Here is a 72089-nt window from a genome sequence, read left to right on the forward strand (position 1 = left end):
AAGCCTGCAAATGTTAGACTTCTTCTAGCTTTGGTTGTACAATTTGGATGGGCACTGAAGCAGTTGGATGTCAACAATGCATTCTTGCATGGGGTTCTTAAAGAGGAAGTTTATTTGGCTCAACCTCAAGGCTATGTTGATCCTACCTTTCCTCAGCATGTCTGTCTACTTCACAAGGCACTTTATGGTCTCAAACAAGCTCCTAAAGCTTGGTTTGAGAGGTTTACTTCTCAATTGTTGCATATTGGCTTTTGTGCTTCTGCTGCAGATAGCAATCTCTTCATTTTGAGGCATGGTTCTTCCATTGTGTTCCTGTTGCTATATGTGGATGATATCATAATCACAGGCAACAAATTAGGGTTTGTCTTTTCTGCGATCAAACTGTTAAGTGATGACTTTGACCTCAAAGATCTTGGCATAATACATTACTTCCTTGGCCTGCAAATTGACTACACTTCCTCGGGGCTGTTTGTTCATCAGGCCAAATATGCCTCGGATTTTATTAAGAAGTTTGGCATGACTGATTGTAAGCCATGTAAAACTCCCTCCTCTCCTAACTGTCATCTCCTACCTAATGACAGTCCATTATTGTTTGATCCTACTTCCTATAGAAGCTTGGTTGGTGCCTTACAGTATCTCACTTTTACAAGACCAGACCTTTCCTTTGTAGTTCAACAAGCTTGTCAACATATGAGTACTCCAACTCATAATCATCTTCAGGCAGCTAAACGGATTCTTAGATACCTCCAAGGCACATTACATTTTGGAATTGCCTTCACCCCTGGTCCTATCTCTTTATCTGCGTACAGTGATTCTGATTGGGCTGGAGACCCTGTGGATAGGCGTTCCCTTACTGGTATGGTTCTCTTTTTTGGAAATTCTCCTATCTCCTGGTCTGCCAAGAAACAAGGCACTGTGTATCGTTCTTCCACTGAGGCTGAATATCGTGCCTTGGCTTCCACTACTGCTGAGTTGTATTGAATTCGTATGCTTCTTCGAGATTTTGGTCTCTTCCTTCCTTATCCTCCTCTTCTTTGGTGTGATAATGTTAGTGCTCTAGCCATTGCTACTAATCCTGTCTTTCATGCCCGTACCAAACACATCGAAGTTGACTTCCATTTCGTTCGTGAAAAGGTTCTCAGGGGTGATGTGATGCTTAAGTTCATCTCCACTCATGATCAGTTGGCTGATCTGTTTACTAAAGGTCTTCCTTCTCCTAGGTTCATTTGGCTGACCTCCAAACTCATGTGGAAATTCCCCATTCGTTTGAGGGGGGATGAAAGCCATTGTAGTACTGGAAGCCATTGTAGTACTGGAGGTCCAGCAAGTTCAAATCATGAGGAAGAAGAAGAGGAAGCTCCAACAGCTAAAACAGTGTCGTGCATAAGGCTAGGCAAACATAAAGGAAAATCAAAACAAAACGTTACTGTTTCTCATTAAAAGGAACGGTGCCGTTTTGTATATGAAGCAGATGTTTTCTAATTAAAGAAAACGATGCCGTTTCAGTGTAATGTTATTTAACTGTCAATTAGTTAGCAGTTTGTTAGTTGTGGAAGTGCATGTGTGTGAGTTTGTTAAGGCACGTGTGAGACGGTTACTAATCTCCTCCGTGCTCACTATCCCTCACTGTGAATGTATAAATATAGATGGTAGCCTCCATTGTTAAGTGTATTAAGAGTTGTATTCAGAGATAATATAATTGAAGAAGTTTCAAAACTATTCTCTCTCTCTGTTTTTCTCTCTTTTCTCTGTTTTCCATTTCTTGAGTTTCTGTGATAAACTCTATAGATATTGAGAGAACTTTTCATACACATGCAACCATTCTTGATTTTGATTGAAACAAGTTTGTTTCTTCTTCTCTCTTGCATTTCATTTTATTTCAATTTTTCTGCCTTTTCTTGCATTGCAATTGAAATGTTTTTCTGCCTTTTCTTGCGTCACAAATAATTTATCGTTTGATTGAATCTTTAGACCATCCAAATAGCAAGCATGGTGTACACTGTTTTCCCAATTTTCTTTACAGTTGAAACAAACACAGCCTAAGCCTTTAGTGGGCTTGCATAGAGAATTTGCATGACTGCATTATGTATTGTCTTTTTTTGGGGGAAGGGTTGGTTCTGTGTTATGTTATGGCTCTTGACTCTTTGAGGAGTTTTTATTTTTTCACAAGATGATCTTGGCAATTTCAACCATATTCAATGGAGATGTGCATCTTTCATTTGCACTAGGTTTTCAATTTTGCTTCTGATCAAGCATCTTCATTCATTTTGGCCAAGTATCACAAACCACAATGATTGATAACCTTCTCTATTAACTTTCTTTTTAGACACTCATCTTTAAGTGTCCTTTGAAAATTGTCTAGTAGAAAGTGATGAGGATCTGAGTCTTTCTTTCTGTCTTTATTTTATTTATTTATTTTTTTAACTTTAACAAAGATTCATTCTCTACTTTCTATTTTTAATTTTATTTATTTATTGCCTTAATTTGAGTTTGTTTTGGTTTTTTTCCTGGTTGTTCTATTTTGGTCATTTGGCTAAGTGTAGGGATTAGCTGGTAATTTTTGGTTGCTTTGGAATCCTCTGTTTTTTCTTCAAAATTTTTATAATCTATTTGACTTTTGAAATTTTCTAATTTTATCCGTTGGGTTACTGCAAAACCTCTGTATTTTTATTGGTTTGAAGCAAGAAAGAAAAGAGAAAAAACAAAAATAAAAAGAAAAAGGTCTGGCGACATGGCTATGTTGACTTGTTCTACCTACAACCCCATGTTGTTTTTTAAAAATGTAATTTTAATAGTAAATTCATATTAGAATATGTAATAATTTTTTATCTTGCCATTTAGAATTTCTTTTTTCTTTTTCTTTATTTGTCAAAAAAGAAAACTGTTCATTTTATTTTATATTAATTAAATAATTTATTATTTTAATATTGTGACATGTAAGTAGTCCATTAAACATATAAACATTTTCCGTTGAGGAGATGATGTTATGATGACAAACATTTTCTGTCAAAAGACCAAAATTTTGACAGGATCAAAGGATATATATCACACATATTTTCAATATCAGTTTAAATTACACAAAATTTTGACACTTGTACTATTGCATATGACTATTGGATTAGCACTTCTATTGGCAATACCAATTTTTACCAGTAATTAAACTGCTGCAGATTGCGGTTCTGGCATTGGGAGAGTCACAAAAAATCTTCTCATTAGATATTTCAGTGAGATAAGGTATATATCACCTATATATTATTTTCCCATTGTACCCTTTAAATTTTCCATATAAGCATTTCTACCCTTTAAAAGAAGAAACATCTTCACCATAGTTGATATCTTCTCTAACTGTGTACTTTATTTCCAGAGGATCACACAAAAGTCTTCTTTGTGTCATTCTCTGGTTTAATTCTTGGTGCTGCCATCACTCTTTGTAGATTTAAAGGTTCCCCTTAACTGGTAAGGCTTACAGTATTTTGGGGTTCTGGATCAGGGGAGATCATGAGTTTGCTCCCCCCGACGCCTTCTTCTCTTTCTCTTATTTCTAGAAAGGAAAGAATCTTGCTTGACTTGTGTATCAATTTGATTTGGGCTCCACCTCGTTTCTTCTTAAACATTCATCTTAGTGTCCTTTTATTTATTCACTTTTAATTCAACAAAAATCAAGGGAAAGTAAAGCTTATCGTAGTTGAGTTAACCATATGCACCCAATGTTGAATATGGCTAATTCCTAACTTTAAGTTATTAACTCAGTTTAATTTATGAGGATAATGTAAGAATCCCATATTTATAGGGATAAAAAATGTGATTTTTTGCCTCAGTGTATTTGTGGACAGAGATGTTATGCGAGAATACAGCACAATATGGTGTGTATGAGTGCAAAGAAAGTAAAAAATGATTTATTTAAGGGCAAGATGCAACTAAATATTTTTTAGGGTAAAATACTATTTTGGTCCCTAAACTATATAAAAAGTTTGTTTTTCATCTCTGAACTGTAAAAAGTTTATTTTTTGCCCCTAAATTATTGATAAAGATTTTAGGAACCAAAAGTTTAGGGACAAAATAGTATTTTATATAAATAAATTTTATTTTTCGTTTGTATGTTTGCATTCTAAAAATATACGTAGTCAATCTTAATTAATTTATTGAGAATTTATAACTAATTTTTGATGAAGAATGTATATATAACCAATTTAAAAAATTTTGGAAGTAAAATTGTATTTACAATTTACATTTGGAAAAGGATTGAAACGATATACTTGGGATTACCTCATATCTCTGATAGATTAAGGTTGAAGTATTGTCAGCCACTTATTGATAAAATTCAAAGCAGAATCAAATCATGGTCATCCATGTACAAATTTCTATAGTAGTTCTTGGTTTGGTATAATTTTTGGGCTGGGTCTCTATGAGCATATTTGTTCAGTTTTATGTTATAAAGTCGTTGCTTTTGAGTATGCCACACAGCTGTTTGATTAAATGCCTAAGAGAGATATGACTTACTGTGAACGATGAAATACTTTTACAATGAGCTAATTTTAATTAAATTGATTGTTAGAGGTTGGTGGGGGCACAGAGTGGAATTTATTTTGATTAAAGCTCTATTAGGTAGATGATTGTTGATGGTCATTTTGGAAGTCAAATGAGAAAGGAGCCCAACAACACAGGTAGAAAAAGAGTTGGTAAACAGATAGAAAAAACCATTAAACCCAAGCGGTAGGAATAATGGGTCACAGGTCCATAAAATAAACAAATGGGTCTTGAGGAAGCAAACGGGCTCAAAGGAGCTCGACAAGAGAGAAATAGCAAACCCTTGGGCAGTATATGATGTAGAAAAGTGAAAATGGACCACGACAGGCGCGAAGTAATGCAAGCAAAGAAAGTAAGGGGTTGACGGCAAGGCCATGAACTCCAAGGATGAGAACAAGGTAATTGGGCCGGAAAAGCCCAATGAAGTTAGTAAAAGCCCATGGGAACACAAAGTTCGGAAAAGGGCCAAGTAAGCCCAAGGAAAGCGAATGGGCCAAGGATGCCCAAGAGAAAACAAATGGAACACAGGAGCCTGCAAGTAATGTGACGAAAAACCAATGGCCATACTGAGTCACTAGGAAAAGAATAAGTAGTAGGCTTAAAGAGGTCCTGCAGGATTGAATCAAATAAATGTCACAGCAGGAATAACAGAGTGACATGGCAGAAAATGATAGCAGTCAAAAGGGCGGACTGAAAGAAGGCAAAGCCCAACATCAAGTAAAGCCCAGCACCTAAGGGGAGCGGGAAATCATAAAGCAACCCACATAAAAGGTCAAGGAAGGATAGCAGACTGTGCAAGCAAGCCTCCAGACCATGGCGAACGCATGAGCAGCTGACAGATTTTGGACATACATGAAAGGAAGGCACATGCAAGGCCTAAACACCATCAGCTTGTACCCAGCCAATATGGGACATGGTGGGGTCATGGGTTAGAGGTAAGAGGGCATGGTTTGGCAGTGGGGAGAGGGGAAAACCTATTCTGCAGTTCCTGCTTAAACTTTTTTGGGGGATACGTCCTGCTAGGATGACATATCACCCAAAAGAAGCAAAGTTAAGTTAGAACCACTAGGTGCATGCCATGAGGGATAAAGAGAGAGAGCACCCATACCGTGGCAAGAAAGGGTGCCACGATAGACTAATAAATAAAACCACTTTCCTTTATCTGGTAATGGGGAGTGGCACACAAACAGACCAGTAGCAGTCGGCAAGTACACCCAGATCAGACAAAGGTGGTTAAGGGCTAAAATAGTAAAATCTGGTCACGGCAGGCACTATAAAGGGAGACCCTTGCCGTGTCCAGAGGGAGGACACCAGAATCACAATAACAACTATCTCTGAGGAACCACGAAATAGAAAACAAGTGTGAAGAAAAGAAAGAAAAGATAAGAGGAAAACTAAAACAAAAAAGAAGGAAGGAAAAAAAACAGAGAGTTAGATCGGCAGGCATGCACCAATAGGTTGATTCCCTCTCTCCCTCTCAAAATCCTGCTCTCTACCAAATGCAAAAGGGTTTCCTCCAGGCACTAACCATTCAGGCCCGTTTCCCTCAAAGTGATTAATCTCCACGGTAGGATTTTCCTTGGGAGATTAATTGCGTTGAGAAGAAGCGTTCTTCCCTCTCTGGTCTCGGTCCTGCAGACTAGATTTACTTTGATTTCTTTCTTCTTTTGATTGACCCATATGCGGACCCTCGGTAAGAGTGAGGGACATCTAGAAATCTAAGTTTGATTGTTGTAAATAGATCTTCAAGCTTGTCATGAATGATTAGTCAATAGTCTTGTTTCATCTTGATATATGTGTAGACTTGTGCCTATATATCTCCTCACAATTTTATTTTTTTATTTTTTTTCAAAGAGCTCTTCAAATGTCCATCTCTAAAAGGAGAAAAGAGCTAAAAAATTCTTGCTTTGAAAATTAGTTTGAATAGGAAAAGGTGGAGCAAAATATGTATTAAAATGTATGGTGCCAAAGCCAAAGGCTTATTCGTAAAAGAAATATCAAAAGTTCATGGCATCGGTTCTTAAACATTTGAGTTGTATTGATCAAAGGCATGAAAAGTGAAAGCCACATGAAAGACTTTCAATCAAATGTGAACACACTAGTGAGGGTTCATATATTTTCCTTTCTACAAGTGAGATAGATCACTTGACTTCGTGCTAGTTATGTATGACATTATTGAATTGATCATTGAAGGTTCATACTAGACTATGGACTAGTTCATACTTGATCCACACACATAACACACATGTTTAATTTTCAATGAATGCCTACTTCATTTGTGTGATTGTATGTGTTCAAATTTGATATGTTTATACTCAATTGCTTGATGATCAAATCCAAAAAGATTTTTGAGTATTTATATGTTTTTGAAAGTGTTTTTGTGTAGCATGTTTGTGTTATGAGTTTTTCCAAAAAGCCAAAATTGTTTTGTTGAAAAACTCCTTCAGAGGCATTTTCACAAGTAAGTCGCAAGTAAGAACTTATCCACGAAAATGAGGAAGGTATTTTCAATTCTTCCTAAATTTTACACAGAGAGTTTCGCGACTCTCTTATGACTCTTTCGCGAGAAGTGGCTTCCCATGAAACAAATCCTGTGCTTTTGAGGCCATTTCGCGAGTAACTTTGTGAGTACCTTACTTGCAAAATGAACATATTTTCAGTTTTTAAAGGGTAAACAGTGACATTTTTTCAAAACATCTCTTTTGCCTCTTCCGTGCCTCTCTCAACCCAAAACACATTTTCACTAAAAAAAAAGTGGGTTTTGCATTCTTCCCCCTAACTTTAAGAAGGCTTGCAAAATATTGGATTAATAAAAATTCAACCTAACTGAAACTCCAAAATTGTTTATGAGTGTGTTGATTGAGTGGATAAGATATAATAAAAAAATGTTAATAGAACCTAAATAAGAAAACTTATTTAGTGGGTTCTAGTTAACTCAACTATAGTAAAGTCTCTGATGATTGAATAAGAGATCTGAGATGATTACCGCCAACATCAAAAACATATTGATGTCTTGACTTTATAAAAAAAAAAAATATTTAATAATTTTGCATCTAAAAGGAAAAAAAATTAATTAGAAAAAACATAAGTTTTATAGAAAGTTAAATAAAAATGATTTAATTTGAATTTAGATATTTAAAAATCTCAGTTAAAATTATTGTCTTAAATGGCCCCAAATTGTTTTGAGTCAGCCCTATTTGAAGCTCACATAATTGTTTGGTTTTTGAGTCTTGATGGTGGTCTTGGGTTTTAGACTGATTGCGGTGATTGATTAATTGTGCTCATGGCGGGATTTGATGATTTGGGTGTTTGGATTTTGTCATTGGTAGTGATGGTTTGATTTGTCATTGCCAAAACCCAATTATATGGTTTGAAGGTCAAGTTTATGACGACTTGATGGTGATGGTTTCGAATTTGTGTGGTATTGGGTTGTTGTGTAAGGGCTAGTCTATGGTTGAATGTGGTGGTTTGGTGTTTATCTTTGATGTTTTGGGGTACTGATAGATTCTTGTCGCCAATTTAGTTGGATTTGGAAAATTTTGAATTTTATTTGATTGTTTTTTGGGAAATTGATTTTTATTTTTTATTATAGATGTTCTCATTGTGGAAATTGTAGAAAATTGGTATAGAAATGGTAGAAATTGGTTGAATTTTTTAAAATAATTTCTAAATTTCTTTTGTATAAAACTATTTAATTAAAAAGAAGAAGAATTACCTCTATTCTTTTTTACTTTGAAATATTTATATATATATATATATATTTTAAATAATGTTATATTTATGTCACCGAAATCCACTTTAACCCCCCCCCCCCCCCAACAACATAACAGTAATTGAACCCAAAACCAAACCTGCCACTGCAACCCTAACCTAAACCCACCCCTAACCTAGCAACAAGCCAACAATCCAGACCAACTAAGTAACAACCATCGACACCAAGAACTCACCCTAGCCACGGAAACTATCAAAATCACTGCCAGCAAGACCCAAAACTAAACAGAGCTGTTGCCATCAAAATTAAACTCACCAACATTAACACCGACAACCCACACTCTAGCCATGACAACCATTGCAACAACCCAATATGAAAGGAAGGGCCTGAAAAAAAGGAGGAAAAGGAACACTACAACAAAATGTATTTTTAGCAACAAAAATTTTCGTCACTAAAAGTCCAATACCTTTAGTGATGAATTCTTCTTTTCAGTGACGAAATTCGTTTCATCGCTATAGCCCCGTCGCTAAAAGTATTAGTGACAAAAACTTTCTACAAATTTCGTTGCTAAAGATCCAAGTTGTTTTAAAATAAAAACACTTTTAGCGACCAAATTATTTCGTCGCTAAATGTTTTCCTCGTTAAAAATACTATTTAGCGATTAAACTATTTTGTCGCTACATGTACCTTATTTCATTAGATAATTTTTAACGACGAAATATTTTCATTGCTAAAACTATTTATAAGAATATTTGGGTACTTTTAGCGACAAATATTTTTGCCGCTAAAACTATTGTCTGAAAAATTTAGCTATATTTAGCAACAAAAATTTTCGTCACTAAAAGTGTTTTTTATAAATTCAGTTACATTTAGCGACGAAAAATTTCGTCACTAAATGTAGCTAAATGTGATGGAAAAATTTGTCACTAAAGCTACTAATCTGTTTTCATTTTTTTCCCCTTTATGTAACCTATCATTACATTATTAACTCCTCACACTTGAATAACACATTGTTGATGGTCATTTTGGAAGTAAAAAAAGAAAGAAGAAGCCCAGCAACACGGGCAGAAAGGAGTTGGTAAATGAATAGAAAAACCATTAAGCTCAAGCAGCAGAAATAATGGATCATAGGTCCATTAAATAAACAAATGGGCCTTTGAAAGCAAACGGGCTCAAAGGAGCCTAGAAAGAGAGAAGTAGCAAACCCATGGGTAGTATATGATGTAAAAAAATGAGAATGGACCATAACAGACCCGAAGTAATGCAAGCAAAGAAAGTAAGAGGTTGATGGCAAGCCCATGAGCCCCAAGGATGAGGATAAGATAATTGGATCGGGGAAGCCCAATGAAGTTAGTAAAAGCCCATGGGAATACAGAGTTAGGAAAAAGGCCAAGGAAGCCCAAGTAAAGCAAATGGGCCAAGGATGTCCAAGAGAAAACAAATGGGACACAGGAGCCCGCAAGTAACGTAATAAAAAACCAATGGTCATACTGAGCCACTGGAGGAAGAATAAACAGCAAGCCCAAAGAAGCCCAGCAGGATTGGGTCAAATAAACGTCACAGCAGCAATGACAGAATGATATGATAGAAAATGATAATAGTCAAGGAGTAGGCTGAAAGAAGACAAAGCCCAACATCAAATAAAGCTCAGCCCTTAAGAGGAGTGGGAAATCAGAAAATAGCTCACATAAGAGGTCAAGGACGGACGACATATTGTGCAAGCAAGCCTCCAAACCACGGAAAATGCATAAGTAGTAAGCAGATTTTGGATACACATGGAAGAGAGGCATATGTAAGGCCTAGACATCAACAGCCTGTACCCAACCAATACGGGACACGATGAGGTCATGGGTCAGAAGTAAGAGGGCATGGTTTGGCGGTGGAGAGAGGGGAAAAACCTATTTTGAGTTTCCTGCTTAGGCTCTTTTGGGTGAAATGTCCTGCTGGGATGACATACCCCCCAAAAGAAGCAAGGTTCAGTTGGAACCACTAGGTGCATGCCATGAGGGATAGGGAGAGAGAGAATACCCACACTGTGACAGGAAAGGGTGCCATGGAAAACAAACAAACAAAAGATTCTTCTTTGTCTAATGATGGGGAGTGGCACATAAACAAACCAATGGTGGTCGGCAAGTACACTCAGACTAGACAAAGGTGGTTAAGGGCTAAAATAGTAAAACTCGATCACGGCAGGCACTATAAAAGGAAGCCCTTGCCGTGCATAGGGGACACACACCACAATCACGGTAATAGGAACTTCAAAGAAAAAACCACGGAATAGAAAACAAGTATTGAGAAAAAGAGAAGAAAGAAAAAGGATTAAAAAAAGGGAATACTAGAAGATAAGGAAAGGAAAGAAAAAAATAGAGAGTTAGATCAGTAGGCATGCACTAATAGTTTGATTCCCTCTCTCCCTCTCAAAGTCCTGCTCTCTGCCAGAAGCAAAGAATTCTCTTGGTCACCAACCATTTAGGTCTGTTTCCCTTAAAGTGATTAATTTCCACGACAGGATTTCCCCAGGAGATTGTTTGCATTGAAAAGAAACGTTCTTCCCTCTTTGGTTTTGGTCCTGTGGATCAAATTTGATCTAATTTCTTTCTTTTTTGATTAACCCATATACTACCCACTTATTCCCCTTGCTTTCATTATAAAAGTGATTGTTGTTATTGTGATTATCTTTCTTAATTAAGGATTATTTATACACTTTAATTGAGAAGCCGAAGTACTTTCTTTTGTTTTATTATCATGTTAGCCTGCCACGACTCATCTAAAATAGCTCTGCCTATTGTAAGCATGCTTTTGGCAAATGAGGCATAGTTTGAGCACAAGCTGGACCAAATTGAGTTGCAGTTGGACCAGTCTTAACTCCCTTACTTAGAATATTTGGGCCTAGTACCATAGGAGGCAGCCCAGCCCAATATAACAAAAAGGCCCATTACATTAAATTGGCGACTTCACTAGGGAGTTGAGAAGTAGATAGGGACAAGAGCCCTCGCAAAAAAATGCCTCCAAAGTCCAGGACAACACAAAACATGAGTTCCGTGCCCTCACAAGCAGAGTCCAGGCCAGCAACACCTCACCAACAGCAACCTAACCTGGCGGAAGGTGCCAACGGAATGGGGGCTAAACCCCAACCATAGCCAAGAATCCCTACTGACAATGCCAACATCTTCATTGAAGTCTTGCAGTCCCTGCAACACTCACTACAGTAAATGATGGAAGAAATTCGTCAGTTGAAAACAGTAGACACTAGCAGGAGGTGTCCCACAGAATGCGGATCAACATTTCATCACTATGGCCGAAATAGCAGCTCTCCTGGAGCGAGAAAGGGCCAGGGCACCTAAGGAAAGATTCTATGCACGAAGACCCCTGTACCCATTAAAGGTACTCAGCAAACCATACCCCGAGAGGTACGAGTCACGGGCCTTTGCATAGTATGATTGCCGGAAAGGAAGTGTCGTTAAGCACGTGAGCAAGTTTATTTATACCCTTAGCCCTTATGCCGTAGACAAAGACTTAAGTCTTTGGGAGTTTTCTAACTCACTATGTGACTGGGCATACACTTGGTACATTGGCCTAAAGCCAAGATCAATCCCAACTGGGGATGACACGATGGACGTATTTTGCACTAAATTCTTTCACGGAGAAGAAATAGTAACGCTTGTAACCCTGCAAGCAACCAAGCAAAGAAATGGTGAGGATTTGATGGAATATATCAAAAGGTTCAGGAACATAGCACTCGATTGCTATGATCATTGTGAAGAAAGAACATTGGTGGAAATGTGTATGACAAACATGATCAGGAAGTACAGGCAGTCCTGAAAAACTTAGAAATCTCCCAGTTTGCACAGTTGTTGCAAGAGGCTAGAAAGACTGCCTAGTCTGTAAAACCAAGCTCAGACAAAAGAAATGCTCCGTAAGCTATGGCAGTATCTACTAGTGAACAGAGAAGGAAGACTGATAGGAGGGAATACGATACTCCCCCACCAATACCATGCACTCTACAAGAGTTAGATGTGCTGCTAGACAAGTGGGTAGTAGACAGAGTTTTTAAGCCTAATCAAGTTTCTAGAGAGCCCACAAAAGAGGAGCGGAGGGACCCACGCGTCTGTCATCTACACAACTACGTGCAACATCCTACCACAAAATGTTGGACGTTCCGCAGATTGGTGCACCGCAGTATCAAAGAAGGAACTCTTAAACTATCCCAGCAAGAGGTTCAAAGAAACCCACTCACAAACCACAAAGGGAAGGGTGTAGCAGCGGTAGTAATTTGCGTGGATCCAAGGGAAGACGAAGAAAAGAATCTAGCCCTACCTGCTGTAGCAATTACCACTTTACAGCAAAGCTCCAAGTTCAAAAATTTGTTTGACCATCTGGGGCTTACAGCAAAAGAAAGAAAGATAGCCATAGAAGCTTTGGTGAGCATCACCTCTGGGGCAGGGGTAGAATGTTTATCAGTGGAAATGATATGCATAGCAGCAAACTCCTTGCCATTTGAGTAGGCAAAGGCTCATTTAGTGGAAACTATGTTCTACAACCAAACGGCTCTATCCGGGTAAAGCTCAGTATCAAAACCAAGAGGTACCCTCGTACCTAAGTAGGAAGACATCCAAAGTGATCCGGAACCTGATCTAAGGGATTTGTTGGCATTAAAAAAGAAAAGGAAGGAAGCGCCTGTTGTAGAATCAGATGACACACTGCACTGTGTCAGGGTCCGAGGCCTTGATGGCAAGATTGTGTACAAATTATGAAGGCGCATAAGGCCCACGTGTGAAATACAAGCGGGCCCCACCCAAGAATGGCCACACGAAGGTTTGGCATGTTGTGTGGTTCAAGAAAGTTTGAAGGAAGAAGAAGAGAATGATGAGGAAGTTATGGTAGAAAAAGATGCACAAGTTGTGGCAGAAGAAGAGTTGGAGGAAGTTGACCTGGGGTCTGGTTCACAAGAACCCAGGCCTATCTCAATTAGTGCAAATTTGACTGAAAAGGAAAAGTCAGAGCTGATACTGCTGTTGAAAGAGTTCAAAGATGTCTTCGTATGAGATTATAGTGAAATGCCAAGGTTAGACCTTAGGCTAGTGGCGCATACGTTGAATGTGGACCCAGAGGCCAAGCTAGTAGCCCAGCCTGCCAGGATATTCCACACTGAGAAAGAAAGGCAAATAGTCAAAGAGGTATAGAAATTGTTGGCCGCAGGATTCATCAAGCCTATTCAACACCCGCGTTCGCTATCTAACATAGTACCAGTAAAAAAAAAAAGAAAAGAAAAGAATGAATAGATAAGATGTTGTATAGATTTCAGAAATTTCAACAGAGTCTGTCCTAAGGACGAATTCCTATTGCTAAACATGGATTTACTAATAGATTCTATGGCAGGAAGTGCCATATTTTCATTCATGGAAGGGTTCAATGGGTACAATCAGATCAAAATGGCACCAAGGGATGCAGAGAAAACTGCTTTCAGAACACCTATGGGCAACTTTTACTACACTGTGATGCCTTTCAGGTTAAAAACATAGGTGCCACTTATCAACGAGCAATGATGGCCATATTTCACAACATTATGCATCAGGAACTAGAGGATTATATGGATGACATAATGGTAAAATCAAGGAGGAGAGAAGAACATTTTCATGTGTAGAGAAAGGTATTCGAGAGGTGTAGGGCTTTCAAATTAAGAATGAACCCTTTCAAGTGCGCATTTGGAGTTTCCTCTAGGAAATTATTGGGATTCCTGGTTCACAGCAGAGGAATAGATGTGGACCCGGCCAAAGCCACGACCATAGCAACTATGAGATCTCCTGCCATAGTAAAAGAATTGAAGAGCTTCTTAGGGAAGGTCTCATATATCTAGAGATTCATCCCGGGGTTGGCATCAATTACTTCTGCTTTCACCAAATTACTTAAGAAAGGGCAAAGCTTCGAATGGGGAGAAACATAGCAGACGGTCTTCAAACGGCTACAGCAGATCATGATGAACCTCCTTACTGTACAGGTCCTAGTCCACAAAAAGCCATTGCTACTCTACCTGGCCGCCAACTCGTATGCCATTGGTGCATTAATCACCCAAGAGGATGAAGGTGGCATTGAGCAACCAGTATACTACATCAATTGTGCCTTAAAAGACGCAGAAACTCGCTACCCAAGGGTAGAAAGGGCATGCCTAGCTATTGTGTATGCTTCGCAGAGGCTACGCCATTATTTTTTGGCTTACGAAGTATGGCTAATGACCAAGTCTCATGCTGTCAAAGCTTTTCTGCGACAACCAATCCTTTCTAGCAGAATATCCCAGTGGTTGTTACAATTGTCTCAGTACGACTTGAAAGCGGGGATGCCCAAGGCAGTAAAAAGCCAAGCTATAGCAGATTTGTTGGCACAGTTCCTAGGAGATGAAGAATTCCCGTTGGATGATGAAGTTCCAAGGGAAGTAGCCATGGTAAAAGAAGCCAGGGAGTAATAGGTAATGAAATCTACTGCCTAATCAGGGGGAGTGAGAGTAGTTTTGTACCATGAAGAAGATGAAGCAGTGGCACTATCATTCAAATTGGAATTCCCCTGTTCAAACAACACGGAAGAATACGAAGCCTACCTAACCGGGCTAGCCACGGCTCTTGAAATGGGAATCTAGCATTTAAGGGTAATGGGTGATTCGAACCCAGTAATCTGCCAGACCAAGGGGAGCTTCTCCTTGAAGGAACCTAGCTTAGCCCTGTACAGAGCAATGGCCTAGAAGACGGAGGAAAAGTTTTCAACCTTCAAAATAGAACATGCTCCAAGGAACAAAAACCGGTTTGTAGATGTGTTAGCAGCACTAAGCTCACAAATAATATTCGAAGGGGATAACACCAGGGTAGAAATCAACAAGAGGAAACAATCCATTATTGAAGTGTTGAAGGAAAGGTTCCAGGGGGAACAGTGCGAAGGGGATTGGCAGATCCCCATAAGGGAAGCCTGGATAAAAGGAGGAGATGCTGCATAACTAAAGGTACTAAAAGACTACGCCCTGTTAAGAGAAGAATTGTACCACAGGATGCTAGGTAGGGTCTTGTCCAGATTCGTGGGGCAAGAGGAGGCCTAGAGAAAGTTGAAAGAAGTACATGACAAGACTTATAAATCCTGTGAGGAGGTCAGCCTTTACTGTAGACTTCAAAGGGCAGGCTTCTATTGGCCAAGCATGGGTAAAGACACAGACCGAGTCCAAACCCAGTACGGGACCTGCCAGCTTGCAGCAGATAGAGAGGAAAGTTATGCTGTATTCATCAGCGAAGACTGGAAAAGCCCATTCATGCAGTACTTGACAGAAGGCATCCTTCCACAAAAGTGTAGTGAAAGATACAAGCTTAAGAGGTTGACAACGCATTACTTTTTGCATAATATGGTTCTTTTCAAAAAAGGGTATGATAAGGACCCCTTAAGATGTTTAGCCTCGAAGAAGAAAAAGAAAGGATAAAAGAAGTACGCTCAGGAGAGTGTGGGGAACACTAGGAAAAGAAAAAGCTTTACAGATGCCTACTACAAATGGGCTACTACTGACCTACCATGAAGAAAGATATGACATAATTTGTGAAAAAATGTCATAGTTGCCAAATACAAGCCAACTTGATTCACACTCATCCGTAGAATTTACATAGCATGGTCACCCCATGGCCCTTCCACACTTGGGGGCTTGATTTGGTGGGACTAGTTAACCCACCATCGCATGGATACATATGGATCATATTGGCTACGGAATACTTTACTAAGTGGACAGAGGCAGTACCACTCCGTAAAGCCACAAGAGAGGCAGTAGCAAATTTCATCAAAGAGAACATAATTGTGAGGTTTGGGGTATCCCACAGGATTATCAGTGACAATGACATACCTTTTGTCAATAGTGATGTAAGGAAGATGCTGGAGTTCTACCAAGTTAAGCACCATCGCTCATCACCCTATTACCCTCAAGGAAATGGACAAATAGAGGCAACAAACAAGACCCTCATAAAGATTATCAGTAAAATGAGCCAAGAGTATATAGAAGGATGGGCAATGCAGTTGCTAGACGCTCTTTGGGCTTATAGAAATTCACCAAAGTTAGCCACAAGGTTTTCACCTTTTTCCTTGGTCTATAGAACAAAGGTAATGAGCCCGGCAAAAGTAATGACTCCATCCTTGAGAGTTATGCAGATGTGGGAGAAAGAAAAAGAAAAGGAAGTCTTTGTGGCAGAAAGATGTGAAGACCTAAAAGGGTTTGATGAAAAGAGGGAAGAAGCCTAAGAGCGCAGCCGCAAATACAGAAAAAGGATGACTGAAGCCTATGGCAGGATAACTGAAGCCTATGGCAGGATGACTAAAGAGAGAGTGTTCATGGAAGGACAACTTGTGTTAAAAGTAGCAGACTACGTCAGGCGAGGCATGGCAAGACCATCTAAGTTTGCACCAAAATGGGAAGGACCCCTTGTGATAACAAAGACGCATCCAAGTGGGTATCATCGTTTGATTTAGATGGATGATAGAGACCTAATGGATCCCATCAATGAGAAGTGGCTGAAACGTTATTATGCCTAAATAGAAAAAGTTATGTAGTTATCCCCTTTTTGTTAAAGAATTTTATGTTTCCTTCACCTTTTCCTTCTTTCCTTCAAGTGACTATATCACAAGACGAGATTGTAATATGCTTTCATGAGTATGTAATGAAAAAGTACGAAGTATTAGCATTCTATGTCATTGCAATAGAAAAAGCAGTAGCAAAGTATAGCATCACAGTTACAAACCCAATCTGTGGCAAACTCGCCAAATAAGTACTATAGGAAACATAAAGTGTACTAGATGGAGTAATAAGGGAAGAAAAACAACAAAAAAAAGGGGAACTACATCATCATCAACGAAGTCCAGAAATGAAAGGCTAATCTCCAAAACAGCTAGGCCCACCAATGCTAGTAAGAAGGCGCTTGCGACGACCCTCTAAGTCTGCCATCTCCTTCCTCAGAGTCTTAATCCATGTATCAATAGCATCAACAGCAGGCTAAACTCTCCTTATAAAAAGGGCTCGAGCAATCTCATGGAAATGGTCCAAAATGAACTCCACAGCAAAGCCCATGCTAACAAGCTCTTAAATCGCGACACTCCACTGCAAGATCCTCTCTGTAGAGACAATGTCAATGAAGTTATGCTCAATGTTGCTCATCACACTCCCCAGCATCTTCAAGAAGTGCTCTCTGGCAGAACGACCAAGGTGAAATCCCTGCATAAAGTCACCACGGCTATTGTAGACTACCATTAAATGAGAAGCACAATCCTCGGGAACTCTAAAGCCATGGAAATCTATATAAGAAGGCCCAGAACCCTAGAAATCTGCAGGATTGAGGTCATTGACCTCAGGTTGGTCAAAGCGGGTAAAAAAGGTTGTGGCCTCACTCACAAGATCTGAAATGGTGGCAGAATTGCTGCCTACCTCAAACTGAGAAGGGCTAGCGGGAAGTAGACTTATCAAGAAAGCACAAAGTGCGAAATTAGAAATTGTGATCTAAGAAGGACAAACTCACAAGGAAGAAATGAAGAAGGAGATAAGGGAAAAGAAACTCACCAAGACCAGTGAGAATGGGGGCTGTAGGAAGGAAAAAAGCAAGTACAGAGGGAATGGCAGCAACTGGCGTGGTGGGAACGGTAGAAACAGGTGCTATGGGTGTGGCAGGAGGAGCGACTGTGGGCATCCCTACGTCTGCTGCGACTCCTGGCCCCTCAAAGGGGTCTGTAAATAGGGAAATAGGCATACAAATAAAGAGAGACCATAGCAAAAGAGTGACGAAAATACATATGTATGAGGAAGAGGTAACAAAAGAGAGGGAAAAGTGAACTTAGTAAGAGAAAAAGGGGGAAAGAGGCATATACCCATGAATTCGGTCTCGGGGGTGATACTCTCCTCTTCGTCAGAGTCAGAAATCCTTTTCTTCAGGATAGACTCATCGTTAAGATCCTCAAGAATGTCCTCAGACCCTTCAGAGGACAAATCCGCATCAGGTCCACGTGTAGCAGAGCTAAGAATGGAAAAAGGGGTAACTACCAAAGAAGAACCATCCTTCACAGCCTAAGATAGAACTGCGAAGGGGTCATTGGTGGAGATAACAAGGGGTGTGACAAGAGAAGCAACCTCGGTCTGAGCAGCAGTAGGAGGAGTGACTCCTTCTTGGGGAGTAAGTGTCCCGACAAGAATGGGAGTGGCCTTACTAACCTTCCCAGTATGAGTACCCTCATCTATGGGTACCGGCTCAATGGGAGGGGTAGGAGCCTTAGCAGGAGCTCCGTGTGCAGTAGCAGAAAGGGTAGGTTTTGCAAATACTACATCAGTCCCATCAAAAAAGCCTCCCATGGGCACGCCCATGGAGGCAAAAAGCTCCTTGGCTATGGGGTGGTACACAAAAATAGGCTCGGGCTCATCCCAGAAGATAAAAGGAGAAAAAAAATAAAATGGAAAAATAAAGAACAAAGGAGCTCGTAATGGGATGAGACAACCAAAGACATGTGGCAAAAAAAAAAAAAAAGGATGTACCTCGAACTCAGGCTTGTCAAGCAAGATGGGATGGGTGACAAACTTATCCTCCTTATGCTTAGACTGCAAAGAAAAAAAGGAGAACAAAAGATAAGGTTGAAGAATTAGAGATGACGTACTCTCCGCTCAGCAGCAAAAGCAGGTTGAAAGGTTGTCTTTCTCTTATTGCCTCGTGCCCTGCTGGAAAGGGGAGCATCTGTAGATGGTCGTGGAGTAGCAAGTTTGCATTTACTTGCAGACTTAAGCTTGGCAGGACCTTTCTTACCTGGCGCAAAAATGTTCGTCACTTTAACTTTTTTCTCCCAACCTAGAGGATAATCACCAGCATGCCAATGCCACCCTCTCTTCTCCTCATCCCACTCAGAGATGGCAGACCGATTCTGCTTCCTGGTATATGCTAACATGGACTTGGAGGGTAAGAGCAATCGAGGATTAGCCGAAATAATCGCACTGAGCCCATCAGGAGGAATAAGGGAGAAACCACGACTACCCATTAACTCTTGCTCAAACCAAGTCATCACAGCCTGCCAATATCCATGCATGGTAGGAGTACAAAGGCCTTCCCTCAGTGAGCCTGGAATGGTGACTGCAGTAAAACATTGGCTCCAGAATTCAAAAGCAGTATGCCGCAGGAAGGGTTAAACGGAAGTAGGGGACTCCATAATAAAAGAAAGATCATCAGGAATGTCCTAATCTAGTCCAAACTGTCTTCTCACCTGGTTGGTAGGATAATTAACAAACCTAATGCCTTCGTTGGCCAAGTAAGGCAACCACCCAGCATTGGTGGCTGCCAAATAAGTAATCCCTGTCTTATCAAAATCGGTCAAGGGGGTGGTGGTTCAGGCAGTATCAACAAATAGACCCATAGTAGAGTCTGCACATGTATAACCCATACCCATATTTCTGTAAGCTCTCCAAGAAAACCCAACGCATTTATCAAAGGATTCAACAGCAGAATGGTCAATTGGCTTTAAATCGACCCAACAAAAAGCCAATGGGAAGTCAAACTCAAATCTGCCGCAAAAAATGGTAATGGTTTGCAGACACAATTGATACTTTTCTTTAGCGAAATGGATGGGTCTACACTTCCATAAATGCTTAGCACAACGCTCGTACAACAAGTGCTGCAAAATAGTACTATGAACATAAGAGGTGACTATGTGACAAGAGCCTACCTGACTCTTATTGCTCCGCAGGATGTCTAATTGAACATACAAATGCCCTAAGAACATAGAAGCCAATGGCAAACTTACCCCAGCAGATATCTTGATAGCTAAACGAAAATATAAAGACTTCACAACATAGTGGGGGTGAGAGCCAAAAACAAACTTTCAAAGCCAAAACGCAATGAAGGCCACACGATAAGCAGCCACAGAGAATTTAGAAGAGGAACTAACCCAATATGACAACTTGGCATTTTGCTTATCCTCTTCTTCAACTCGGCCTCTACGACCTCTTCCTTTAGAGAAAGCTCTAAAGTTGCAGGATTAACATCGCCAAGGATGGGCAAGAGTAATTGGTTGGCTACATCTTCCAGGGTCACAGTGATCTCACCGCAGGAGAAGAAGAAAGTATGGGTGGTGGTACACCACTGGCAGACCAAGTGACAGAGGTTGAAGAGGTCCCAAAAGTTGGATAAGCAGTGGGATGAAATGATAGCCTTCAAAACATCGACCCGCTGTAATAATCCCATGAAACTCGTGTCAGATAACTCATTATCCACGCATTCCCTCCAATCCAAGGCGATACCTGATCCAAATTCGAAGTGAATAGGCACGGGGAGTGAAGTGCCTTGGCGAATGATAAGATCGGGGATTGAGGAGGCCAACGGGGCCCAAGAAACATCTGTGCTTCGTCGACATAAAGCGAGCCACACTTGTCCCAGCGGTAGCGGCATATAATCGCCAGGAATCTTTGGAAAATGGGGGGTGGATATCGTACCAGGGATCAATAAGAGGAGTGCACTCATTGTTCAGGGCACGGTGCGCTTCTTCCTCATTGGAATGGTCCGACTTGGAATACATAGCCTCTTCACCTACATCACGTGTGGCGAGAGGATCAGAGATGACCTCTTTTCCTTTACAACGAGAAGAACTTTGGTTTTTCACCGAAATCATGGTGCAGGGATTTGATCGAAGTAAACAAATGAGAGTGCTTGAAGAGGAGGAAGCGGTGAAGAAAGGGAAACAGAGAGAGTGTTTTGGAAAGGGAGAAGAAGTTTGTGTTTAGGTTACGAAGGGACTCTCTCTTAAATACCAAGGTCATTATTGCCGGCATGAAAGGAGGCAACGGGTCAGCCATAAAAAAGGGGATGAAATTAATGAAACGGCGGTTATGTTTCAGAATAACTGCTAAACTGAGAAATTCAAAGAGACAACATTGTTCACAGCGAGAAAAGGAAAAAATATATATATATGTATGAGGTGGGATCCACTGTTCAAAAAGCCCACAAAGGAAAAGAAGGAAGAGAGGTAGAAAGGGCAGAAAGTCTTTTATTCATATATGAACCGCAGGAATGCTTCATATGTTCAGGAGGCTAAATGTTAATGGTCATTTTGGAAGTCAAAAAGAAAGAAGAAGCCCAGCAGCACGAACAGAAAGGAGTTGGTGAATGGATAGAAAAACCATTAAGCCTAAGTGGCAGGATTACAGGACCATGAAATAAACAAATGGGGCTTAAGGAAGAAAACGGGCTCAAAGGAGCCCGAAAAGAGAAAAGTAGCAAACCCATGGGCAGTATATGATGTAGAAAAGTGAGAGTGGGCCACAGCAAGCCCAAAGTAGTGCAAATAAAGAAAGTAAAGGGTTGATGGCAGCCCATGAGCCCCAAGGATAAGAATAATGTAATTGGGCCGGGGAAGCCCAATGAAGTTAGTAAAAGCCCATGAGAATACAGAGTTAGGAAAAGGGCTAAGTAAAGCAAATGGGCCAAGGATGCCCAAGAGAAAACAATTGGGACACGGGATCTCACAAGTAACATAATAAAAAACTAATGGCCATACTGAGTCACTGGGGGAAGAATAAACGACAGGCCCAGAGAGGCCCAGCAGGATTAGGTCAAATATAGCAGTCAAGGAATAGGCTAAAAGATGGCAAAGCCTAACATCAAATAAAGCTCAGCCCCTAAAGAGAAAGAGAAATCAGAAAACAGCTTACATAAAAGGTTAAGGACAGATGACAGACTGTGCAGCAAGCCTCCAAACCATGGCGAACGCATGAGCAACAGGCAAATTTTGGACACACATGGAAGGGAGGCATGCGCAAGGCCCAGACATCACCAGCCTGTACCCAGCCAACACGGGACACGGTGAGGTCATGGGTCAGAAGTAAGAGGGCATGGTTTGGTGGTGGGGAGAGGGGAAAAACCTATTCTGAGTTTCCTACTCAAGCTCTTTTGGGGGAAATGTCTTGCTAGGATGACACACCCCCCAAAAGAAGCAAGGCTAAATTGGAACCACTAGGTGCATGCCATGAGGGATAGGGAGGGATAGGGAGAGAGAGAGCACCCACACCGTAGCAGGAAAGGGTGGCATGGCAGACAAACAAACAAAAGAGTCTTCTTTGTCTGGTGATAGGGAGTGGCACACAGACGAATTAGTGGTAGTCAGCAAGTATACCCAAACCAAACAAGGGTGGTTAAGGGCTAAAATAGTAAAACTTGGTTACGGCAGGCACTATAAAAGGAGGCCCTTGCCATGCATAGGGGACACACACCACAATCACGGTAATAGGAACTTCAAAGAAAAAACCACGGAATAAAAAACAAGTACTGAAAAAAAGCAAAAGAAAGAAAGGATAAAAAAAAAATGGAATACTAGAAAATAAGGAAAGGAAAGAAAAAATAGAGAGTTAGACCAGCAGGCATGCACCAATAGGTTGATTCCCTCTCTCCCTCTCAAAGTCTTGCTCTCTGCCAAAAGCAAAGAATTCTCTTGGGCACCAACCATTCAGGTCCGATTCCCTCAAAGTGATTAATTTCCACAACAAGATTTCCCCAGAAGATTATTCGCATTGAGAAGAAACGTTCTTCCCTCCCTGGTTTTGGTAATGTGGATCAGATTTGATCATATTTCTTTCTTTTTGATTAACCCGTATACTACCCACTTATTCCCCTTGCTTTCTTTATAAAAGTGATTGTTGTTATTGTGATTATCTTTCTTAATTAGGGATTATTTATTCACTTTAATTGAGAAGCCGAAGTACTTTCTTTTGTTTTATTATTATCATGTCAGCCTGCCACGACTCATCTAAAATAGCTCTACATGCCGTAAGCATGCTCTTGGCAAACGAGGCATAGTTTGCGCACAAGCCGGACCAAATTGAGTTGCAATTGGACCGGTCTCAACTCCCTTACTCAGAATATTTGGGCCTAGTACCGCAGGAGGCAACCCAGCCTAATATAACAAAAAGGCCCACTACACACATTTATGTCAACTACACATTTATAAGAAAATGATCCATACATTCCTAATGTAAAAATAAAACAAGTATTCTATTCAGTCCATCCATACAGGTTGTTTCCAATACATACAATAATACAAGATGTTTTATAACATACAATAACATAAAATACTAAGGGCTAAAAGAAGATGTCCTCAAACGACTTCAAGCAAAGGGATGTGTGTGTTTGTGTTAGTAAGTGAGTGATAATGAGAGAGAGAGGGTTGAAAATTTTTTAAGTGAGTGGGTGGGAGAAATGAAATTTTATGTGGGAAAGAAAAATATTTTTGCTAAAATTTAACCCATTTTAGTTGTATTCTTTAGTGATAAAATTTATTTCGTCCTTGTTTCTAACTTTTTTGTTACGAATTATTTTCGTCGCTGAAGCTACCAATTTATATGCATTGGACTTTTGGGAACGATTTAGTTTCATCACTATTGGTTACCTTTGGCAACGAAATGAGTTTCGTCGCTAATACTGTTCAAAGCAACACTATAGCAACAAAATATTTCATCACTAAAAATTTATAGCAACAAATTATTTCATCACTAAAAATCTCAATTTTTAGCGACGAAATATTTCATCAATATAGATTAATTAAGTTCATGCCTAGCTTTTCCCCATTGGCGCCCTTGTTTCAAACCAACAAATGCAACAAAAATGACTTTTCGTCGCTAAATGTTATAATTTATTTCATTAATAGCAACGAAAATTACTTATCATCGCTAAATGTTATAATTTTTTTCATTATTAGCGATGAAATCCATATTCCATCGCTAAATCTGTAATTTTAGCAACGAAAAAAATATTTCCTCACTAAGTTTCGTCGCTAAAAATAAATTTTGCTGTAGTGAGGGATGAGGGATGAGGGAGAGTGTGAGAAAAATGACAACAAATTAAAATGTGAGAGATTTTGTTGAAAGGCATTGTACTATAATGTATTATCTGCTAGTAGAGTATCAAACACTACCTTATTCATTGGACCAAAAATTAAATTTTGTTTGTAAAACTTCAGTTGAAAATGATAGCAAATAAAATAAATCTAGAGGGTTAAGATGAAGTACCTGAGAGATTTTATTATTTAATTTGGGTTAATATATGCTAACCAAAAAAAAAAAGTGAAAAACATTCTACCCAATGTGAATTTGTGTACATGGGAGTGCACTTAATAATGAACCAATTGATATTATCAAAAGAAAAAGATGAGAAAGAAAAAAAAAAGTTTGGTAAATGTAATATTTCCTTTTAAATATCATGCGCAGTAGCTATTAATGGAGTTTTTATACTTTTTTTTAACCAAAAGACACCTAAAATCTATTAGTGAGTTTCAATTAACTCAATTAGTGAAGTATTTTATTCTTGGATAAGAGAGTAAGAATTCAAAAATTAATCAGGGTTTAAATTTCCCAACATTCTCTATATAATAAGGAATTTCTTTTATCAGCTTCTATTTGTTTAAAATTCTTAATTGGTAATGTAAGGGCACGATTTGTAGCCCAAGCCCAATATGTAATGGATTGTGGGTAAATGAGCCTAGCAAAACAAATTTGTAGAGTGTGGATTAAAGAACCAGGCCCAAGTAAATATAACAACGGTTAGGACGGGTTTGAAAAACAATCATGCAAGAACAAGGTACGTAAGACTGGGCGAACATATTGCCAAGGAGGAAAATGTTTATACAAATCAATGAAATTGGTTACAATTATAGTTCTAGTAGCTACAGTGTTCTTTCTCTAATTCCCCCCCCCCTTCCCGTGGGTGGTCTTTCACATTATATAGTCCCCTCTAGACCATATTGATCTTACACTTGTTAATCATCTAAACCCTCACTTGAGTATCTATCCCATCAGACACCCTCTCTGGCCCACTGTGAGTCGCGGTGATCAAGGCAACACTATTCAGGAGTCTCCTCCACATTAATGCAACCAGAAAAGTAGCTGCAATGCATTTAATGCGATGATAACAACCTTTTTTTTATAGGTATTCCTAAGTCCCCATCATTCTTCATAAGTGTATGATGCCCATCCTTCCTGCTGGAGCTTTCCAGAAGATCACTTTGATCGTCGGGGTACAGAAGTGGGCCGCATACTTCATGTTCGAGGAGGAGTTACTCCTCGGACCACCTTCCGTTCATTCTCTACTTGTGAAACCTTTAAAATTGGAGTTACCCAAGATTATCTGTCCCTTCTATAATTAGCCCCTGTCCTCGGACCAAGCCCAAGGCCCAATACATGACTTTGGGCCTTTATCCTTACAATAACGCTTCAAAACTCCAGTTTTTCCCTCCCATCCGAGGAGGAAAAATGGGGTTTTAATTTTTAAGGAACCAAACCAATTATTTCTCCAGTTTACATGTGTGGGAGTGCCGTTTTACGTGCTTCATCACTGCCTCTGACTCTTCAGGGTTCGTAAATCGTCATTTATTGCTCCAAGCGGGGCTTTGTCCCCCTACATCCAACGGTGGGTGCTTATCTAACAGTGGGCATCTTTCCTATAATTTTGAGTGGGTTTATTGCCACTCGTTTTCTTACTCTATATAAAGCCTTGAAGAGATTCATTTTTTCCCTTACTTCTGAAATTTAAAAGTGCTCCAGACAACCTCAACGCTCGAACTCACAAAACAATCTGAACTCCTAAGCTTCTGTAGTTTTTTCCATAAGAAAATTTTTTAAAGGCTTTTCTAGAGGCGTGGGATCTGGCACATTTACTTATTCCTGTAGGTATCTTTTTCTTCAAACTTTCTTTTTCTCCTCGGTTGAATTCCCTTGTCTTCTGCTTTTCCATAAAACTTTTTTCTAGTCACCCCCGTTTGTCTAGATGGGTAGATTCAAATACTTAGTGGATTCTTAGACTGGGATGGAGGGTTTTAAGGCCAAATACCATATCCCACAAGGAGTGGGCTTAGAGTATTGCCCCCAAGAACGAGTACTGACTGATAAAGAGGTGGGCAAAGTTGTCATTTCCATGATCGTTTTTATAGAAGGAGGGATGACACTCCCTATGGGTAGGATAACCCGAGATTATTGGCTCAACCACAGATTATGGCCCCACCAAGGCGCTCCCAATATGTTTAGAATCTTAGGGAGTGTAGATGCCCTAAACGATCAGATGGACCTTTGGCTTTCATGGCACGATGTTGTTCATATGACGAGTGCCATTCACTCGCCAGAGGGTATTACATCAAATCTTGATCCGAGGAGGTGAGGTTGATATCCTGCCTTCCCAAGTCCAACAAAAGCTTGAAGGACGATTACCTGATCATCTCTAGGGAGGGGCATGACGGTCTTTACTGCCCAGTTAGGGAAGAAATACCAGGTGGGGTAACCTAAGGATAGGTCCTTTGGTAGGGACCTTAGTTTTCTTAGCCTTTCCTTTATTTATTTTAAGCCACTTGTCTCCTCGAACAATAGTTGTAATTTTTTCTGACCACATTTTCCTCTTCAGATTTTTTGCATATAAAGATCACGTTTCTCTGAAACTTAGTCACGTCAACGTCCTAGTGCTTAACTACCTGCTAAGGTCGGAGAAATTCCCAAGCGAGGACAGACAACTGCAAGTTGTCCATTTGATCTTAGATTACGTGCCTTTGTCATGTACATTTCAAGACGTAGGCCAGGCGATAAGATTAGGTAGCCCCAGGCTTGCTTGAATAAACGTTTGAAAGCCTGGTTTCTTGGCTCGAAGAGACCTTCCCTTGGTCGTATGGCCACCCCAACCTGCTCCTCAACTGGTAGTCGCACTGAGAGAAGAGTCAGCCTCATCTTGCCACTCTTTAGACGCCGAGATCAACCAATTCCAGTTCGAAGGAGAGGAAAGGGCGCCAGAAAGACCCGTGGAGTTTTCAGATTCTAAGACTAAGTTTGAAGGGTTTTCTACCGTCCACCAACCAAAACTTATAGTTGCTCAGCCTGATACCAGTTACGAGGAGGAAGAAGGCCTGGATTTGAGGCAGAGAACTGGTTTAAAGGGTCTAATGGCCAACAGAAATAAAGGGGGGTCTACTTCCAAAGACAATCCCAAGACTCGGGCCACTCCCAATCTCCCTCCTCCTCCTCCTCAGCCCCCAATTGACCTCACACTAAAGGCTAATCCAGATCTGAAGAAGAAAAGGCCAGCAGAGGATTTGGAGGAAGGTGAGATGGTTCCACAAAAGGGGGCCAAGCAGTAGAAGAAGGCTAAGGACCCTCGCAATAAGAAGGCCCTCTTCATGGAGAGTCGGAGGGATGCCAAAGTGCGCCAAGGGCAGCATTCCTGGGCCCCTCAGCTAGAGGTGGAAGGCACTCCCATATCTTGGGACACTACCATATGGGAAGCTCAGCGGGGGTATGTTGGCATCCTGGCCGAGGCTTTAGAGCAGCCCCTCCTCCTTTCCAGAGACATGGAGGGCCTCAAGCACACCAGGCAACCTGACCTCTTCTTGTCATTGAAGAGGGATCTTGTAATAGTAAGTCAGCCAATATCCTTTTTGTTGAATGCTAAGTCGCAGATTAATTCATATATATGTGTACTCTTCATAACCCTTTTGCTATTTTTATGCAGATTACCCAGCAAGTATATATTGCCGAGGAGTAGGTCAAGAACACCCAGGATGAGGCTAAGTCTGAGGCCTACTCCAAGCTGGAGGTTGAAAAGCAACTGGGAGCTCTAAGGTAAAAGCAGGTAGAGCTGTCCGAACAGCTGAAAAAGGTGATCAAAGCTTGGAACAGTGCCTTGGCGGGTCTAAAAACTACGAAGAGGCAAGCCGAGGACCAATGCCAACAGTTACATATGACCGAGATAATTCTAGCCACAGAAAAGCAATCTGTTTTGAATCTTAAGGCCGAGTTGCAGAAAGTCAAGGATGCAGCTCGGGTGGCCAGGGAAGCCGCTGAGGCTGTCATGGTGGCAGCCTATGAGCGTGGGACGGTAGACAGCTGGCAGAGGAGGTGGCCATAGTCTGCAGGGGCTACTGCACCGAGTCTTGGGGGGTGGCGATGGACTAGGCAAGAGTTTTTGCAGACTCCGAGCTTAGGAGGGCTGAGAACATCTTTTTCCTAGAGGACATCAGAGAGATCCCAGATGTAAACCCTCCTCTTGAGCAACTCCCTCCCACCCAAGCTCCTATTCCTGAAGGGGCTGAGGTGAGTAAGGAGGCTCAGCCTCTAGTGAAGGACAAGCCCTCCAAGGACTCCTTTACAGTTAAGGAGATGGTCTCCCAGGCCAAGGACACGGCAGCTAAGTCCTAAACTGATGGTGTCCACTCCCAGGCTGCTAATCCCAAGAAAGACCCTCCCCCAGCCTAAGTGTAGATGTAGGGTGCGTGTGTTTCCGCTTTTATGTATATTATTGTAATGGCAGTTTGCCATCAAACACAATGTATTTCCCTTTTTGTTTAATGAAGATGCTTTCCTTTCTTTTTATCCCTGATATTTTCATTTAGTATGCTTTAGAGTTTGTAACTATTGCTGTGAATCGCTAATACTTTAAATAATTTTGTTAAGTACCAATAGAAGGCAAGAAATGTTTTCACACATATCTGTACTATGAATCGGTCTATATGATCAAATACTTTATTTCATAACATGGAATCTTCTTTGACACTTGATGAAAGATAAAAGAATATCATAGAATGTTAATTTCATCCTTTACAGAGGATGTCCCTGTGCAAAAGATCGTTAATTCAAATACTTGTAAAAAATATTAACTTCCCCACATCATCTAGTCCGAGGACTTCAGGCATGATTGGGTTTCAATTTAAACACCTATAAAAGTTGTCATTTAATGTTAACCTTCCCACATCATCAGGTCCGAGGACTTCAGGTATGATTGGATTTCAGTTTAAACACTTATAAAAGTTGTCATTTGGCATTAACCTCCCCACATCATCTGGTTCGAGGACTTCAGGCATGATTGGGTTTTAGTTTAAACACTTATAAAAGTTCTTATAAAAGTTGTCATTTGGTGTTAACCCTCTCACATCATCTAGTCCGAGGATTTCAGGCATGATTGGGTTTCAGTTTAAACACTTATAAAAGTTGTCATTTAGCATTAACCTCCTCACATCATCTGGTCCGACGACTTCAGGCATGATTAGATTTTAGTTTAAATACTTATAAAAGTTGTCATTTGGCGTTAACCTCCCCACATCATCTGGTTCGAGGACTTCAGGCATGATTGGGTTTCAGTTTAAACACTTATAAAAGTTCTCATTTGGTATTAACCCTCCCACATTATCTGGTCTGAGAACTTCAGGCATGATTGAGTTTCAGTTTAAACACTTATAAAAGTTGTCATTTAGCGTTAACCTCCCCACATCATCTGGTCCGAGGACTTCAGGCATGATTAGGTTTCAGTTTAAACATTTAATAAAAGTTGTCATTTAGTGTTAACCTCCCCACATTATCTGGTCTGAGGACTTCAGGCATGATTGGATTTCAGTTTAAGCACTTATAAAAGTTGTCATTTAGCGTTAACCTCCCCACATCATCTGGTCCGAGGACTTCAGGTATGATTAGATTTCAGTTTAAACACTTAATAAAAGTTGTCATTTAGCGTTAACCTCCCCACATCATCTAGTCCAAGGACTTTAGGCATGATTGGGTTCCAGTTTAAACACTTATAAAAGTTGAATAACGAGAAGTATAATGCCATAGATAAATGAACATACTGACAAAAGAGACTTTCATTAATAGTAGTACATTTTCAAATTATTTACATTCCACAGGCATGGTATGACATGTCCATCTAAATCTTCTAGAAAATATGCCCCTACACCAGCCACCGAGGTGGTGCGATATGGTCCTTCCCAATTGGGTCCTAACTTTACCCATGCCGGGTTCTTTGCAGTACCCAGGACCTTTCTCAACACCAGATCACCAGGTGCCAATGGTCTTAGCTTTACGTTGGCATCATAACCTTACTTGATTTTTTGTTGGTAGTATGCCAATTAAACCATTGCATTTTCCCTTCTTTCTTCAATCAAGTCTAAGCTCATTTCCAGCAATTTGTCGTTAGTGGTCGGATTGAAGGAGCTAGTCCTTAATGTTGGGAAACCAATCTCTAGAGCGATAATAGCCTCAGCTCCATAAGTCATCAAAAAGGGGTTTCTTCGGTGGATCTGCAAGGCGTGGTTTGATAAGTCCATAGGACGTGCAGCAACTCTTTAACCCAATTTCCCTTTGCGTCATCCAATCTCTTCTTGAGTCCATTCACTATGACCTTGTTGACAGCTTCGGCTTGCCCATTCCCTTGGGGATAAGCTGGGGTAGAATACCTATTCATGATTCCCAACTCACAACAGTATCTAGTATCTCCTGAAAGATTTGCTGTCAAACTGAAAGCCGTTGTTCGAGATGAGGGTATGAGGGACCCTGAACCGGGTGATAATGTTTTTCCAGACAAACTTCTTGGCATCCACATCTTTGATGTTCGCTAGAGGTTCAACTTCTACCCACTTGGTGAAGTAGTCCGTGCCGACTAGTAGGTATCTTCTGTTTCCTGCTGCTTTGGGGAAAGGGCCCATAATGTCTAAGCCCCATTGAGCAAAGGCCAAGGATTGGACAAAGGGTTAAGGACCCCGCCCGATTGGTGTATGTTTGGTGTGTACCGTTGGTATTGATCACACTTTTTTACATATTCTTGTGCTTCCCTTTGCATAGTTGGCCACCAATAGCCTTGAGTGATGGCTCTGTGTGCCAATGATTTACCTCTAGTGTGGCTCCCGCAAACCCTTAATGTAATTCCTCAAGAAGTAATTATGTTGCCTTGAGGTGTATGCACAGCAGGTATGGCCCAGAAAATGAGCGTTTGTATAACCTTTGGTCCTCGGATAGCCAAAACTGAGGAGCCTTTCTTCGTACCTTGTCTGCTGCAGACTTCTCCTCGGGTAGAATATCCTCTTTTAAGAACAGTACTATGGGGTCCATCTAGCTTGGCCCCACCCTAATTTGATGAACATGCACCAGCTCCCCCATTCGGTCCTGTGGGTTTGTGGAGGTCTTCTACGAGGATCATCCAAGGCAGGACCTGCGCCAAGGAGGTCGCGAGTATGGCTAGTGAATCAGCGTGGGTGTTTCCATTTTAGGAATATGTAACAGGTCGAAGGATTTGAAGCCTGACTACAGGTGTCTAACCTGGCTCAAGTACCCTTGCATTCTCTCGTCCCTTGCTTCAAACTCCCCTTTCACTTGGCCGACAATCAATTTGGAGTCCGAGAATATCTTTATTTCCTTTCCGCCCATTATTCGAACCATGGCCATTCCCATTAGTAGACCCTCATACTCAGCTTCGTTATTGGTGGCCGAGAATCCCAATCTTAACAATTTCTCAATGGTGATCCTTTTAGGGGATACTAATACTAACCCCACTCCAGAACCTTTTTGATTTTCTGTGCCATCAACATACACTTCCCAGGGTAGGGTGCCCTATCGGGAGATCAAGCCAATCGATTTTCCAACCATGGATTTTGTTTTTGTTTCTTCTTCTAATGGGGATTCAGCGAATTCAGCTACTAGATCCGCAAGGACTTATCCCTTGACAGAGGTGCAAGGCATGTATTTGATGTCAAAAGCCCTTAAGAGCGTGGCCCATTTAGCAATCTTTCCTGTGTAGTCAACATTCCGAAGTAGAGCTCTGAACAGAAGTTGGGTTAGGACAATGACTATGAGTGCCTGAAAGTAATGGAGGAGTTTCCGTGTGGCATGTACCACCGTCAGAATAGCCTTTTCCAATGGCAGGTAATGAATCTCGACCTTGTGTAATGACATACTCGCATTATATACTGGCCTTTATATGCCGTCGTCAACTTGTATTAGGACTAAGCTTGCGACGTGAGGAGCCACAGCGATATAAGCGAACAGAACTTCATCAGCTTCAATGATAGACATGATAAGTGGCTGAGAGAGATAATCCTTAAGCTGTTGGAAGGCCAAGCCACATTCCTCGGTCCACTCGAACCCCTTCCATTTGTTTATAAGTAGGAAGAAAGGTCAGCACCTATTAGCTGACCGAGAAATAAACCGATTCAAGGCAGCAGTAATTCCGGTTAGTTTCTAGACCTCCTTGGGATTTTGAAGTGGTTATAGATTGTTGATTGCTTTAATTTGGTCCGGGTTAACTTCTATTCTCCTATGGGTTACCATGTAGTCCAGGAATTTGTCTGACCCCACACCAAAGGAGCACTTGGAAGCGTTAAGGCGCAGCCTGTGTTTCCTCAGAACTTTGAATATATATCCGAGATCACCCAAGTGCTCGGACGCTACCTTACTCTTTACCACCACGTCATTTATATAGACCTTAATGCTCTTGCCTAACTACGGCTCGAACATCCTAGTCATCATCCTCTGGTAGGTAGAACCCGCATTCTTCAAACCGAACGGCATTACTTTGTAGTGGTAATTTCCTATGGGTGTGACAAAAGCCGTCTTCTCCTGATCACTCAAGGCTAGTGGTATTTGGTGGTAACTCTAAAAGGCGTCAAAAAAGCTCATCCGAGGATGGCCTACAGTTACATCCACCAGCTGGTCTATCTTAGGCACAGGGAAAGAATCCTTTGGGCAAGCTCTATTCAGATTTGTAAAATGTACACACACTCGCCACTTCCCACTCTTCTTCTTCACCACCATGGTATTGGCCAACCACTCGGGGTAGAAAACTTCCTTGATAGCCCCCGCCTGCTTTAGTTTCTTCACCTCTTCTCTAACAGCATTAGACTGCTCTTTGGATGAGTGCCGAAGAGGTTGTCTCTTTGGAGTGATGGACGGATTAATGTTTAAATGATGACAGATGAAGTTCGGGTCCATCCCCAGGGCTTCGTAAGCACTCCATGTGAAGACATCTACGTTTCTTCTAAGAAACTCTACTAGCTCCTCCTTCTTTGGGGGATGTAACTGAGCCCCAATCTGAAAGAATTTCTCTTGATCGTTGCCGATAGCCACATTTACCAGATCCTCACATTTAGCCCCCTCGGTTGGCCTACCGATAAGCAACGCCAAAGCCTTTGATTGCTATAAACTTCCTTCGACATGGGCCGAGGGCTAAGCTTCAGGTTGGTGCCGGATGGCAGCCACTAAGCATTGCCTGGCTATTAACTGATTTCCCAGGATCTCTTTAACCCGACCCCCGGATGGGTATTTCACCTTTTGGTGCAAAGTAGAGGAGACGGCTCTGAGGGTATGAAGCCAAGGTCTGGCCACAATGGCCGTGTAGGGTGAATAAGCGTCCATCACGATGAAGTCTACCTCCACAATTTCTGACCCAGTTTGCAAGGGTAGTCTAATTTAGCCTTTTGGGATAACGACTTTCCCGTTAAAACTCACTAGGGGCGAGCTGTAGGGTGCTAAGTCCTTGGGTCTCAAGTTTAGCCCCTTATACAGATCGGGGTACATTATCTCAGCGCCACTGCCTTGGTCTACCATCACCATTTTCACATCATATCCTCCAATCCTGAGGGTAACCACTAAAGCATCATCATGGGGTTGAATGGTTTTGACCTTACTCTCGTCTGAGAAGCCTAAAATTGGTTGGACCTCCAGCCAAGCCTTCTTTCTCTCTCAATTAGTGTCCTCGACGAGTAGCCGAGCTACAGACAATACTCTAGAGGGGCAGGACCCAGTTTTTCCTGGAGCAGTGAAGATGACATTTATTGTTCTTAGGGGGGCCTTGAAGAGTCATCTCTCTAGGATTCTAAGTTAGTTGGCCCCCTTAGAGGGGCAGGAGTGGTGCAAGAGTTGCTTTAGCTTTCCTTCACGTACGAGTTGGTCCAGGTGGTCCCACAGACTTCTACAATCTTTGGTTATATGTCCATGGTCTCGGTGGTATTGGCAATAGAGGTTGCGATTGTGTCTTTCAGGGTTTCCCACCATTTTACTTGGCCATTTAAAGAATGGCTCATTCCTAATCTTCTCCAGAACTTGATGCACTGGTTCTCGGAACACAGCATTGACTGCTTAAAGGTGGGAAGACCCCAGCTGCCCGATAAAGTCCCTCATTGGCCGGTTGCTGTTGTATCAATCCGTCCTGAAATCCCTCTTCTCCTGAGAGATAACCTTCTTCTTTCCTTTACCCTGTTGCTGGTCTTCCTCGACCCTTTTATACTTATCAATCCGGTCCATGAGCTAGCGCACACTGGTGACGGGCTTGCCAGTCAGAGATTTCCTCAATCCATGCTCGGACGGGAGGCCAAGCTTGAAAGTACCGATGGCTACATCGTCAAAGTCACCATCTACTTCGTTGAACATCTCCCAGTACCTATCCGAATACGCTTTCAAGGTCTCTCCCTCTCGCATGCTCAAGGATAGTAGGGAGACCAAGGGCCGAAGAGGTCTACTGCAAGTGACAAAGCGGGAACAAAATGCTTGAGTGAGCTCCTTAACGGAACTTATGGAGTCTGCCTTCAAGCTGTCAAACCACCTCATGGCAACAGGTCCCAGACTGGATGGGAAAACCTTGCACATTAAGGTTTTATCCTTAGAATGGACAGTCATTCGCTGGTTGAAGTGACTCACATGTTCTGCGGGGTCTGTTTTAGCATTGTACATGGTGAAGGTAGGTTGAGGGAATCGTTGAGGAAGTCTAGCCCCCTCGATCTTGCACATGAAGGGTGACTTGGAGATCTGGTCCAAGGCCCTGCTCACAACGTCGTTTCCCATGCCCTTGCGAGACGGGCTTCTGACCCTTCGCTCGTGATGGCGCTCGTCTTCATAGGAGAAAGACTCACTGGGCGGGGTTCAGGATCTTCTCCTATAACTGACGTCCCTTTCATCATCAGAGGACACGTCAAAGTTAAAGGGAGTCTGCCTTCGTCATGCATGGCGCAGTTCCTTCTTTAGTCGATTAATTTCTAGCTGGGAGACATGTCTTCCTTCTCGAGGTTTACTTCTGTCAGTCTATGTGGTATGCACACTTCCTTCGCGATCACCCCTCCGTTCGAGGTTGACAAAGGGATTGCCATGCTTGGATCCCAAGGACTCTGCTTGGTGTGGACTTGAGCCTACCATCATTAACCGTTGTACTCACTATCACTCAAGTTCTTCCCACAGACGGCGCCAATTGTAAGGGCATGATTTGTAGCCCAAGCCTAATATGTAAGGGATTATAGGTAAATGAGCCCAGCACAATAAATTTGTAGAGTGTGGATTAAAGAACCAAGCCCTAGTAAATATAACAATGGCTAGGATGAGTTTGAAAAACAATCATGGAAGAACAAGGTACATAAGACTGGGCAAACGTATTGCCGAGGAGCCAAATGTTTATACAAATCAATGAAATTGGTTACAATTATAGTTCTAGTAGCTACAGTGTTCTTTCTCTAATTCCCCCCCCCCCCTTTTTCCTGTGGTTGGTCTCTCACATTATATAGTCCCCTTCGGACCATCTTGATCTTACACTTGTTGATCATCTAAACCCTTACTTATCTGTCCCATCAGATGCCCTCTCTGGCCCTCTGTGAGTCACGGTGATCAAGGCAACCCTGTTCAAGGGTTTTCTCCACATAAATGCGACTAGAAAAGTAGCTGCAAATCATTTAATGCGGTGGTGACAGCCTTTTGTTTTAGTTATTCCTAAGTCCCCATCATTCTTCATAAGCGTATGATGCCCATCCTTCCTGCTGGAGCTTCCCAGAAGATCACTTTGATCGTCGGGGTACAGAAGTGGGTTGCGTACTTCATGTTCGAGGAGGAGTTACTCCTCGGACCACCTTCCGTTCATTCTCTGCTTGTGAAACCTTTAAAATTGGAGTTACTCAAGATTATTTGTCCCTTCTCGGATTCACTCCTATCCTCGGACCAAGCCCAAGGCCCAATACGTGACTTTGGGCCTTTATCCCTACAGGTAAATTAATAAAGTTGTATGTTAAAATATTTATTAATATTATTGGCACTTCTTGATGTTTCCAAAAAGTTCATAGTTTAAGGTTCAAATTCTCCTCCCCAACCTATTGAATTATAATATATAAACAAATAATGTTGCAATTGCCAATTGATGTCTTGAGATCATGAGGAATCTTCGCAATCTCAATTAAATCCTAAACAAGCATGCATCAAGATGTAAATTACCTATTATATTTTGTATGACAGTAAAGCACTTGTTTTATAATTACTTTATGTTATTAATTATATTATTTAATTTTTGTTGAATCATTTATATGTTTCTTTTTGTGAAGTCAATTAATCATATGTTTCATGCTTACGTTTTGAATGTCTTGTTTGCCTAAGCTAAAAGCTTAGCTCTAGCCTCTATGCCTCTATCGTTTTTTTTTTTTTTTTTTTTAATGAGTTCTTAAATAAATAAATAAAAATAAAAGCTTAGCTCTAGCCTCTATGCCTCTATCGTTTTTTTTTTTTTTTTTTTTAATGAGTTCTTAAATAAATAAATAAAAATAAACGACTGATTTTGTTTTGATAATTTGATAATTAGGGAGCAGGGTGTAAATTTTAAATGTTTCCATTAGAATTACCAAGAGGAACTAATTAAATTATAAATTTTAAATGTTTCCATTAGAATTACCAAGAGGAACTAATTAAATTATAAAGTTATTAACCAAAGGATTGGTTTTCATGCCTTTACTAGACTTGCTTTCATTACATGCGAATTTTTTTTTTTTTTTTTTAATTTGAAAATAATAGACTTGCTTTCATTATGTTAATAGGGACAAAATGCAATACAGTAGAGGCCAAGACGGCTAACGTGGTAGACCAGGAAAGACTGCTATTACCATGAAAGCAATAAAGATGTCTTGCTTACCGTTGATTAAAAAACCCCTCAATTTTCTGAAGTGTTGTGATCAAGCTTAGAGCTGTCACCAGGTACAGTATAAGTAACGTCCAGGTATTATTGGCAATTAGTGAGAGTGGTGGTGAGCGTGACAGTGACGATAATGATAGTGACGATAGTGGTGGTGGCGACAACAGTGATTATGATGGTAGTGGTAATAGATATATGGGATGATATTAGCAACAATAGTGGTAATGGTAACATTAACCATGTAAAGAGTCCTGATAATGGTATGAGAATGGTTTTATTGATAGAATTCGTACAATGACACAATTCTTCTTAAAATTCAAACTTGGGATTTTGATGCTTAAAAATACGGAGATCAAGGTTTCACATACTTATTGAAACAACTCTCTTATTAACCCAAACAAAGGAAATCAACATTAGAAAATTTCAAATTACAGCTTTGAATAAATCTCACGTCAAAATCCCTTGTTTGGACACAACATAAAAGTTCAAAGAAGGAAAGGGGGCATCTCTAAATAGTAAATATTACAAGCAAGTCGTTTACTTGAAAAACTCCATAACACAAAAATCACAGACAGAACATTCAAATTTGATGCCACTAAATCCAGCCATGGTTGCCAAGGCCACGAATTCTTCTTTGGTCCTTTCCTTTCCTCCTGTGCATTGAGTCATCAAAAACAAATCCATTTGATAGGTGCTCTTCATAGAAGTGCTAACATTGGGGATAGTTGGAATAACTGCCTCTACAACAATAACCTTTCCATCATTTGGGATAGCATTGTAGCAATTTTTTAACAGCTTCAAGCAGTATTCGTCACTCCAATCATGAAGTATCGACTGAAAAATCATCCAATTATGGCATCATTTTTCTTGAAAAATTATACCATATGAAGAGGAAGAATTTCATATGGACGAATCATACATGGACAGACCTCTATATGTGCTGGATGGATCCGTACCTGGACAGATTCCACGTAGACGGGTGCTGGAATCAGGAGGGACCTGACTTTGTTATTACATGATTTCCAAGAAACCCTAGATGGGAATACTTGCGGCGCACACTATAGAATGAAATCCGAGTGCAAATAGGATTCTAGAAACCGCGTGCATTAATGAAAATCCTCTCTATAAGGAAAAGACTTGCCCATCACGTTTTAGACTTCTCAACAGGATTTTTACAAGGAAAGGACTTCGATTCCAAGTAAAAGAGGTCTACCTTCGACTACTATAAAAACCCCCAATACCCTCACAAATCAAGGTACGTATAATTGACCCTCTCTAGTACTCTGGAGTTGTAAAAGATTCTAACTTGACCTTCGAAGGGTATTTGGCCGGCACCACACCAGTACTCTCTGTTTAGGTCTTTCTCCTTTTTTGTGTTGTGCAGGTTGCATTCTAAGTGTGTGAGTACGTGTGGCTCACTGGTGGATTTTTCAACTTCATCACCATATACTATTTATTTAGTATAAATTTTATATATATATATATATATATCATTTCTACCTAATAAATAACCAGTTTCTTATAATATTTTGCGCCATTACCAAATCAATTGGATGGGGAATAATTGAGACAATCAAATAAGAAGAAAAGCATTTCCTATGCAACACAAATCAGTTTGTAATGTATTTGGGTTTATGTCAAGGGTAACATAATGCCTTTTAGATATGAAACTAACCTTCATAAAAATGGTATGCCCTTCAGGAACGTTCTCAAACATATCCCCTTCTACATGTTCCACACCTGTAACATAAATTAAAACCTTATCTACATATATTGCGTATAAATACACCTTAGGCTATTAAGGTTTTCAAACTTATGATCCAAAATTATTATTCCTCAAAAACATTAAAACATTTGATCAAATTTTAACTTTTAACTTATTCTTCTTCTTCTTCTTCTTCTTCTTCTTTTTGGGAGAATCAATCATGTTTTAACTTGGTGAAACAAGACAACAACTGAAAAATGAAAATTATGAATTGAAATAATACCAGGATAAGGTGGAGCATGTTGTATAACATGAGGCAAGTCGAAATTAATGCCCTTGATATTGAGGTATCTAGTAGTGATTAGGTTAATGGTAACTCCTAGACCACCACCAACATCGACTAATTGCCTGAGTTGCTCAAAACCTTTGTAAGACTCAAGGATCTTCTTGATGAGAATAGTAGTTTGGTTGGACATTGATGCGTTAAACGCCTTATTAAATCTGGGGTCCAAGTCTGGATACTTGAAGGCATGCGTGCCATAAGTCCTATTGAATGGAATTCCTCCCTCAAGAATTGCATCGTTCAGTTGGGACCTATGAAGAGCTTTAGTTAGATACCATAACTTTCATTTATCAAGATTCAAGGGCGCTACACAATTACTATAGCATATTTAATTTTTGAAAATTAGATTGGGGAACTAGGTATGCTTTTGAGGTGCTACTGGACCACATAAGCGGAACTACCAAATCTTATGAGATTGTTTCATGAGACCATCCTCTCTCTATGTAGAACCCATACGCATAAAACATACACATGTTATGAAAGCAGCATCTTATAAGATATATTTTTTTCTCTCGATAAATGACCATATGATATATCTGTCTCCATTTCATGAAATTTAATTTTGGTTTTGAATTTCGTCCTTTACACTAATAAAAAATACTTAACTTTCTTTACTATTAAAAGAATAATGATTAACTTTTATTCAGCAAAAAAAATTTATAAACTTTCAAGAAAAGTCAAAGTTGCAAATCTTCTGTATCTACACGGCTTTCCCATACAACTAAACAAAACATTGTTTTGCTTTTGCCCATCAATTATTTGACCCAATTTTTTTCGATACCAAGTTTTGTTGATATCAAATGTAATTATTTGACCCAAATTAAGCAAGAAACGAAGTTGTTAAAAGGGCATAAAGCCTATCATAATAAAAATAGTAAAATATAGGGGCAATTACATATATGCATATAACAGATAGTAGACTTTGACCTTAATTTCAAATTTAATTCAATGTTTAATTTTATTAACCAGCATTTATATAGTTTAAAAGTGTTATAATGTTTTGAGAATTTTGTAATTTCACTGGTTGGCACCTCCTAATATTTTAAATAAAAACATTCAGGATTCAAATCATCTCTACCCTAATTATCAAATTATATTATATAACAATAATAATAATAATAATAATAATAATAATAATAATAAAGTGTTATAATAAAATAAGTTACGGCACCAAAAAAAAAAAAAAACATGTTCTAGATTTTCTCTTACCTCACACATTCGTAACCATTACCAAAGGTAATAAGCAAAAATAAATCAAACAACCAATGAAGACCAAGTAAAGGTAAAATAAATAAAAAAAAAGTAATTTTATAGCTACAAATTATTTTATAATATTTTTTACAAAATATTGACATAGTTAATTCTTATTAGTTTTCATTTGGGTTTATCGTTAATTAATATCATTCTTTCACTTACCAATAACTATTCATCATATTAAAAAAAAATGTTGTAAAATAGTTTATAATTATACAATTTTTTAAATTCAAAATAAGAAAGGAAAAAAAAATAATAATAATAAAAAACCAACCAGCTTTTCATATAGACTTGGTCTTGAATCAAGGCCATGAAGGACCCAATGACACGCCATCTTCATTAGTCACAAAGTGCTCAGACAAAGGAGTAAGACTGTAAAGCCTCCGGAAAGAACCAAAGTCCTCATCAGCAGCCACGGTGCAACCAAGCACAGAGTGGCTGACCAACAGCTTGAGAATGCGGTCCAGCATCATGGCTGCGTCAGGGTTCTTGGTTGGCATCTGAGCTACAATCTGCAAGGGAGAGAGCTTGGCTCCAGGACCCGCTTTGGTTAAGATATCAAAAACCCCAAGCTCAATGGCCGAGTGCAAGACCATAGGCAGCACAATAGAGGTCGAGAGCTGCATGGCACATGAGAAACTATTTTCTTCTCTTTGATCATTATCAAGATTTCTTGGATTGGACTCTTTTAGAAATGCCATAATATTAGGACTAAAAGTGAACTGAACTCTTATTTGTTTTCTTCACGTACTAGATATTTAATCGAATGGTTGATATATATATATATATATATATAGGCATTCAAGAATGGGTAAAACTTATTGGGATGTGTTAACGGGCACCGCAAGGGTTGTGTTAACGAGCACCGCAAAACACAGCCCTTGCTCGTTAACACAACCCTTGCAGTGCTCATTAACCACAATATTTTTTACATTTTTTCTGACAAAATTTTTGTTTTTTGTTTTTGGCTGGTTATTTTTTTTTTAATTTTTTTTTTCAGTTTTATAGGTACTATTTGGTGTCTTTTTGACTATTTTTGACAAATTTCTTTGTATTTTTTGTACTTAACAAGCACCAAGCAGTGCTTGGTAACATTTTCCATACAGTTTACCCAAACAAAAAAAAAACAAAAACCAAAAAAAAAAAAAAAAAAAAAAAAAACATTTTCCATTCATGCATGGTTTTTGTTGGGTGCACATGACACCCTTGGATTCCAGCAAACATTTGTCAAAGCTCATTTTATGTACTTAACAAGCACCAGGCGGTGCTTGTTAACATTTTTCATACAAGCACCAAGCACCAAGCGGTGCTTGTTATAACATTTTCCATGCAAGTACCAAGCGGTTTTTAACATTTTCAATATAAGCACCAAGCACCAAGCAGTGCTTGTTAACATTTCCATACAAGCACCAAGCGGTTGTTAACATTTTCCATACAAGCACCAAGTGGTGCTTGTTAACATTTTCCATACAGTTTATCAAAAAAAAAAAACATTTTCCATACATACATGGTTTTGTTGGGTGCACGTGACACCCTTGGATTCCAACACATGCATTTGTCAAAGCTCATTTATGAGCTTGTTCCAAAACTTTTCAAAATTAGCTCTTTCATTTATTGAGAAATGATCAAAGCTTGGAGAGGTCTGACTTCTCTTAATGAGAAGTTATGCAAGGCGTGTGGGACACGCCGAAGTAAAAATAAAAAAATAAATAATAAAAAATAAAAAAGAATGCTAAATGCTATAAATGCTAAATTTTAGCATCAAAAGATCAAAAAACATACTCCATCAAAGCTCTTAAATCCTATTAATTTTGCAATCCAGCTACAGTGGATTGTTATTTCTAGCAACCCATTATAGCAAGATTGTAAAAAAATAAAAAAATAAAAATAAATAAAAATTTTGTTTAATAAAACTTCCACTTTCCCTCTCACACGCTTCCCTTTTGCGCCTATCTCCTCTTATTTTCCCTCATTTTCTTTCTGGTTCTCTCTTTCTCCCACACCTACGCCTCTGCCTCCTCTCCTTTTTTTTTTTTTCTTTTTTTTTTTTTCCTTTGTTCTCCCTCAACCCAAGCCGCTCTTCCCTTCCCCCAACCCACACCACCAAACCCGTCTCTGTTCTCTATTCTCTGTTCTTTATCTCTCTTCAGGGGTCTGCGTGGATCGAAGGAGTCATGTGTCAGAGTGTGGGTTTTTGGTTTGGAGTGTGGATCGAAGGAGTCGTGAGCTTAAATCGAAGCATGGGTCTGATTGTTCGTGGGTCAGAGCATGGATCGAAGGAGTCGTGGTCCGAGTTGGTTTGTGGCTTTTTTTTTGGCTATGGGTTGTGGTTTGATTTGGCCATGGTTTGTGAGTTTTTTTCCTTTTTTTTTTTTTTTTACTATGGTTGGTGGTGATTTGGTCCAATTGCTGTTGATTTTTTTTTTGGTTCGACGGTGGATGGGTTTTTTTCCTTTTTTTTCTTGCTGTGGTTGGTGGTGATTTGTTCCGATTACTGTTGATTTTTTTTTTTTTTTGGTCCGATGGTGGATGTGTGGGCCGACGATGCTGAGAATAATTGGGTTGAGAAATAGAGAGACAGAGGAGAGAGAGAGAGGAAAAATAAATAAAAATTAATAAAAATTAATAAAGAAAGAATATTTAAATGGAGTGTTAAAAAAATAGAAGTTTTGATGGAAGGAATATTGTAAAGTGATGTGTTATATATTATAAAATTAGTTTTTGAGATGGTAAATGCTAAATTTTTTAGAAGTGTTGATGGGAATGCTCTCAAGGCCATTTGGCCTTGTGGGAAGCTAAAGCAAACAGAGAGCCATTTTGGACATGAGTTCTAGAGTGAGCAAAAAACAAAAAACAAAAACAAAAACAAAAAAAAAAAAAAAAAAAAAAAAAAAAAGAAGAGAATTTCAGCTTGAGAGGTGCAGTCTAAAAAGATAGAGAGAAATACAATGAGAGTGTGAAAAAGAAAAATGAGACATTTTTCTTTACTCAAGCTACACACAAGGAAGATAAATTGGCAAAGTTCTCTTAGAGTATCCAGAGGAAAATTTTGCTACTAGTATTGTGGTGAGATTGTATTTTACTCTTTGAGATTTAATTTGTTGTGTATCTAATTTATTGTGGACTCAAGTTTAGCACAAACTTAATAGTTGTAATCTCTATGTTATAGTTGATATTTTTCAGAGACGCTCCATGGTTTTTCCCTCTACACTGGAGGGTTTTCCATGTAAGATTTGGTGTTCTTGTGTGGTTGTGTTTATGTGGTGCTTGCTGGAATTTTTTTGTCTCCATAATATTGCAATTGCTTGGTAGATATATATATATATATATTAATGTACACATAGACATAGAGGGGATTTATGATTTTTTTCCCAACAATTTTCAAACCGGACAGTTCAATAAAACCATTAAAGTAAGAGGTTCAAGATTTTAAAGGTCAGACCAAAGTCGAACCATTATAACATCATAATTAATTTAATAATTATTTAAAATATAAATAAATATATTAAATTAATACAAATTGAAAAGTAAAATAAAATAATCAAATTAAATGTATTTTTCATAAAAATGTCATAACTTATTTAACATGCTAGTGCCTAGATAAAATGTCATCATCTCATTAACAAAAACAAAACAATAGATGCACTTAGATATTTTCAACAAAAATTGAAATATAATAATAATAATAATAATATAAAAAGCTTTTTGTTCCATGTTGACAGATATATGGCAATAATAGACTTATAGTACAAAATTTTGAATTGAAGTAGCATTGTGCAATCAAAGCACGTGGGTGGGTGGCTCAGTAGGCTAGCTATAGGCACTAGCACACTATACACTGCATACTTAAGAAAAAGACTCAAAATTAAGTTAAAAAGAAAAGAAATGAATTGTGCACCACACACTAGGGTGGTCATTCGTGTTCTTAGATCGGATTTCTGTCATGTCGAGTTATGAGTATTTGGCTATATGGGTTGACTCGAATCCAACCTATTTAGTAACATGTCAAAATCCTCAACTCGAACACGATATGGTTATTAAATAGGTCAACTTGACACGTTTAACTCATTTAATTAACAAGTCATGTAAAGATTAGTACAAATGGCCTATTTACTAATCTATTCGATTAATAAGTCATACTAAACCTATATAATTTTTATCGATTTCCATATATTTAAAATTAATATATAATTACAACAATAAATATAAATATAGTAATAAACATATAAAAACAACTAATAATTAAGCAATAATATCAAAATAACTAATAATTTTATAAGCTAAATGAGTCAAACGGGTTCACACGTTGAACATGAACACAACCCGTTTATTAAACGGGTTAGCAGTGTCAACCCGAATATGACTCGAACCCATTTAGCCTCAACCCATGACCTGTTTATAAATAGGTTAGTCATGTCGGGTTCGCAAGTCATGCCAGATTTTGCCACCCCTACCATACACTACAAAAATAGAGGGTGTGACTCTAGTCTTCACGAAAGAAGAAGAAACACAAAGGCATGCTCTTCACAGAAGTCAATGGCAGAGCGATCAATGTAAGTTGTTTCATGTGTGTTATTATATTTTTATCTTTTTATAGTTTCCCTTGTTTTTCTTACCGTCAGAATAACTTTATCTCGCCAAAATTCGAAATGTTTCCCAGTAGCTATGTTTTTTTTTTCCTTTCTTTTTTTTTTTTAATATTTTTATTTTTTAAAGTTTTTTGGTGTACAGATTCAAAGGGAAGTAATGAACTGTGAGAACCGTACGATTGGACTATGGTTCAAACGATTCCCTGCTTTTTTGGTATAGACTGGTTCTTAGGATTAAAAGAACCGTGTTTATGAAAGGTTCACGGTTAATCAGGCCAGACCATATGGTCCAGTTTGGGTTAGAAAACCATGTTTACACATTAGTGTGTATACAGACAAATGTTACATAACATTAAAATCATGAATTTAATTCATGTCATGATTTAGTGTTATTACACACTTGTGTAGATACACATAAGTAATAAACATTGTCCATTTAACCTATGCATGTGGATTTGACCTAGCTGGTTGTTGTTAAAAATTTAGCTATAAATTTGTCAGTTGTGTTTTAAATATGGATTGAATAAAGTTAGGAATGTTATAAATTTTACTATATAAGTCATATAAATTTATCATCAAACATAAAAAATAAAAATAAAATTAATTTAAATACTTATTTGTTGTTTTATAGAAATGACACCAATTACATTCATGATTTTTTTGAAATGATATCAATCACATTTATTGTTACATAAGTAGGTAAACTTCTTTTTTCTACAAAAATAGAAAAAATGATGATATATTTTAGAAGGCGAACCATCACATCTGGATGTTTATTAAATAGGTTGATACATATATAGATATTCAAGGATTTAACCTATGCATGTGTATGTGTCTTTGCCATTGACAGTTTGCTCTTTTGCCGAGCAAATGATAATGATTGTCAAACAATTTTGGACATCCTTGCAACATATGAACAAGCCTCGGGCCAGTAGATCAACAGTGGTAAAACCCAATTGTTTTTTAACATGAATACAAATTTTCATACAAAAATCAGAATTTCAGATTTGTTTGGTGCCTCGGTTACTTCTCAATATGAAAAATATTTAGGCCTCCCATCCTTTGTGGGGAGAGCAAAAACAAAGAGTTTCAACTATAAAAGAGAGTGAGTTTGGCACAAAATACAAGAGTGGATAGAAAAACTTTTGTCCCAAGCAGGCCACGAAGTTCTCATTAAATCCGTGCTACAAGCAATGCCAACTTTCACTACGGGCTACTTCAAACTACCAAAAAGCCTATGCAAAGACATTGAATCTCTAATCTAAAAGCTTTGGTGGGGATATAAGGGAGAAGTAAGGAAAATTCACTGGATAGCTTGGGACAAATTATGTTTACTAAAATGTCAAGGCATTTTGGGATTTAGAGACATTAAGAACTTCAATCTTGCTTTATTGGGCAAACAGGTTTGGCGGCATTTTCATAACACTAAGTCTTTATTCTATGAAGTCTTCAAGGAAAAATTATTTCCCAACTGCTCTATGTTGGACAGTGAGGTGAAGCTCATTGGTTCCCCTGCTTGGCAAAGATTCCTAAAAGCGAGAATAGTGGTGCAACGGGGCTCAGCCTGGCGCATTGGTGATGGGAGGTAGGTTCGCATACGTGGAGATAAATGGCTTCTTGATCTGCACTCAAGCCACATCTTATCTCCACTAACAAACCTACCTAGCAATGCTCTAGTTTGCTCTCTCATTGACGATAATGGTCCTCACTGGGATGAGGAACGGGTATGGCCTGAATTTTTTCCTCATGAAGCAGTGACCATTCTTGACGTTCAACTCAACTCTTAGCAAACACTAGATACACTCATCTAGACTGGTACAAAATCAGGGCGATATTTGACCAACAGTGCATATAAAATCCTATCCGAAGCTCCCAGTTCTGGCCCATCAAATCTGTCGGCTCATAGCAGGTTCTAGAAGAATATTTGGGCATTGGCAGTCCCAAATAAGATTAACCATTTTATTTGGTGAGCATGCCGTGAATTGCTCCCCAAAAAAAAGAACCTCTACACTAGGAATGTGACCCAAAATAGCACCTATGACTTGTTCTAGGAGGCTGTGGAGGATGTAACCCATGTGTTATGGGGCTATCAGGCATTAAAAGAAGTTTGGTGGGAAGAACCATGCCTTAGAAACCAGCTCATGGCTCGGTTTGTGGACTTTCGTGATTTATGGACTGGAAGTACAAGTAGCGACGAGCATCACTTAGCAGAGAGATTTGCCTTTGTGGCTTGGAGTATTTGGCATACTCGAAACGTTTCCTGATGATGCGAGATTCGTCAGTAATGTAGGTTCGTCCAGATGAAGTTGGGACCTCGTCGATGTACCTACAGGTAAGGTGGAAGACTTTCCTTAGGTGGTCACTAGTGTGGTGTCTGCCACAAAGCCTCCGATGATAAAGTTAGCGTATAGAAACTTTGTTTGGAAGTAAGAAAATTTGGAATGTTAGAGTTAAGTTTACTAGAAAATTCTTGGGTTTGTGTCTATTTACCTTTTCTAGTTCCGATGAGCGTGTATATATATAGCTTTACAATTTCTAGCCGTTGCTTTAGTGCTCTTTTCGTAACGCCTCAGGGCTTATTAATGTGGGTTTTGATGAGCTTCCAACGGTTTGACAACTAATTGGTAACTGTTTGAGGCATTGAAACTTCTAATTAATGACTCACCTGCATTCATCCATGTCATGGAAAGGTCGACAAATGTACTTGATGAGGTCGTCTAGGCAAAAGAGTTTGTCGATCACATCAGTTGCCCTCCCAGGTTCTGTGGTCGTCACTGCATGTCATGACGGCCACCAGAAGGTGAAAGGTTTTCTGCCCAAACATGGCTTTTGGGATTTTGTTCCACATTTAATGCGTATTGGCAGCGTCATACACATCGTGGCCACGTGGCGTGCTCTGACTGGTGGAGTTAATGCCCCACTTGTGTGACTCTTGAGTTTCCAGTTGGTTTTCAGTTTTTGTGCCTAGTTTTTAAACTTCCTTTATTTTCTCTTTTCCCTTTTCCCACTTTTTCGCCACTATTGCTCTGTGCTTCTTCTTTTTCGAGATGTTCCGCTCTGTGATTTTCTTGAGCTTTTCCTTTCTGTGGTTGCTTTTCTTTGAGGTATGTCTTTTTTCCCTCTTCCTTTGCTCTTTGTAGTACAGGTTTCTGATTTTCTTTTTTGTTTTGGGTTTTTAGGATTTTGTCTCTATTTCCTTGTTTTCTAGGGTTCCACGGTTAGTAGCTTTGAAGTTAAGATAGTTTGCCCCTCTATTTTGCTCCTTTTTGCGCGTTTGAGGCTTCTTTAGGTGTTTTCCGTACCTTTTCCCCTTTGGTTGAAGGCTTTGTTTTTTAGGGTAGTAGCCTAAGCGTAGTGTTGGCTGATTTGTTCCCCTTACTTCGTTAGTCAGTTGATTGGTTCGAGGATTTAGTAAGTGAGCGAAGAGAGATGTCATAGGTGAGATCTAGTGAACTCCAGACGGGGTTGTCGTCTAGTAACGATCCTGTGGAAGTGGATGAGGACACCCCGGCTTCTGGCCCACAGGATATTAGGGCTTTTCAGGCCCTTGGGAAGGTATGTGGCCTAGACACTGAAACACTCTCCAGGTCCAGGGATAGGCTCCAATCACCTAAGAGGGTTAGGGTTTGTCTACCTCGTAGGGAGGAACAAGGTTTTCACTTTTTACCCGGGAAGGTGTGCTTCTACGAGGCTGCCTTCTTGTGCGGGCTTAGATTCCTCGTCCACCCCTTCATCATGGAGCGTTTCGATCATTTCAACATTGCTCCCAGGTAACTTATGCCAAACTCATGGAAGATAGTGATCAACTATATGGAGATATGGCTAGCTGCCACTGAAGGAGATATGATCAAGGTGGACGAGTTTACTTACTTGTACCATTTAAAAGAGTCCAAGGAATATGGGTACTACAAATTGGTGCCTTGGGTGAGGAGGGATAGGATCGTTAGGGGCCTACTCTCGTCATTCAGATATTGGAAATCTCGATTCTTTTTTATGTCTGGGGACGAGTGGGAAACTCCTTCTGACAAAGTTTAGGGTGATCTCCCTAGGTTGCTTCGTCAGTGGAGAACCCCAAGTCTAGGTGCGTCATCTTTTTTGAAAGTCCTTTATCCTTCATTCTTTTGTATACATTCTATTGTTGCTAACTCTCCTATTTATTGTCTCTTGTGCAGTTAAGAGTCGACCAAAACTCAAGAGCAGGTACAGGCAACCTGTTGAGGCAGCTATTGAATACACAAAAAAGAAATTAACGACTTCAATGATTTGGTCAATCCTCATACCTTAGCTCTGCACTGCCTTGGTCCAAAGCCTTCTGCCTATGTCATGCGCACCATAGAGATTGAGGAGAAGAAGAGTAAGTACTTAGCTCGTCATTGTCTCTCCCTTTCCCTCTCTTTTTCCCTTTTTTTTTTTTTTAATATTTTACAAATGTTTTCCTTTTCCATGGATGATAATGAAATTTAACCAAGGGATGTATTCAAAAATGAGGGCCAAGAAGAACGAGTCCCTTTCCACTATCGGGAAGAGGGTGGTGTGTGTTGTGGAGAAGGAGGTCTCCGTCACTCCAACTACCCCCGTCATTGAGACGATGAGGACAGCTTCCCCAGCTACCTCAATTGAAGAGATTACTCCACTCTGGGAGAAGCAATGTGTGGACAAGGGGAAAGATAAGGCAGATTCCCACTCGTCTAGCGTTTGGGACAATGCTGGCCTTGAGCTAGAAAGGGCGCAAGATGCCTTCTCTGCTGAGGAGCTTGGGGTCTTCTCTGGCATGTCCTCTAACGAGGTTGTGGGTCATCTTATCCACAAACTCGTCCAGGTAGTGTACTTGTGAAATTTTGCCCTTTCCTTTTTCTTCTTTTTGTATTGTTCTGAAAGTTGGGTCTTCTTTTTAGGTACTAGGGGAGAGCATTCATATTACTTTGGAGTACCTAAGCCATGAGGCAAAGGTCACGTCAACGGTGTCTAAGATGGAGGCTTTGGAGGCAGAGAATTCTAAACTGAAGAAGGACCTCATTTTTGCCATGGACAAGGCCAATACCATCAAAGAGAAAGTCAAGGTCTTAGGGGACAACCTTAGAGCTAAGAGGCAGCTGACTCTAAAGAAGGATGAGCAACTCTAGGCCGCGAAGGAAAAGATAAAGATCGTTGCTGCCAAGTCCGTTGAGGCTTTCCAGCAAATTGAGGAGTACAACACTATGCTCTTTAGTTGGTACTACAAGGGCTTTGAGCTCCTTCGTTGGTACTTAGTCAAGCATCCCTCCGAAGTAAACTTGGAGAACTTGGACCTGGAAGAGGTAGACCAGGAGATGGCGGTGAACGAGGCCTCTCAATCTACTACAGCTGCTCTTGCTGGTGATGCTCCTGGAGATGCTCCAGTGCCCCCTTCTAATGGTGACGACGAGGCTATTGCTTGAACTTGTTTATCATTTCTAAGTATATGTTTCGTGTTTTATTAGTTCTTCTTTTGGGTGCCCAGTTTGTCTTTGGGCTCTTTATTCTAGTTCCAAAACAATATTTTTATTCTAATTCCAGAACAATGTTTCTTGCCCAGTGTTTTTTGGGCTTTTTCTTCAGGCAAAATGTATTTATACTCATCGTTTGTCTTTATGCTTTCATTGGTTTGTTCTTTATTTTGCCTACTTGTGACTTGTGTTTTCATCAGAACCCTCCTTGGTTGTAAGGGGCTTATTCAATTTTAGTGAGTTATGTCTGTCCATGCGAACTTTCATCACTTAGCCAATTTTTAGGCGGCTTACACCTGTTTAGGTATCATCAGTAACTCATGTCCTTCTAGGCAGATTCTTGTTACTTAGCCAATTTTTCGTGACTTACACCCATTAAAGGTATCTTGTCATTTAGCTTCGTCAGTAACTTACATCCGTCTAGGCGAAATTTTGTTATTTAGCCAATTTTTTGTGACTTATACCCATTGAATGGATCTTGTCATTTGGCTTCGTTAGTAACTTACATCCATCTAAGCGGAATCTTATTACTTAGCCAATTTTTCGTGACTTACACCCATTGAAGGGATCTTGTCATTTGGTTTCGTCAGTAACTTACATCTGTCTAGGTGGAATCTTGTTACTTAGCTAATTTTCTTTTTCGTTTTTTAGGATCCTAGCTTTGCACACATCACGTTGGCTGAATAATCCTTTTATTGCTTTATTTCAAACATGAATACAATTGTCCATTACATTTATTGATGGTATTGTTTCAAATGCTCAATATTTCATGGTCGCAGCAGTCTCATTTCGTCCAACGTTTCCAAGTGATAGTTGCCTTGTCTAGAATAATAGGTGACACTGTAGGGTCCTTCCCAGGTCGGGCCAAGCTTCCCCTAGGTTGGGTCTTTGGTAGCAAGTGTAACTTTGTGCAGGACAAGATCTCCTATGTTAAGTCTTATGAGCTTCACTCTCTTGTTGTAATACTCGATCATCTTCTGCTGGTACTCTACCATCTTAAGGGATACTTCGTCTCTGGATTCGTCCAAGCAATCCAAGTTAACTCTTAGTTAATCGTCATTGCTGCCTTCATGGAAGGCTTCTCGTCTCATGCTGGTGATTCCTACTTGGGATTACTGCTTCGATGCCATAGGTAAGACTAAAGGGGGTCTCTCTTATCAGGGTTCTAGTTATAGTCCTATACACCCACAGAACGTGGGGCAAATCTTTTGCCCACGCACCCTTTGCCTCGTTTAACTGAGCCTTGATGATCTTGAGCAAGGTCCAGTTCGCCACTTTCTTCTGGCCATTAGCTTGGGGGTGACCAGGTGACGAGAATTGGTTCTTAATTCCTAACCCCGAGTAGAAGTCCTTAAAACCTCGATTGTCAAACTGCCACCTGTTGTCTGATATGATTGTCCGTGGTATCTCGAATTAGCAAACTATATTCTTCCACATGAAGTTCTGGACCTTTGCCTCCGTTATGGTTGATAGTGCTTCTGCTTCAACCCATTTTGTGAAATAATCAATGGCAACTAGTAAAAATTTTACCTGTCTTTTACCTTGGGGAAACGAGCCAACGATGTCAAGTCTCCACTGGGCAAATGGCCATAGGGAGGCTATTGTTGTTAGTTTCTCTAATGGGATGCATTAGACGTTCCCAAACCTTTGGCATTTGTCGCACCTCTTAACGAACTCCTTTGCAATCTTTTGCAAAGTAGGCCAAAAGTAACCCATTTGGATAACTTTGCTAATCAAGGATCTTGGACCTGCATGGTCTCTATAAATTACTTCATGGATCTCCTCCAGAATATATTTGGCTTCCTCCTCGTTGACGAACTTCAAGGAAGCCTCTTTTGTACAGGGTGTCATTCAGGATCGTAAACCTTGCTGCCTTTTTCCTGACCTTCCTGGCCTTCTCGACGTCCTGTGGAAGCCATCCGTCCTAAAGGAAGGACAGGATTGGGTTCATCCAACTGCTTTCGCTTTGGATTGCAAAGGTGAAGATGCTAGAATCTGGACTTCAATCTTCAGATCTGTATTTGTTGGTCCTACTTCTAATGACTCCTGCTTCGCTAGCTTTTCTACCCCCATATTCTGGCTTTAGGGATCTGTCTGAACACCTAATCAAACTCCTATGTCAAAAGTTTTGTCAACTTTAAGTATTTTTGCATCCTCCCCTCCTTTGCTTCAAATTCCCCCTTTATCTGACCAACGATGAGCTTTGAATCGCTCTAAAGGAGCAAGTTTTTGACTCCTAGCGCCTTCCCGACCATTAGTTCTATCAGTACTCCTTCGTATTCAACTTCATTGTTGGTGGTCGGGAATGTTAGCTGAACTCTGTATTTGAGCGTCTCTCCTTCTGGGGTGATGATAATAACCCATACTCTGCCCCTCTTTCTGGCTGACGAACTATCAATCTGAATCATCCATCTTTTCGCTTCATCTATTGCTCCTTTCTCGTCTAGGATTGTAAATTCAGTGATGAAGTCTGCCAATGCCTGTGCCTAAATAGCTATCCTAGGGTGGTACTCAATGTCGATTTGGCTGAGCTTAATAGCCCACTGGATCATCCTTCCTGCAACCTCGGGCTTGTTCATCAACTTCTTTATGGGTTGGTCTGTCATCACCAAGATAGGGCTCGCTTGAAAGTAGGGGCGCAACTTGCGTAAACCTACAATCAAAGCGAATGCAATCTTCTCTATGTGTGGGTATTTAGCTTCTATCCCTTGGAAGGCCTGGCTGACATAGTAAACTGGGAGTTGTCTTCTGTTTTCTTCTCAAATCAAAGTTACGCTCACAACTGTAGCTGACACTACTAAGTATAAATATAGGTTTTCTCCCTCCTTAGATAGGCTCAGGAGGGTGGATTGCTCAGGTAGTGCTTGAATTCCTAGAAATCTTTCTCACACTCGTCTGTCCAAGCGAAAGCCTACTTCAGCGTCTTGAAGAAGGGCAGGCACATGTCCGTTGCTTTTGAGATGAATTTGTTGAGTGCTGCTATCCTCCTTATGAGCTTCTGAACTTCTTTCACAATCTTGGGTGATGCCATCTCTAGTATGGCTCGTACCTTCTTTGGGTTTGCTTTTATTCCTCTTTGGGACACCATAAACTCTAAAAACTTCCCTGACGCTACCCCAAAGGCGCACTTGCTGGGGTTTAACTTCATCTAATATTATTTAAGAGTCGTGAATGTCTCTTAGTGGTCATCCAGGTGAGCAGACTCTTCTTTACTCTTCACGAGTATGTCGTCCACGTACACTTCCATGTTCCTCCCGATCTGTTTACTAAACATTTTGTTTACTAACTTTTGATAGGTTGCTCCTACATTTTTCAGCCTGAAAGGCATCACCTTGTAGCAGTAGAGCCCTTGGCTTGTGATGAAGGAAATTTTCTCCTAGTCTTCCTCTGCCATTTTTATCTAGTTGTACCCTATGAATGCGTCCACAAAAGTCAGGAGCTTGTGTCCTGCTGTGGAATCCACCAGCTAATCTATCCTCAGCAAGGGGAAGCTATCCTTTGGGTAGGCCTTGTTCAAGTCTATGAAGTCCACGCACATTCTCCATTTTCCATTTGCCTTCTTTACAAGGATGACATTGATCAGCCAGTTAGGGTAGTAGATCTCGCGGATGAAGCTCACTGTTAGTAGTTTATTTACTTCGTCCATAATCACTGGTTTCATTCTGGTGCAAACAGTCGTCATCTCTGCTGGACGGGCTTTTTCTCGGGGTCAACATTTAACTTGTGTTAGATGATCTTTGTGGATATGCTTGGCATGTCCTCGTGGCTCCAAGCGATGTTGTCCAGGTTCTCCTTAAGGAATTGGACTACTTTCTTCTTCATGTCTGTACTCATGGTCGCCCCTACTCTTGTAGTCTTCGTTGGCTCTCCATCTACTAGCTCTACAGTTTCTAGGGCTTCTACCTTCTCCTCTTCTTTTTTCTCAATCATCCACGTATGGTTTTCCTTTGTAGCCAACACTACTTGGTAGCACTCCCTAGCCAGTACTTAATCTCTTTTTACTTCACTTAGACCATTTTCCATTGGAAATTTTACCTTCATGCAGTAAGTGGATGTGGCTGCCTTCCAACGATTAAGTGTGGCCCTTCCAATGATCCCATTGTATGAAAAGGGACAATCTACCATTAGGAAGTCTAACTGACGAGTCAATTGTCGCGGATAAGACCCCATGGTGACCGTCAACATCACTTTACCTTTGGGATACACCCTGTTCCTACTGAAGCTAACAAGAGGGGACTCAAAAGGGCGCAGCCATCCTAGATCCAACTTTAACTATTGAAAAGCAGAGAGGTAGATAATGTTTGCAGAGCTGCCATTATCCACGAGGATCCTCCTGGTATTGAACCCTTCTATCGTAAGCATTATGACCAAGGGGTTGTCATGTGGCTGCTTCACCCCTCTAGCGTCTTCTTCCGAGAAAAACATGTCCATGTTCATCTGTCTTTACTTCAAGGGTGGTATTCTATGGATGCTGTTCACCTGCTTCTGATATGATTTCTTGAGGGATCTGAACGACCCACCCATGGATGGTCCACCTGTGATGGTCTTTATTTCTCCGATCACACTTGGTAGATGTTGGGATGCATGGTCTTTGTCCCTTGGTGAGGCCTCACGCTTGTCCTTGTTATCATCCCTAGACTTATTGAGTTCTCCATTCTTTACAAACCTCTACAACTTACCTTTTCATATGAGTTTCTCTATCTGCTCCTTCAGGTCCTTGCAATCTTCTGTGTAATGGTCGTGATCCATGTGGAAACGACAATATTTCTTCTTGTCATGTACATTGGGTGACGAATGTAACGACCTTGGCCATTTGAGATGATAAGCCAAAAACGAATTGACCCCTTCTAATGATTTAATTGATTAATTAACCAAGTTTAATTAATTAATCAAATTAACATGCAAACTCGTGGTAGTACAAACAAATCACCAATTAAACTAAGTATGCAGCGGAAAATAAATTGACACGGTGATTTGTTTACGAATGGGGAAAACCAATACGGTAAAAACCCCATCAAGTGATTTTAAGGTCACCACTCCCAAAATTCCACTATTATCACAACAAGCAGTTACAAGTAAAAGAATCTCAGTACCTTATACTAACCTACAATTGAACCTTTACCCCAATACCCACTTGGACTTGTTCTGTAGTGACAATTTCTCCTTTTGATGCACGGTTCCCAGTACGCGACTTCAATCACCAACTAGAAAAGGTAGTTGGCTACAAAGTTCTTCAGTTCATCCATACGATGAAGATCAAGAAGATGCTTGATTACAAAACCCTACAGTGCACAAATACAGCAACTTCTTCACAAGAATGATGAACTAAGGCAAAACTTTATCTCCGGTCACAATTTGCTTGAATAAACTTTGCTCAACACTTGTGCAACTTATGTCCTCTTTGACGGCTCTTAAAATAATCATTTTATATGTCTAGGGTTGTGAGAAAAGAAAGCTCAAATACATAATCACGGATTAGAGTCAAAACAGATCTAAAATTCTGTTTTTCATAAACCTCGATAGATAGCCATCTGTCGAGCAGCTATCGAGCCACAGGGCTAGAACAGCTCTTAAAGCTTGATAGATGGCTACCTGTCGAGCTTTAATGACAGACACTTTTCAGACTTGAATCTTGGACGGACTTGCATAGCTTCAACACTTGATCTTGAAACACAGTTTCTTAAAGTATTAAACTCATCCTAGATCTACCCAAATACAAGTAAAGTGCGTTTTGTCAAAGGATTAGCCAATTACATAAAATAGTGACATATGTTCCTAACAAGTGAATCACATATGTCCTAACATGAGGTAGTGCTCATCTTTAATCTACGCCAAAATTTTGTCAACAGGCATAATTAAAGGAGTGAATTTTACCATCCGAGGAGCTTTATCATCTTTCCTTTTACTCCTGTCACGACTCTGACGATCTGTACGCTCCCTTTTTTGTCCTCTCCGATTGTCTTCCTTCCCTCCCTTCTCATTGGACTTCTCTACGTCTTTTATCACCGCTAAGGCATCTTCGACGTTCATGTACTTCTGCACTTTCAGGAACATCTCTACCATCATCTTTAGGGAATTCTTTGCGAGTGAGACCACGAACTCTTTGGACTTCACACAATACTCAAATACAATTAAAGGAAATATGATAGAATTTTTTTTTTTTAAATGTCATCAGCATAGAAATTATCAAATTAATGGTAATATATTCCCTTTTTTGGGATAGATTTATATTGTAGTGATAGTATGGCACCAAACAACTAAATTTAAATTTTTTAAAAAGAAATTTAATAAAATTTCTGCAATTTGGTGCTACAAAATCAAAAGAATTAAATCAAATTAAAAAATATAAATAAAAAATGTTGACATGAAAAATTGTGGAGAGGTCAACCAAAAGTCGAAGGCTTTGGTTTTTATATATGTGATGACATTTAAAAAAAAAAAAAATTCTATCATATTTCCTTTGATTGCAATTGAGTATTGTATAAAGTCATCACTATAAAATAGCCCACGCTGAGATGTATTATGTGAAACTAATAATATGAAAGAAAAAGAATTTTTCTAAATCATTATATTGAACAAAATATTACTTATTTTCATTCATTTTTAAGTTATACATTTTTTTTAAGTCAAGTCATAGACCTTTAAGCAAAATAAATAACTTTGATTTTTATTTAACTATCTCATGCATTGCATGAGTTAGCGACTAGTTAAACATAAAGCTAAACCAAATTGACTCTAAGATTTTCATGTTTCAACGGTAAGTATTATGACTATAATAAACTCTACTAGAAAGCTTGGGTGAAATCAAATGCCGCTTGGACATAGAAGGGAATTGCTTCTATTAAAATATTCATTTGTGAGTATAATCCCACATTGAACAATGACAAAAGGAGTGAGTGATTATTAAAATATAATTGGATAGTCAAACCCATAAACATAAACTTTTAGGTTATGTGCTGTCCTTGTATGATTTCACATCATTTTAATGGTCAATATATTGGGACTATCTAGCCTTTTGCCCCTTTAGGGAAAAATATTTAGCATTATGCCCCTGTTTCGAAACTATATAGGAGCGTGCCCCTATTTCGATACTCGATGACCGTATAAGCAAGTTACTTAAATTACTCAACTAGCCAAAAGCCGAGTTCTAGGCAAGTTCTTCCCACACTAGCACTCCAGCGTGGCTTTAGGGCAATAAAATATTCCCGCGTTACTGTGTGTAACTCAGCAATGGGAAAACCGAGTTATGTGCAGAATATCATCCAGTTTTGAATGTAACGTCTCTAAAACAGTTTGTCTTCCTTCCTTCAACAGTTTCTCTCCCTTCCTCAGTCTGATCAGTAGCCACCGTTAGTCCGTTCAGTAGAGGCTTTCCAAGTTCATTGAATCTTCTAGTTCTCCTATTTCTACCTGTACCTAAACCAAACCGTTCAGTAGACCCTTTCCGAAACCCAGACCCAAACCCACACCTTTTCACTCTCACCATAGCCGAAGCTCAACCCAATCCATCTTCAGAGTTAAAGGAGTGGAAACGTATTAAGGTAATTTCTAAATGTTGAGTTCAAATTTTCTTTTTTTCCCTTTGCATGTAATCTAAGTTAAGTGTTGCTTGTGCATGTACTCTGATTTGAGTGTGGCTTTTAAGTTTTTCTCTATTAAATTTTTCTCTATCTCTATTCATTATTATTGTTGCTGTTTTAGCTTTGTTGGGTTTGGTTTTGACCTAGGTTTTGATGCACATATAGGGTAGAAATTATTGTAAAATACAATTAGCATGACAACGGTGTTCATTGTTAGGGGAAATGCTTTTTAATTCATATAGTTTGATATCAAATCAAACTTTATAATTTCAACAAATTATGTCATAAGTTATGTCATGATTTTGAATTAGGGGAAATTACTTTTTAATTCAATGCTGAATGATCTTGAATTGAGAAGCTATTGGTTTTACAAGCTTCAAACTTACTAGGTTTTACAAGCTTCCACTCTGTTAAGTTATTAATAGAATAGATATAATGTGTGTATAATGGATATGCACACATATATCTACACACAGACCATAAAATGTACATCACGGACATCCACTGTCACTGAACTAAATTGAACTCATAGATGCCCTGTATATCTACTGTTTTGGGTTCCTAAAACCTTTGTTTTTATTCAACATCTTAGGTGTTTTTTTGTTTTTTTTTTGTTTTTTGTTGGTTTCATGTCATTATCCTTGTAATATCAAATGGGAACATATAAACTTACCACATCAGTTGAAAGTCTGTTACATTTTGTGTACAGATACAGAATTGATTGTCTTAAGAGACTAGAATTGTCTTAGAAGTTCTTAAAGTACTCTTTTTTGTTTTGTTTTTTTGTTTTTTTGTTTTTTTTTTTTTTTGTTATTAAAATTCCTAGTCTTTCTAAGAAAGGATTTAGAAATAGCCTGTAATGGCTTTATTGTAGTCAATAATATTGATAGATTTCAATAACATTCCAACTTTTTTCAAGCGCGATTGCTATCTCCTACGTAAGTGTGACTGCTTAGGAAAGCCTAGGTGTGATTGCCCAGTGTTTTATCTTTCTTAATTTGATGTTCTTTTTATTCTTTTTATTGTTTTAATACCAAACAGCCATCAATACATTCAATATCTCATCAAGAATCTAGTTTAGTGCTGAAATTCCTAAATTCAATATCTCATGAAGCTTTTGTCTTGTGTCTGAGTAGCAGTCATTTGTGGGTTCTGTTTGTTGACTAAGTACATAAATTTATTTTTATTATCATCTACTACATGTGGGGTTGAAAAGGGAACTTAGTGGCATTAAGATTAGGGTCACCAATCCTTTCCTAATAGGTTGGGTTAGGTTGGTGGAGCATTAAGATTTGTGGTGGCTTTGGGTATGGAAATAGTAAATCCTCTGAAAAGCCAAATATTTATTTTGGCCTCGTATACTTATTTCCCAAGGGTATTGGTGGAGTTATTGATTTCTCTGTGTCGAAAATAATTTTTGCGGGTATAAAGGTTTAGGCTTTTGAATGGGAATTGATATATAATGTAATTAATGGAAAAGAATGGAATATGAATTGGGCGTGGTTATTTTTTTTTAATGATCGTGTTACCCTTCCAAATATTTTTGAATGTATTACTACTGATGTTGCATTATATATGTATAAACAATATATTATAGGATTCATGATGATATCACAAATTGTCTTGGAATTAGATGTGGAAAGATTGTAGCATTGTATTGTAACATTATATATTTCCTGGATTGTTGGTGTAAAGATTGTCCTCGATTTCATTGGCTGTTAGTCCTTAAAGAGTAATTCTTATTTTGAATTATCTGTGGCAAACAAATATGTAAGTGATAAAGATTTTGAAGTAGTATTATGCAATGATACATGCCAAAGCTTATCCCATGCTCATGATATTTATATTTGTCATTGGGACAGTAGATCCTTGAACATGAACATTTTCTAGTGGTCCAACACCAACTATTTTTCCAATGATGTCTGCAGTAAATAAAGTTGATTAAATTATTTGGAACTTAATTATTGAAAATAAAGTTGACAGTTTTTAGGCAACCTGTCAATTGTTTGTTATTGTCAAAGCGATCCACAATTGTTCTGTAATCAACAAATTCAAATATATGCTGAGAGATAGTAATTTCAACCTCTTTTAGTTCCTCAATAACTGTTGTACGTACAAAGTTAACCTTCTTGTCTTTACTTATAAGCCAATAGCTATCTTTTTCCATCTAAGTATCTACTCGAAAATTGGACAATGAATATAATTGTCCTTCTCGTAGTTGTGCCTGAAACTTCTAAACATTGTTTTTTTTAAACAGTCGCTCGCATGTATTGTGTCATCAAATTACTGAAATAAGTAATTTGTTAGTCACAATTTTTGTTTTAAGGTGCGAGTCGAATAAAGAAAAGACGACAAAATATATTCTTGTTCGAAGATCTAACCTGTTCATCTATAAGAACCATGTGGAAATTGATTAGTTCTAGATTTTTTCGGTTGATAGCTTCCCACATTGTTCAAAGTCTAACTCTTACCTTCCAATATACCACTATTGAGAAAATTCATCTCAACATGAATGCCCCGCTCCCCAACCTTCCCAAAAAAAAAAAAAAAAAAGGGAATTTCAACTTTAGTAGCAAAATTTGGATCTACCAAACCTAGGTGCCTCAAATTAGATCATTTCTAACCTCAAACGAAAGCAACTCACAGTCTTAATTCAAAATTTATTAATATTTATGTAAGGTGATAGATTTCACTTTTTTTCCCCCTGAAAAAGTCAGGTCCAAAACTTGATTTAGTAAAATTCATCTCCAAAAATAAATAAAAAAAAGAAGAAAATCAAGTAATCAAACTCCAAATCTTTTATTTCTTAATATTTAATTTTAATTTTATAGCTGAAGGCCTTATGTTTTTCTATTTGTTACTATTCCCTTACTTTATGCCAAGAGTACTTCAACCACAATGTGAGTCAAGTCTTGAGCAAATATCTAGTGAGTTTCTAAATTTTTGTGATAAGACACCAACACACTTTAAATTCGTCATTACAAACAAATCTAATGGAATTGTTAAACACTAAAAATCTAACAAACTCCCCCTTGGCCACTTTGTGACAAAACATCCCAATACAGACTCATCTAGAGTTTTGAACTCTAAGAAGACTTGCTACTACTAAAGTGACTCCATTAAAAAAACAAAAATAATAATATAAAAAATATTTTTTAAAAAAACTTGTAACAAATAACTTGTTGAAAGCTTGAACAAACATATGAAAAATGCCTAGACAATTTAATGGGAATAAAGACATGAGCTGTAGAATCCAACTACTTTACATAAAGCTTTGATAGGAAACATACTTTCCATATGAATTTAGGAGTATCAAGAGAAACACAATCTTGCTATCAAATCAAATTCGTAGAGAGCATTAATAATTATTAGATACCATATAGCCATGTACCCGAGTGTTAAAGCTGAGCAAGCTTAGATCTAAGTATGCATCCATGGTCAGAAAATATACCAATATTAATGCTCTAATTAGTTGCTTTTGGTACCAAACAGAGTCAGCTTGGTTTGTTGTGTCTATGGCATCCCTCTTTTCTTTGTCATTTGTTCTTTAGATTAGTTGTTGCGAAATTCTGTAAGTGGGTTAAATCAAATATAGTGAAGTGAATAAATAGCTAGTGAGTTTATACTTGAAACCAAGCCACTATAAATATGAGACCCTTTTTCTTAGTTTATGGAACACAACCAAACTCAAAAAAAGGGTCTCATATTAATATAAACAGAGCATAGACGTTTTGCATCCAAAAAAAAAAGAATTGACATGTAGAGATACCTCAACCAAAGCAAGGAAGTTCTATCAATATTTATAAACCGTGTGGAAAGGAATAAAGGAAGGAAGGAAATCAGATAGACAACCATTACTACGAAACGGTAGAGCAGGAAGGTGGGTAGCTTTCTTACTCTCTGTTTTCTCACGCAATACCCGAAGCTTTCTTACTCTCTCTCTCTCTCTCTCTCTCTCTCTCTCTCTCTCTCTCTCTCTCGTTTCTATTTGGTGAAGGCATCAACGTTTTGTTGTTTACACTTTTTTTTTTACTCTCTCTCTCTCTCTCTCTCTCTCTCTCTCTCTCTCTCTCTCTCTCTCTCTCTCGTTTCTATTTGGTGAAGGCATCAACGTTTTGTTGTTTACACTTTTTTTTTTAATATTTTTTTCCCTGTCGTTAAGCTTCCCTCTATGTTACATATTTCAAACTCTCTCTCTGCTCACGTTTCTATCTTGTCACGCAACAAACCCTGAACACTTCCCCTTTCTTTTCTTTCTTTTTTGGAATTTTTTTTCTTCTTCTAAACCGGCTTAAACATTAGGTATTTTTAATTTCTTTTTCCTTTAAGCTAAACTTAAAAGGCTTTGGGTTGGGCTTTATAGTGGAACTAAATAAATAAGAGATGGGCTGGATTAATTATACAAATTTATTATAAAGTGATAGTGGGAGTAAATAAATAAGCAGTGGGCTGCATTTATAAGGCTGAGATTTATAGGGCTGCAAATTGTAAAAACCATTTAAAAATTGAAGGATTTTTTTTTTTTTAAGAAAATGACGCAGTATCTGATGTGGTACAACATGAGAGCAGCAACATTAAGCACAACATATGTAACATATAATTAAATAAAACAATGAAAAAAATTGCATTTTATTATTTAAGTGAATCGGTGTGGTAACTGAGAACATGCACCATTAGCTGAGTAGGAGAGGAACGATTTTGGGTTTTGATTATTGTAGAAGGGGAGGTGAACCTGAAAATACGCGCTTGTGGGAAAGAAAAATAAAAAAAAAAACAAAAAATGAGCACAGATAACTTTCACTTAATTTCTATATGAAGATCTGAGCGTACATCTGACAAATGATGATTATGTACGTTTATCTTTTGCAAATCTAAAGATTAACTGTTCATTAGTTTTGGCTAAGTTTATATGAAATCAGTTTCTCATTTTTTCCCTGGTGTTCTTTGTTGCTACATATGAAAATTTAATATGAATATTTATGCATAAATTCAATACATACATACTCATCCAACCCACACAGACCAACCACTGTCCTACTTGAAAACCATATGGCTCCTAAAGCAAGGACTCACCGGAGTAGAGTGTCGCCCAATTGGGACCATCACCGCCGAGGTGTAGACACTCACACGTGCTCATAATAATACTTCCTTCCACCATGCGTGAGATGAAAATAGTAATGTATTACATTGCTATGTCAGTATGTTGCAATGTTTTCAATGGGTTGGCTAAGTGTATATGAAATCACTTGCTTATTTTTTGCCTGCTGATCTTTGTTGCTACATACGATTATTATGCTTTGGTTGGACAATGTCCTCTACTTTGTAGTGTAGGAAAAACCTTAGATATGTTGATGTTTCCAATATTCTATCTATGTAATTTGAAATGTTACCCACATAACACTCATCACCAAACTTAGATTTATTGCACATTAGTTGTAGAAAAATTTAATAGATTCAAAACATACAGACTCATCCAAACCACACAGACCAACCACATGTATGGTTCAATAATATGAATAATTTATATATATGACATCGTGAGTCGCTGTATCATTTACCTGTATCCGTGTATCTTAGTTATGCTAGTGTACTACTTTATACAGATACATTACATATAGACTCATCCAAACTAGACTAACCACTCATTTTCTCTTCGTCGTTATGTACAATAAAATTTGTCCGTAACAAACTTTTCTCCGACTTCATGTTTTATGGGCAAATCATCTAAGGGATATGTTTGTTTCATGTTCATCTAAGTCTATTATTTCTACCTAATGATCTTCCAATTTACAGTTCTTGCTAGGTGGATACTAAATCTCAATGGATATCTAAAGAATAAAAAATAACCATAACAGATAAAATGGTATACAACGAAATCCTGCCAACCATTACAAAACCAAATGTTGTTATCAGCTTTCTTCAATCCCACTTGCCAAATACCACCATAGGGAGTAGTAAGTGTAGCTACGATGGATAGCTCAGCACTATTGAACCCTGACCACAAGTACCCATCCACACTGACGTGAAAATACAGAGTATCCTGTGGGGTTTATGCATCGAATTTGGGAGTGAGCTATCCCCCATTACTACACTAATGTTTGCAGTGTTGCATGTGCTGCTCAACAACTTCGCACTGTTCAACCCTGTCGAGTCATATCATCTGCACGCACGTCAATACACAGATATGCATCCTTTTGTAATGCAGCGTTTTCAAGGAGGCAGAGCATCCTTGAAAAAGTTTATAATACATTTAACACAGCTCAGCATTGTCTCGTCAAATCATGTGAGATGAAGCACAAGAATGCTGAATAGTCTCCGTGTGAACCTTGTCCAGTCATATGACCTACACGCACATCGATACACAGATATGCATCCTTTTGCAATGCACCGTTTTCAAGAATACAAAGCATCCCTGAAAAAGTTTATGATACATTTAACACAGGTCGGCATTGTCTCATCAAGTCATGTCAGATGAAGCATAGGAATGCTAAATAGTCTTCACATAAATAAATAAACAACCTCCTTTGCAGTACACATCACCAGCACGCTGCTGTAGCACAAGCTATGACATATCAAACAGCTACCTCAGCGAACCACATGCACCAACAGGTGCCACTGTATAGCCAAGTCATGTTCGCAGTTTTCCATGTGCTCCTTAACACCTCACTGAACAATACCTTGTCGAGTCATATCATCTTTATTCACGTGAATACTTACCCTTGCAAAACTCCTATATAAAGTCCCATTTACATCTACCCTTGCAAAACACCTACGCATACCGAAGTCTCACTTACATCTACCATTGCATAACATCTACACATATCGATCAATAGTCACATTTTCCAATATCAATGCGCAATTGGATGCTACCTCGTTTTCCAGATAACTATAGGAGGCACAGAGATTCCAACGATATGGAATACTATGCCGGACTGCGGCGGGAGTGGGACTTTCACGTGAGCGAGTCCAACGCTCTGCACGATGATCTCGTGCAACTTGGAGCACCTTTTGTCGACCGTATCTCAGTCACACTGCCAAGGCAAAACATGAACCAATATGAGCGTGCAGTGACAAAAATTTTTTAAAAAAAAAAAGAAAAAAAAAAGAAAAAAAAAGAACAATCTAATGATACTGCGTCGGTCCAAGTATCACCTCCTACAACTGGCAGAAGAGCAAGCCGCCGCAACGAACAGGCAACTCACTCAGGCGAAACATAACAATGTCCTAAACTACAAGGACTACCTGTCAGAGTGAATACCTATGTCGTATGTGTGTTATGTCTAGGGTTAAGGACTTTTTGTTAGTAGCGTTACTGTTTAATATGCAATGCATGCATATTGGTGACATTGTGTAAGTTTTTTTAAGTTTTCTATGTTATGTTCTAGGTGCTTATTGAAAAACATTATATGTGGAAATAGTTAACTTCTATGCGTTATGTGGGAATAATCTATATTACAAATAACATGCGTGCTCCTTACAAATAACATGCATGCTCCTTACAAGGTTTACATAGTACAAATGCAACAACAGTGACACACATACATTTGAAACATACTTAAGCAAAATAGTTCTCCAACAAAGTCTAATTACTCTACGACACGATTACTCTTCATCTGACATCTCCACGTCTGACTGATAAATGGGATCAGCAAGAAGTGATTGCATGAATTGTGCGTGCTCGTACCACCTTCCCTCCACTGACTCTCGAATCTCGACTTAAGTCCAATAACAATTAAGATGTACCTTCATTCGATTATTTTCTTCTCTTATGTGGTTCAATGCTTTACGAAGTTCGTCGATCGTGTCTCTGGGCATCTGCGATGCGAGTTGCCAAGGCACTGGCAACTTAAAACTAACCAACTCATCATAAAACATTTGTTGTTCACGAAATAACCAAGCCCACTCCTGTCTCATGGTATTGTGAACGTAAGTACTATTTCGCAGATTCGGATTGATTGGATAGCTGAACTCATCTTCCAATACCCAGCAACGACCCATAGTATTGAACACATCATGAGGCCTATAGAGTAATGGGTTGCCAGAACCAGACATTGACACTAAATACAATAACATCAAATGATCAAATTAATAGTGTGCATCAACTGTTGGTAAATAATGTAATGCTGCATAAGATGGTACACGACAAAGCCATTCATAAATTTGTGTACTATTATATGCTAAAAATGAAATACTAACACTCAAATTTGACCATAAACATTAGACATTGTTGTTAATGTCTACACGTTGTGTGCAATAAAAGATATTGTTGTTAATGTCTTGACCAATGATGAGTATGTACATTCAACTTTTGCAAATATAAATTGAATGGTTTTAGACCCCTTAAAACAACCAGATTAACCTAGTTAATTAGCCAAGTGATTAACTTAGTCAATTTCAGCAATTCTAGGTTATCACAAACACACAATCATATCAAAAGTATAAATCAGCGGAAATATAAAAGACACAATGATATGATCACCCAGGAAACCACACGGTAAAAACCTGGGGAGGATTTGACCTAGCTATCCTTAAGGTAAACCTGAATCCACTATGCGAAAGAATCGAAGTTCATACAAAAGGACTTATAAGCTCCCCGCTTGACTTCCTAATGTTACCCACGAGTAGAACTTACGGACATGACCACGTGCAAGCTCCGAATCCACGGACTCCTTCTTTCTTGGATTCTCCAATCAGCTACAAGCACCCACGCTTGATAATCTTTAAGCTTCAATGGTAGCAACCGAGTTGATCATCAAGATGTTGAAGTAATCTCTACCTTGAAAACCCTAAGCTTTGTGTAAAGGAAAGCTCCTCTAGATCTCATAAGAGATTTACACAAAACAGCAAAGTATGAGCAACAACTCAACTGGAGCAACTCTAAAAACGTGGCTAGGGTTTTTCTTTATATACCTAGGATAAAAACAGAAAACCCAAAACATTTAATGAGTTAGGGCTGAGTTGGAATATTCTGCAGAAAAATATTCTGCCCGAGATTCGATCAATCGAGTCTTTCCTTCGATCGATCGAGCCTTTCCTTCGATCGATCGAGCCAGGCCGAAATGCACCAATGCATCTGCAGCCACTCAATTCCAACTTTACATGAAAGACCCAACTTTGAGCAAGGCTAAATAAGACTAAACAACCTGTTTTGATCATGGTTTGCCAACAATACAAATTAGAGTTCTAAATACATAAAATCATAAATCTTTAGAACCTAACAAACTCCCCCTTTGGCAATCGATGACAAAACACAAATACTAAGCTAAAAGTTTACAATTTAAAAAGCCCTTCACAAAAATAATGCTCATAAACCAAAATTCAATCCTAACTACTATCCATCAGTTGCAAGTGTAGACAGTAGCTCAATTGAATCACCTTGTTTATTCCTGAAATACTCAACAAACGCATAAACGCATGTGTGACAGAAAATAGTATATAAACAGGTATAACATTCTTGTATGATTCACACAACACACAATAAAGACATATATCAAATGAATAACTCATAGAATATAAATCAATAAACAGTGAATCCAAAGTAACAAGAATAAAAAAGAACACACGTATATCAAACAATGTTACTCCCCCTAACATGAATATCCCTAAAAAAAATGATATACAAAGTGAAGCGCCTTAAAACAATCTTAACAACTCCACAGGCTCCTCAAAACAACAAAAAACTCTCCCTAACTACAAAACTCCTCTACAAACACTACTCCCCCTTTTTGTAACGGAATTCCAAAGGGCAATCACAATCCATCATCAAAAGGAGGTGGTCAGGGAGACCGAAGATGTGCCAGATCAGCTCGCAACGCACGGATCTCATCAAGCAAGTCCACCAAAATCTGACCATGAGCCGCCTGAACGGTCAGGACAGTCTCCAAAGTACGACGGATATCAAAGTCATCTGATGGAGGTGGAGGAATAGCAGCAGCATCAGGATCAGGAACAGCCTCACCAGAAGGANACCAAAAAAATAAAAATTCATTACAATATCAAATAAAAATACCATTGCGATAAAATTATGATGTGAGTTTTTTACCTGAAGTGATACAAATTTTACTTGAGTCCGGACGCAACTGTGGAGCAGAGCTGTAGAGTGCAACCAGTTCAGCCGAAATGCAAGACACTCTCAATGGGGAGGGATGGGCAGATAATATATGAGAATAACTCGACTCTAAGGCTTTCGAGTATAATTTATAACTCGATTAATACAATATCGAGTTATGTTCAAGACTTGTACCGTACACCTGACACCGAGACAGGATAGACAGGTGTTGAACAAGCGCATAACTCGATAGCTGCATAGTCGGTTATATAACTCGGTTTTCAAATTATCGAGTTTTTCAGAAACAAATTGCCGCCACGGCAGTTCAAGTTCACACATAACTCGCTTATACAATAATCGAGTTTTTCAATATAACTCGATTTCCGGTTTGTCGAGTTACAAAACAGGGGCATTTCCCTATATAGTTTGGGAAAAAGGGCAGAAAGCTGCTATTTTTGCCCAAACAGGGCATTTCCCAATTTTGTCCCACAGTTTTGACAAAAAGGTTGGGTAACTTCATCGAATCAATTATCATGTTGACACAAGAATGTGGGAGACATTTACTTAAGTTCACAAATGTTGGGTGTGTTGCAATCAATTCAATTAGTAAAATATCTCTTTCTAAAAAAAAAAAAAAAAGTAAAATATTTGATTGTCGTATAAGAGAATTAGAATATAAATTTTACCTACACAAAAATTTATTGGTGTCTCAATTTGATAATTAAAAAACAATTATTATAAAGTAAATGTCATAAATTAATTATATATATAAAGTTCATAAAAGCGTGAATTAGCAATTTTGAAGTCACTTCAAAAATTAAGGTCATTTACCTTAGACTGTTTGAGCTTTAGCAGAATGCATTTGTTAATCAAAGAAATTTGAATTATGTTGGTTTTAGTTCTAACTATTTGTTTTAAAACTGTATTTTCCATTTCTCAAGTCTTATAATTGTTAAATTACTAATTCTTCCAATAATTTAAGTTTTTGGGACAATCGACAATTTAACATGGTATTAGAGCAAGAAATTCTGAATTTGATCTTCGTTTTAGCTCTACTTCCCATTTAAAATGTTAAAAATCCCACATGTTCGGCCTCACCTATTAAAAGGGAGTTTGAACCCACACGTGGGGGGAATTCACAATTTTCTAATAGTTTAAACTTTTGGAACAATTGATAAAATTAGTAATTTAATATGGTATCAACGCAGGAGGTCCTGAGTTTGATCTCTGTCTCCTCCACTCTACCTTCCATTTAAAATCTCATGTGTTAGGCATCATCTATTAAAAAACTAGTTTTGGTACATACGTGAGAGAAAGTGTTAGAATTTAGAATTGTGTGGTTAAATAATTAAATTTACTATAACTCAATAGTTTAAATTTTTAGGATAATTGATAATTTAACAGTAATTGTTAGTTATTTTTTGAGTATTTGGTCAAGTTTTTATTTTATTAAAAGCTTGGTTTTGAAAATGTAGGCCGTCTTTACTCATGCTTGGAGGTTGTTCTAGCAATTTAGTCCTATATATAAGTTCCAACTCGTGTATGTATGAAAATTAGAGGCAATATATAGTGTTATTTTTTGTCTTTTGCTTGTGAGAAGAATGATTTCTTGTTATTTAACGCTTATCCTTAGGTAAATACCGATAGATGATGAGTACTTAATTTGTATTTCATAAATGGATTCTATGGAGTGGTGAGTATTGCTATCCTTTATTACTTGTTCCTCGGGTGAATCCCTTTGGGTGATGAGCTTATTTATCTTTGTGCATGTGTGCATATGTTTTCTTCTTATTCTCCCAAAAAAAAAAAGGCTTTTCCATCCTAAAAAATGAGAGCAATTATTCACTGTTTCGGGAGTGCAATGACATGGTAGTTCTCTCTCTTAAACTATAATGAGCAACACTAATTAAATTCGTGGTATAATCTTTTATTCAAATGAGACAATTCTAGCACTTGTAACTGCAGAAATTATTGAAATAATTAGGAAAAATTTTGGATAAAAATGATCTGAAAAGAAATTTTTTATATTAATTTTTGTAATCATTCACAAAATTACGATAACATTGAAGTGGCAATATATATATTACTTCGTTAGTAATAAGCCCATGTGATAATAACATTACTCCAATCATATATAACTTGTAGTGACAATAGTGATAAAAAAAAGATTGTGAAAAATATGCACTCCTCTTAAAATTTTTGTAATTATTCACAAAATTACAATACCATTGAAGTGGCAATATATTACTTTGTTAGTAATAAGCCCATGTGATAATAACATTACTCCAATCATATATAACTTGTAGTGACAATAGTGATAAAAAAAAGATTGTGAAAAATATGCACTCCTCTTAAAATTTTTGTAATTATTCACAAAATTACAATACCATTGAAGTGGCAATATATTACTTTGTTAGTAATAGTCTCTCCTCTTGAGCTCTTGATTGTTTGAGAAAATTGCTGAGTTCTACCACTGGTAGCCTCTTCTTTATCAACTTTGAGACAACAGAACCTGTGAATGGTACCTGAACCATCAAGGGTGAGGGGCTATCTATATCTTCTTCCTCAACAGAGTCTTGGTTTGAGTTGCAATCTTGGCTTGACTCCTTGCACCTATGTGGATAAAAGAAGGCCACCAAAACAAGGAATATGAGCCTCCCTAGGAAGTTTAGGAGATTTGGCATAAATTTTGGCATTTTCATGTATTCAGATACTAATTTCACTTTGGGAACTAAAATTATGAGATTGATGAAAGTAAGGAACTTCTGAGGGAGGACATATATATATATATATATATATGGGAGCCTTAGCTTGATGCTTGAGTAGTTGGTTTGGGTATTAATATATATATATATATATTGAATGAAAACACGTATTTATAAACTATTCAAGAATTTGGTACTTAAGTTTACCCTTTCTTTAGAGTGTGAAACAATATTCGGATATTATCCATTAAAATAATAACCTTGGAAGGACTGAAACCTTTTTTTTTTTTTTTTTTTGGAGAATATGGAAATAGTACTAATACTGAAACCTGCTACGATAGTTACGTGTGCTTTATTTACCCTTTTTTTTTTTTTTTTAATCTTACCTCCCTGGCTAACTAGTGAGAATAACACTCCACCTCACATATATCAAAAGTCAAAACCGAACAGAAACAGAACCTTCTTATATATTTATTTTTTCGTCAAAAGTAATTAATGCTGAACCATTATCATTTAATGGTAATATATAATTGACATATTAATATATACTTGGCTTATATAATGTTTCAATTATATATTGGAATATGGAAACCTCCAATAATGCAGTGTGCATACTCACCAATCACTATCCAAGCAATATAATACCAGGACAAACCAAAGTTGTCAATATTGTATCGGAGTTTCGGTTTGATATAAAAAAACGAAATATTTATATACTAGTATACTATTTTGAGGTTACCATTAAATACATACAACATATATATATATATATATATATGAATCTGTATGTATGTATTTTTGTTATTTACATATTTTTAAACGTAGAAGTTAAAACACACATATTTTCTAAGTCTAAAAACATATCAGCCCAACATGTTTTATAAACCTTTGTCATTGTTATTTCTTTTCTTTTCTTTTCTTTTTTTCCTTATCCAGGCTAAAATATTAATATCAATTGTGATACGCCTGAAAAATTCCCAGTATGACAGATACAAGCCGATATAGGTTGGTGTATTGATCATTTTGGTGGAGTTCAGGAGTAATCTAGTAATTTTTGGAGAGTGCAAGGGTAGTCTAGTAATTCTCATGAGCTTTTAGCACAATCTAGTAATTTTGAAGGTTTTAGAGACAATCAAATATCTCTAATGAAGTTCGGGGTTAATTTGATAATTCTGGAAGGCTCTAAGGATGATTTGGTAATCTTGGTGAAGTTTAAGAGTTTGTTTGGTTGGATGGGTGGAAAAGTGAAAAGAAAAAAAATAGAAAAGTGATAGAAAAGTGGGATGATAGAAGAGATTTTAGATTCTCTCATTTGTGTTTGGTAAATGGAGGAAAAGTAGAGGGATGGAAAAAATGAGTTTGTATAAATTCACTCATATGCTCTTGTTAAAAAAAATGATGCCTAATAAAAAAATTTAAAAAAAATGGCAAACAAAAAAAAAATGCAATCACCTAAATTTATTAAAAAAT

At 38.6% G+C, this 72089-nt stretch overlaps 2 protein-coding genes across 2 annotated transcripts; both read right to left on the minus strand.

Moving 5' to 3' along the window:
• Positions 1-34301: 34301 nt before the first annotated feature.
• LOC112008519 (uncharacterized) lies at positions 34302-34835 on the minus strand. Its single transcript, XM_024040844.1, has one exon. It carries the CDS (start codon positions 34833-34835, stop codon positions 34302-34304), a length of 534 nt encoding a protein of 177 aa, XP_023896612.1.
• A 2534-nt stretch (positions 34836-37369) lies between these two features.
• LOC112008537 (caffeic acid 3-O-methyltransferase) lies at positions 37370-40978 on the minus strand. The gene is given in 5 exon segments (XM_024040864.2): positions 37370-37764; positions 38606-38670; positions 38919-39229; positions 40507-40558; positions 40561-40978. Coding segments are annotated over 5 exon segments (1098 nt in total). The 5' UTR covers positions 40934-40978; the 3' UTR covers positions 37370-37467.
• Positions 40979-72089: the final 31111 nt, after the last annotated feature.

The sequence above is a fragment of the Quercus suber genome, unplaced genomic scaffold, assembly GCF_002906115.3.
Source record: "Quercus suber isolate HL8 unplaced genomic scaffold, Cork oak 2.0 scaffold_347, whole genome shotgun sequence".
Taxonomy (NCBI): domain Eukaryota; kingdom Viridiplantae; phylum Streptophyta; class Magnoliopsida; order Fagales; family Fagaceae; genus Quercus; species Quercus suber.

What these genes read in the sequence shown, in the direction of transcription:
- LOC112008519 (XM_024040844.1), bottom strand. Translation starts at nt 34,835, where the DNA reads ATGGGAAACGACGTTGTGAGCAGGGCCTTGGACCAGATCTCCAAGTCA.